Below are 72,089 nucleotides of genomic sequence, written 5' to 3'. Positions count from 1 at the left end.
TGATTAATGTGCTCAGAGGAGGAGGTTAGCACACAGACTCACACAGAGGAGAGACCATGTGAGGACTCTGGGTGAAGGCAGTCATCTAAAAGCCAAGGAGAGAGGGCTCAGGAGAAATCAACCCTATTGACACCTTGATCTTGAACTTCTAGTCTCCAGAATTGTGAGAAAATAAATTCCTGTTGTTTAAGCCACCCAGTCTGTGGTATTTATTTTATTATGGCAGCCCAAACTGGCTAAGACACAAGGCAGTTAGTTCCTTTTATAAATGCATTTAGCCAGTTATTTGCACTGATCCTTTTTTAAAGCCTTTTTAGCTGTTTATTTTTTATTGGTTCTTTTTAGTTATACATGGGCAGTACAATCTGTCCAAACAGATTCTAATTATATAATTATACAAGCATGACATATATCTTATTCTAATTAGGATCCGATTCTTGGGGTTGTACATGATGTGGAGTTTCACTGGTCATGTATTCATATATGAACATAGGAAAGTTCTGTCCAGTTCATTCTACTGTCTTTCTTATTCCCATCTCCCGTCCCTTCCCTTCATTCCCCTTTGTCTAATCCATTGAATTTCTGTTCTTTCCTCCGCTCTGCGCCTTATTGTATGTTAGCATCCACATATCAGAGAGAATGTTTGGCCTTTGGTTTTTTGGGATTGGCTCATTTCACTTAGTACAATAGGCTCCAGTTCCAACCATTTACTGGCAAATGCCGTAATTTCCTTCTTCTTGGTGTCTGAGTAATATTACACTGAGTATATAAACACCACATTTTTTAATCCATTCATCTGTTGAAGGGCATCTAGGTTGGTTCCATAGCTTGTATATTGTGAATTGAGTTGCTATAAACATTGATGTGGCTGTGTCACTATAGTATGCTGATTTTAACTCCTTTGGATATATACAGAGTAGAGGGATAGCTGGATCAAATGGTGGTTCCTTTCCAAGTTTTCTGGGGAATCTCCATACTACTTTGCAGAGCAGATGCACCAATTTTCAGTCCCACCAACAATGTATGAGTGTACCCTTTTCCCCACATCCTTGCCAACATTTCTTGTTACTTGTATTCTTGAAAATTGCCATTCTGATTGGAGTGAGATGAATCTCAGTATAGTTTTAATTTGTATTTCCCTAATTGGTAGGGATGTTGAACATTTTTCATAAATTTGTTGACCATTGATATTTCTTCTTTTGAGAAGTTTCTGTTTAGTTCCTTTGCTCATTTATTTATTGGTTTTGAGTTCTTTGTATATTCTGGAAATTAATGCTCTGAGGTGCAGGGTGCAAAAATTTTCTTCTGTAGGTTCTCTTCATGCTCTTGATTGTTTCCTTTACTGTGAAGAAACGTTTTAGTTTAATATCATTCCATTTATTGATTTTTTATTTTACTTCTAGCCTTGTTAACAAAGTTGGTTCCTCAATATGTTGAAATGTTGATCCTATATTTTCTTCTGGTGTGTGCAGGGTTTTTGGTCTTATACCTAGGTCCTTGATCCAATTTGAATAGAGTTTTTTGCAGGGTGAGAGATAGGGGTTCAATTTCATTCTACTGTACATAGATTTCCAGTTTTCCCAGTATCATTTGTTGATGATGCTATCTTTTCTCCAATGTGTGTTTTGGGCACCTTTATCTAGTATGAGATCATCATATTTATGTGGGTTTGTTCCTATATCTTTCATTCTGTTCCATTGGTCTTTTTGCCTGTTTTTTGTTTGTTTGTTTGGTGCCAGTACCATACTGTTTTTTGTCACAAGACCGAGACACAAGGCAGTTCTTTTTCTAGGTGAAGTTAGCCAGTTATTTGCATTGATCCTTTTTATTGGTCAAACCTGGTTCCAGCCAGCACTTCTCTTGGGGAAATGTTGTGTAAGTGAAATAATAAGAGAAAAGAAGTTGAAAGATATATTAACAGAGGAATAACCACTAAAGTGGGTGTCGGAGGGAGAATAGAGAATAGAATGAATTTGTTTAAAAACTGACAGAGATCATAGGGGAATATATCACCATTGTGAGTGAACTTTTTCTTGGGTTTACTTTTCAATTTTCTTTTGTTCACAGAGATTTTGATGCTGGCATAAAGAGATTTTCCCCCTCCTTTTAAGCCTTTTCATCACACCTATCTTCCTGCCCATCTTCCTGATTGCTATATTTAATTACTTAATGACTTACATTTTATGTTCATTTTGAAAGTGGAAGGAAAGGGTGATTGTGGTTCAAGGAACATTAAATTACCCAAAATTCTCCTTAAGTTTTTATATAATAAGTCCTATCAATTGAAATATAAAATGATTTTTTGATCTACAATGACATGTCAGATCCAGAACAAAGAAGCCTGTATCACTTTTGTACACACAAACAGCTCCACTTTGCAAATAAAGGTGTTCCATTGTGAAAGCAGATCACCATGTAACAGTTCCATGGCACTTTCTCAGTCTTCCAAATAACTGAACCTCTGCCTGGTGATTATTTACCTCAAGGAGAAGAGTTAAGTTTCTACGGTGAATCAAAATACATTTATTTTATATGTTGATATGCATTTTCACTTATTTCTTGCTTTATTATTTGCTCTTTTCACAAAAATAATGAAGAACTGAGAAAGAACAGATGAAAAGCTGTGTACTCAAGTAGATACTTGCTTTAGTTTCAAAATATTTTACAAATAGGGTGTTTTAAAAATCTACCCATATCCAGGGCTGTGGATGTGGCTCAAGTGGTATTGCGCTCACCTGGCATGCACGGGGTGCTGGGTTCTATCCTCAGCACCAGATAAAAAATAAAATAAAGATATTGTGTCCACCAAAAACTAAAAAATAAATATTAAAAACTCTCTCTCTCTCTCTCTCTCTCTCTATCTCTCTCTATCTCTCTCTATCTCTCTATCTCTCAAAAAAATTACTTCTATTAAAAAATAAATAAATCTACCCATATCATGCTAGGCACGGTGGCACACACCTGTAATCCCAGCAGTTTGGAAGACTGAGGCAGGAGGATTGCAAGTTCAAAGCCAGCTTCAGCAACTGTGAGGCACTAAGCAACTCAGTGAGACCCTGTTTCTAAATAAAATATAAAATAAGGCTGGGGATGGGGCTCAGTGGTCAAGTGCCCCTGAGTTCAATCGTTGGTACCCCTTCCAAAAAAAATCTACCCATATCCAAACATATCCAAGGCCCTATAAAAATGTATGAACCTATTATTCCCTACTTACCAATTCTAGCAAGAAACATCAGAGACTTCAGAAGCAAAGTGAATTTGTAAGGTATTCTAGATGACATTTTTATTTTAAATTAGAATACCTACTTTGTTATCAAACACTTCCTCCCTAACAGGCAAAATGTAGATCTCATGGCAATTCTCCAGTGACTGGTTATATGAGCCCTGATAGCAAATTTATAATTATGAAGTATTTTTTTTTCTTTTCAGTTAGAAATTAAGGCTTTTGGTATAAGTCTCTTAAGGCCAATATATTATACTTCTGACTTTTTCTTGGAGATTATTGAAATTAAAATTGTCACTGAAAAATCAGTATGTAAAATATTGTCTAGTGACTTCAAATACCCTGAGTTCATTAGAACAGCAAAACACTTGCTGATAATTCATCAGAAGCTGAACAAGTTAGTACCTTAGCAGATAAAGAAAAGTAAATTTAATCTGCAGTTTAATTAAAGAGCAAATGATTGTGATAATCATATGAATCATATATTTTCATTGGAAAAGTGTTCATAGGAATCTAGGGTATAATAATTGGTAATATAACATTTTTTGCAGTTTTAATTTGGAATTTTCATAAGCAGGTGAAGATGTCATTTGCATGAGGTCTGGGTGCCAGGAAATTCTGGGTCTCAAACTTAGATCTACTGACAATCCCTGGAATGGCTCTATGTACCTGTTGGCTTTAGTTTCTTCCTCTGCAGAAGTCATCAGAAATCTTTGCTTTCTCATATAAATCCTGAAAAATGTTGGTTTAAAAAAACAATCAACCAAATAAAATTAATTAGTTATTTTGGGATTTCTAGGTCTATATAATTACATGCATTTTTTTCAAACAGGCACAAAAATGATTAAAAATAAGCAAATTATATGCAGACATAATGGTCTTTTCTCCAAAAAAGCATTCTATTTTTTCAGAGCTTGGAGGACTGGAATTATGGAGCAGGAAAAGGATAGTTCTAATTGCTAAAACAGAAATAATATACTCGCTTTTGGGGAATTAGAGGAAAGATATGTTCTTTTTTTTTTTTCCTACCACACAGAGGATATTTTTTTGACAGACTCAAAAAAAACACCAAGTAACCTTTATTTAATTATGGGCTAAGTGTGCTCTGATGGGACAGTGATACAACTTAATGACACTATGTCAATATTCTTAGTTATCAAGAAAAATCAGAGTTTTACTGATTTTAACAGAAGTTTTGCCAAGGTTTAATATCCAGGGGTCGTTATTTGCAAATTCTCTGCTATCTTTTTTGGATGTGCCATCCAGTTATTTAATATGTCTGTAATCTCTACCAGCAGACAAGATAGGAACTGATTGATAGATGTTGACAGGTTGATAGCTATGAAACTATACGTATAACTCTTGTGACAAATTGCTCTATTCAGTTCATCAATGTGTGCAGAAATATTATGAAAATAAATGAATTTTTTCTTCCAAAACATTGTCAAAGGCTAAAGCAGAAATATTGTTCTCGCTGACTTGCTACTTTCATCTGACTTCGTCTAGAACACTATGGACTCCTTAAGCTCCATGGAGTTCTCAAACTCCTCTAAGAGCCCTTTGTATGACTGTATCAATAGCTTTTGCCACACAACAAATGAATCCAAATTTAAGTTGCTGAAAACAATCAATTTTTAGCTTATAATTCTATGAACTGGTCTTGTAGTTTGGATCTAGAATGTCCCCCAAAGACTCATTTGTTGAAGGCTTGGTCCCAAGTGCAGCAATATTCAGAGGTAGGACCTTTGGGAAGTGATTGGATCATGAGAGCTTTAGATAGGTAGGTAGGTAGATAGATAGATAGATAGATAGATAGATAGATAGATAGATGAGAGACACACATATACACAGGGATATATATATATATATATATATATATACAGTGATTGAGGATATGTCACCTGAGGATATACATATACACCCTCCTTTCCACCTGGAATTCTCCTGTTCATCCTTCAGATCTCAGTTTGAATGTCTCTTCCTTGGGAATTCCATGCTCCAACTATGTTAGTCCCTTAAAACAAATGCTCACAGCATCCTGTACTTTTTGGGTTGAATCAAACTCGAATGCCCATCTATTGCCTTTGTAGACTACTAGATTCTCAGGGGCTGCTTCTTTGGCAGGAAGGAATTCCCTTGAGTAGTAATTTATTATTCCATCACATCACTGATAGTTGTTTTCTGGAGCAAGACAACTCCCTTTTGGTCTTCTGAAATTCAGTATAAAGACCCCACTGTGCATCTCAGAATCCCAGGACTCATTCCCAACCTGAAGGAATGTAATCCCTCCTCCCTCATAAGACCACACCTTTCCAATGCATTGCTGTTCCTACCCAGTTCTATATTAGGGTGCAACCCTTCAGTCAAATCTTGTCATCTATGGAAGATACCTGAAGATTAGCAGGACTCTAATGCTTTAAACAAATGGAACTGGAGAAATAGGATAGAAAAAAAAAGAAAAGGAAAAGAACCTTGACTCTTACTTTTATGCTATTTACCCCCCAAAATGTATTGAGGATGGATCATAAACCTGAAAGTAATACCTAGAACTATAAAGCTTCAACAGAAGAGGTAGGAAGATATCTTCATGAATTTGAAGCACGCAAATCTTACTAGGGACACAGAAGTCCCTAATCATATGGTTATTTGTATTATTTATTTTTTTAGGTGCTGGGAATAGAATCCAGAGCCTCATGCATGCTAATCACAAGCTCTTTCACTAAGCTACACCCCCAACATTAGGTTGTGTATTTAAATAGGTCATTTTTTATTCTGTTACATAACCCAAGCTGATATCCCTGATTATGTTTTCCAACCTGATATTTGAAATTCAAACTTTGATATAGCCTCTTTCATTTTTGAAAAATCCTAAATTTTTAAAAGTTTGTGCTTAGTAATATCACCAGTAATGTATCCTAGAGGATCCTTGATCAGAAGAAAAAATGTTGTTTAAAAAGCATTATGCAAATGATTGATGAAATTGAATTGCTTTGAGTATGGAGTGTATACATTTACCTTGATTTTGTAAGAGAAGGTCCTTACTCTTAGGAAATGGAAATGCGTGATAAAATATTTAGGAACAAAATGATTATAATGCCATTTACTTTCAAATGGTTCAGAAATATGCAGGTATATATTTAGAAAGGAAAGGATAAAGTAAAGGTAGCAAAACACAAAACATTAAGAATTGAGGAATCTAGGTGAACAATACTTGAGCACTCTATACTTTCCTTGAGACTATTTTTTAAGTTAGATATTTTTTTTTTAATTTTAGAACTGTATAAAAGAAGTTCTTGGGGAAATTGAAATCTATTTTCTAAAAATTTTCATCTCTGTGGATCTAATTCTGTCTCTGATATGGTCTTTCTAGACCAATTGATTTTTCCCCTACTATGACAGAATTTCAGACACTAGAATAAAGGTACTATGCCTCTCCCAAACCTTTTTCTCACTGAATGATCTGCATGAAAACTTTGATTCTCTCCTGACTCTTGCCCCTTCCTACTCTCAAGTCCTTCTCCTCTAATGGAGGTAGATATATGATATACATCAACGCAGAGAGATATTGCATATCTGTACTAAGTTCAATATCTAATTTGAGGAACCAACGTCAGCTCCCACATGTACAGAGCTGTGCATGGGAATGGACAAGGAGTTTTTTTTTCTTACATAGAAAACCTCAACAATGTCCCAGGTTTCTCAGTTGTGACAGTCTGTCTGTCATACACTGCATTGGCAAAGAAAAACTGGATAGCAAAATATTGTCTCTTTTGGCAAGACTATGAGACTAATGGAGTCTAAGGAAGTCAGAATATGTAGAAAAGAGAAGGAATTAGACATTAGAGCCTTCTATAGAAAGGTTGCTATGGTGTGATGTGTTCTTCCCCATAACTCTTTTCAGAGCCAGAAAAAAATGAATGACGCTAGGTTCCACCTATTCTTTCTTAAGTGAATGAATGAGGCTTTCCCAAACAAAACTGTCCCACAAAATGAATGGATCCATCATACAATCTGGAAACACAATCAGACCTTATGAACCAAGATTTCCACAAGCTCCAGTCAAAGCCCAGAGACACAACATAAATCTGAAGGCAGGGGATGTATATTCATGTTTAAGATATTGACAAATGGCATGAGACCTGCCTAAAATAGTCCGGTACCTTTAGCTTTACCAAAACCTGGTTCTGACAACCAAAGTCACAGAAATTTGTTTTTATTAAGATGACTTCAGAACTGTTTGTGCATGTGTGGATATGGCCTGGTACATGAGAATCGAAATTTAACTGGCCTCTTTAGGTCTCATCTACCGCCTTGATTCCAAGTACAGACCATGTGCAGACTGTGTTATAGTAGACCATCAGCACCATCTAAAGGCTACATACCAAATGTCTTGTCAGTGTGCATATTGCTCAAAATGCTTTTTGTTTTGATGATATAATTCTTTGGGGAACTGACACTCTGAAAAATATTGCCTACCTGGAATGAAGTGGTGGGCCACTACGACATGCTGTGTGTTTTTGACAGTTATACTCCTGGGGAGGTGCATGTTGTCTATAGCACTTGACTATTTGAAAGAGGTCAAATGGTAGGCCATATTTATCAAAAATTGTGTTGGCCTGATTTCTTGTGTAGGTGCCCCCTTCTTTTTCAAGTCAGGAAATTCAGTCTCCTGGTGGGCCTAGTTTGAACTTGGTCATGAATGCTAGGTGGAAAGGGTAGGGTAGGCATTCCATAGCCATTAACCTGGGCCTGAGAGATGGGGGTTCCAGTCTTGCTTTACTGTGTTCTAGAAATGACAAAGCACACAGGTGTGTGACTTTAATCTCTCATAGCCTTTGATCCATAGAATAAGGCCATTCAACTAGATTATCTCTAGGGGGCTCTTCCTGTTCTGACATTAGTAAGGCCCTAGATTCTGGGAAAGTGGTACAGATAGCTTGGTCTCTTCTATTTTATGTCAGTTCAGAGAATGAAATAAAAGTCTCAGGCAGGTCTCCATTATGGAGTTCCTGAGCACCACCAAGTTTCACCCAAATCCTTTGGATCAAGGCTAAGGAATGTCTGACTTAAAATTTCCTTGGAAAGTTTACAGGGGCCCCAGAGGTTAACTGGAATCCCCAGAGTCCCTAGAAGCTGGAGTGTTCCCAACAGCCTACTAGAAGTAGGGGTTGGGCCTATAAAAGACTTGGATGATTGGAGGTTTTTAGAACAAATTGACCTCAATTTCTACCCAGGTCTTTTGATATAGTCATTCAGTGGGAAAGTGCCCTGTCTGAGATCAAACCTAGGTAAATGTGGGAAAGGAGGATGAATGGAGTAAAAAACAAACAAGAAGAACACAAATGAATCTTAAGCTTAGGAGACAGAGACATCTGTGATCAGTTTGCTCCTGCCTCTTCCTAGATGTGACCCTTGGGACAAATTACATCACCTCTTTGAGCATTGGTTTCTACATCTGTAAAATGTGGCTACCAATACAGTTATTTAGATGATTAATTTAGATATTGTGCCCATGGTGTGTAGCACCATGCTTGTTGCAGAGTAAAGATGCCAGAAGTGATGTCGATTAGGTTCTTATCTTAAAATCAGATTCTCTGGCAATTATCACAAATATAAGTAACAGATGTTAGCAAGGATGTGGGGAAAAAGGCACACTCATACATTGTTGGTAGGACTGCAAATTGGTGCAACCACTCTGGATAGCAGTATGCAGATTCCTCAGAAAACTTGAAATGGAACCACCGTTTGACCCAGTTATCCCACTCTTCAGCATATACCCAAAGGACTTAAAATCGGCATACTATATTGATATGATGTGACCACATCGATGTTAATTGCAGTTCAAGTCACAATAGCCAAGCTATGAAACCAACCTAGGTGCCCTCTAACAGATGAATGGATAAAGAAAATGTGGTACATATGTTACCGCTGTTGACCGTTGACAAGTCCTTGCTTCCCCAATGTTGAAGTATAACACCAGAGAAGCATGCTGAGGCAAGGTCAGAGTAGAAAGTAGAAGTTTATTAAAAGACAGCAGAAAAGACTTCTCCCAGAGGAAGAAGGGGTCCCAAGAGGTGGAATCTGTGGAAGTGCCATTGTCTCTCCATTTTATAGTTTCTTTCAGTGATGGAATGTAGGTGGGAAGGCCCAAGGGGTGGGACACAGGTGGGCCAAAGAAGTAATCTGGGCAGGAAGGACTTCTGAGTCAGCACCTTCATGTTTGCTGGGGGCTGTTCATTAACACTTCTTTGGGATGGGCTTTGGCCTTGGGCTTTTTCCTGGACTTTATTAACATTCCATGAGTTGTCCTGTGTTTCCCTGAATCATTCTCAGCATAGCCTCCATTTTAGATCTTACTCCATGTTAGACCCGATTTACCTAACTACACTGACTACCTAACTTTAAATCTGTCTTCACATATACATAATGGACTATTACTTGGCTATAAATACAAATTAAATTATGGCATTTACCAGTAAATGCATGAAACTGGAGCCTATCATGCTAAGTGAAATAAGCCAATCCCCCCAAAAACCAAAGGCTGAGTGTTCTCTTTGATATGTGGATGCTAATACACGGTAAGGGAGAGGGAGGGAAGAATAGAAGTTCATTAGATTAGACAAAGAGGAATGAAGGGAAGGGAGGGGGATGGGAATAGGAACGACAGTAAAATGAATTAGAACTTTCCTGTGTTCATATATGAACACATGATCAGTGAAACTCCACATCATGTACAACCACAAGAATGGGAAGTGATACTCCATGTATGTGTGATATTTCAAAATACACTCTACTGTCATGTATAGCTAAAAAGAACAAATAAAATAATTTAAAATAAAATAGTAACCACAAAAATAATAATTTTTTTAAAGATAAAGCATAGAAATACAATAGAACCTACCCCCCCAAAAAAAAAAATCAGATTCACCTGTTTGAGTCCACACAGAGTACAAAGAAAAGCTCTTGTGATAGATTCCAAGTTTCAGATACAGCAAACACTTGCCAGATTCCTTTGACACATAATACAGGATCTGGCCTTTGTCTTTCCAGATGTCCTCTCTGCTGATTATTTCCTGAGAATCTGCCATCAGCTCTGCCTTTCCCCTGTGGGGTCCTGCGCATGCTTTTAGCACAGGTGGCTTTTGCTATCAAGGTATTTGAAGTTTTCCTTTGATGGCCCTGCAACTAAGCAGCTTAATTATGAATGAGCACTCTGCCTAATAGGTTGTATCTCTTTTTTTTTCCTCAAATTATTTCCAGGACCTTATTTCTAGGGCCTCAATACAGAAAAACAAAGGGAAGGCTAACACACCCACTGCTGAGTCACACCCAACCCCCACATCCATCTGCTAATGGGGCCTTTGTTTTTTGCTCTGTTTTGTTTTTGCAGTACAAGGGATGGAACCTAGTGCCTTAATCATATTATGCAAGTGTTCTACCACTGAACTACACCCTCATTCCTTTTTTAAAAAATATTTTTATCAGTTTTTGATGAACCTTTATTTTATTTACTTATTTATATGTGGTACTGAGAATCAAACCCAGTGCCTTACAGGTGCTAGGCAAGCGCTCTACCACTGACTCACAATCCTAGTCCCCTCAGTCCGGTTTTTAAGACTTTATTTTGAGACAGGGTCTTGCTAAATTGCCTAAATTGCCCTTGAATTTGCAATCCTCTTGTCTTGGCCTCTTGAGTAGTTGGGATCACAGGAGCTCACTGTCATGCCTGACTACTTGTGGTCTTTGTGGGAAAAGAAAGGAAGACTGAGCTAAGAGGAATAGAGAAGGAGAAATGTAACACATTTTCTATAAAATATACCACTCTCAATTTTTAAAAAAATGAATGATGCATTATCAGCAATTCTATACTATGCAATATAATATGGATAACTATGTCCTGAGATTGGTCAAAGCAAAATTTTAATGAGATTATTAGGTCACTCCCATTTATCATCATGTATCTAAAATATCATCCATGCACAACCCTTGACATATTTTTTGATTGAACCCAGGCCCTCATGTATGCTAAGTGCATTCTCTACCACAGAGCTACATCTCCAGCCCCAAGCACAACCATTGAAAAGAAGAAAAGGAAAAACAGAAAAATACAATAAATGAAAACATAAGGTTTCTTAGTGATTAAAATAAAATAGGAACATATTTAATATATAAGAAGAGAACTTCACCGTCCCTTCTAAGAAACTAAGAAATAAAAAGTCTAAGTGATTATCTTGGCCTCACTAGGTTGGTTAGTGACAGAGCTTGGGGGTATATTTTGGTTTCCTGAATCTGAGGGAATTTATGGGCCGAATCACATTGGCAATTAAGTGTCTGATACATTCAAATAACTATTGCTTACCAAAATTCTAACCTGGTTCATCCATACTTTACAGGCCAATCCTCTTTGCTCTTGTTCTTAGACTTGTTCATCAAATCTGACCTTGTTTCCCACTAATTTTGATACATTCCTAAAATCTCAAAAATATATATATATTTCTTTTTTTCTTTTATTTCTTACATACGTGACAATAATGGAATGTATTACAATCATAATTATCCATTAATAACACCATTTTTTGTAGTTCTGTATATTAATGTGCCCTGTGAATGTAAAATACACACCAGATTTCAAAGACTTAATATGAAAAATAGACTCTAAACTGTCTAATTAATTAATAACTTTTCATATTGATCACATGTTAAAAATGATAATATTTAAGATAAAGCAAAATATGTTAACATTAATTTTACCTACTAGTTTGGGGTTTTTGAAATATGGCTATTAGGAAGTTTAATATGATATATGAACCTAATATAGCATTTCTATTAGGCAGCACTGACTTAAGTAATACAAAATTATAATTTTTCAATTTTAATTTGATATTTTACCCTTTGTTCAAACCACAGACTTACTACAAAGGTTTCTGGCTCTGAATGAATGGCTGCTATTTGGAAAAATGGGAATTAATGAAAGAGACAAATGAATAAGAGACATTAAACTGTGCTAATCAATAATTGTGCTGTTTTTAGAAAGTGTATAGATTGTGCTAATCAATACTTGTACTATTTTGGAAAAATGGAAATTAATGTAAGGAATCAGGATGTATTAACTTGTACTATTTACTATAATCCTCCTTTTCTTAGGATAGAACATATAATCCTTGACCCTTTAGTGTTCTTAAGTTTAAAATTGACCAAAAAATTAATCTTCATGGGGGTCTTCTATTAGATCACTACCAGGACATACTTAGAAGAGGATTACTACCTCCTAACTTTAGGAGGAATTGTTAAGGGGGGAAGGAGTGTTTTTGAGAATAATTGGATGATGGAAAGAAGCAAAGGTCATACATTCACTTAGGAGTAATATAGGGCTTATTTTGTGCAAGGCCCTGGATTCTATCCCCAGTACAGGGGCAGGGGATTTCCTGATATTAAGAACTTGCTAAAAAAAAGGGGGGGAGAGAATTGAACAACAGCGGAGGAGGTAGAGAGGGATGATGGGAGGGGAGGGGAGGAGAGAGGGGATAGTAGGGGATGGGAATGGTAGCGGAATGCAGCGGTCACTAATATGCCATTATGTAGAAATGTGAGTGTGTAGCAGATGTGATTCTGCAATCTGTATTTGGGGTAAAAATGGGAGTTCAAAACCCAATTGAGTCAAATGTATGAAAGATGATATGTCATGAGTTCTGTAGTGTTTTGAACAATCAAAAAAAAAGAACTTGCACATTTCATTGATTTAGTTGTTGCAATCTAAACGTGATTTAGGAAGGTAGGTGGGCACATAAAATGACCTCATAGATATATTCTGTCTTTAGTTTGAATGCAGCTTGAAGACAGAATACACAAACTAAAATTTAAGCTATAAAATAACAACTTCTAATTTTTCTCTATTAATATAATGCTCCAACTTTTAAAAATGAAAACTTTTTATTGTAAAGTAATAGAACAAGAAATCTCAAGAATGCATAGTTTTTGCTAGGAAAAATTGGAGAAAGAATAATATTCAGCTTAATCAAAGCTGTATTTGTGAAGTTACAACTTACCTGAGCTATGAGTGCATAAATGGAAATAATAGCTAATACTCAGGAGTGTTTATCAGGTGCCAGGCATCGTTCTGGGTCTCTAAACATCATGTATTAACTCATTTTTCAAAATAGCACCATAAAGTATATGCATATTATTCTCATCCCTGCCTTACAGAAGTGACATCTGAGCACACAGAGGCTGAATACCTTCTCATAGTCACATGGCTAATAAACAGCAGTGCTAATAAACTGTGAACAAAGGCAGTCTGACTCTATAGTTTGTGCTCTTGACATATAATAATGAAATTATGAATTGGCAGGTAAGAGTGGACAAAGAGTCAGATTCACACAGCATTTTGGCTTCAGCAACAGCAACAACAGTAAAGAATCATTGTGTTGTCCATAGGAAACTGTCATGCAAGAATAATCAAGAAGATGGAGCTGAGGATATAGCTCAGTTGGTAGAGTGCTTGCCTTGCATGCATAAGATCCTGGGTTCAATCCCCAGCACCCCCCCCCCAAAAAAAAAAAAAAAACTCAAAAGAATAATCAAGAAGATAGCAGGGTCAATGAGGTAAGCACTGGTTGGGAAGTCAGGACACAGAGGAGTAAGAAACTTGTATAAAATTAGAGTTGAATTACATGCCTTTTGTGTTCCCTTTCAAACCAGCAAAAGCAACTACCTAAAGAGCCATGAATTGCAAACAGAGTTGTGGAACCTAATAAGGGAAGAAGGAGACAGTCCCAATGCAAAAGGGGAAACAATTGGATATATTAGGATTATGGAAAAAAACACACTGCTAGAGGAGACCAAAACTCAAAGAGAACACATTGTGAAGAATTTAGTTATTTAAAACTACAAGCAGGGTTTAGAATGTTAGCCCTTACAAGGAGAGAACTTACCTCTTTAAATTTATTTCCACAACACATGTGTGAACAATATTTTATCTATACTTTATGATAATAATGACAATATTAGTTTTGTTGATCATTTGGAAGATAATGAAGAGCTCTAAGATACAAAAAAAGCCAGAGTAATTTAGAATCATAAAATTTACTCATACTATATGTTGAAAAGATTAAATGAGATAAAGCAGAGAAAGTACTAAGCATATGTCTGTTTCATTATATAATCTGGGTTAACAATGATAATGATGGTGATGATGATGATGATGATTACAGGCAACACAAATTAAACTGCTTCTAGTGACCCATGTCTAACTCTCAACAAGTTTTAGCTAAAACGTTTACATTATACATATTGTAACTCTAGAACATTGAAGTCATTCAAAAGATTGCAGCAAAATTTGATAGTGTTAAACTCACAAAATCATATGTAATTTAGGACCCTTTTTCTTCAGAAATTCATGGTAGAATATCATATTTCACTGCATAATCATTACTACCACTTTAATGTATGTTCATGGGTATTCTGTACATCCTGATATTGTACCAAAGACAGTTTAGTAACAATTATTTTTAAGTAACACTGACACAATTTTTAAAAAAATTTTCACATAACAGTTGCCTCCTATTTTTTGCAAAAAAAAAAATGCCATAAAAATCTGTGACAATCTTTCCCTGAAATATGGTAGTATATTTTATAAAGTTCTGTTGGGTCAGGATCCCATATGTTGTGTCAAAATTCTCCTTGCATTCGGAGATCATAGTTTGTTAATGAGAACTGACAGATAACAACACAAGATCATTTCATGGGCCTTTCCTTTTTGTCCACATGCTTTAGAAAATGGAAAAAGAATCATAAGTGGAAACTAAAAACAGTTGTTCATATAGAAATAAAGAGTAGAACAGTGACAAGAGATTGGAGAGGGGATGGGAGCAGGAGCATACAGAGAGGTCAGTCAGTGGGTATAAAATTACAAGTAGATAGGAAGAATAAGTCCTGATGTTCTATTTCATAGTGGGGTGTCTATAGTTAACAAGAAGGTGTTATATAGTTTAAAAGAACTAGGAAAAAAGTTATTTTTTAATATTCTCACAGCATAGAAATGATAAATGCATAAAGTGTTGGATATGCTAACTATGTTGATTTGATCATTACACAATGTATATATGTATTGAAACATCAAATTGTTGCCCCATAAATATGTACAATCATAAAGTGTCAGTCAAATGTTTTCTCTCATATGTGGGAAGCTAAACCAAAATAACAGGGGAAAAGTATGTTGGCAGGGAGTGTCTCATGAAAATAGAAAGATCAGTGGAATAGATAAAGGGAACTAAAGGGGAAGGAGGAGAGATGGGGAAAAGGAGAAACAGTGGAATGATATTAAACAAATTATGCTATGTATGAGTATTAATATATCACAGTGAATTTCACCTTTATGCATATCTATAAAGCACTCATTTAAAAAAAACTATAAATAAAGAGAAGGAAGACCAGTAGAGTAGAGGAAGGAGAACAGGAAAGGAGGGGAGGGAATGAGGAAGTACTAGGGACTGATATGGAGCAAATTATATTCTACACATGTATGATTATTTCAAGATGAGCCCCAATATTATGTATAACTATAATGCAGTAATAAAAACATTAAAAATAATAAAATAAAGCCATGTGAAATAAAACAAAAAAAAAAGAAAGAAAGAAAAATGAAAGTTTGGGGACTAGCAAAGAAAGCACAGACTTTGAAGCCAGAAGATGAACTCTAGTTTCTTATCTGTGAAGTTCTGTAATAATTAACTTTGGCCATAAGGATATTTTGAGAACCAAATGAGATATTATAAGTGCTAGTACTGTATAAGTGCTAATGTTATTATTAAAAGTCATATTTCTTTACATTAAAATGACTGCATTAAATCCAGGCACCCAGATTATTTTTTGTAGATTATCTCGTATATTACCATTGCACTTATTATAAGTCATCTCTCATTCTTTCTAGCCTATGTGCATATTAAAAACAAGGCTATGATTTCTCATCCCAGTATCTTTAGCATTTAGTATCTTACTGACACATAGTAGGTATTGGCACATATTTTTAGACCTTGCATTTAAAGGAAAGCAAAACAATGATTTGAACCCTTCAATATTATGGGTCACACAAGGAGACTGGACAGCTTAGATCTGAAAACAATATACTTTTTTTTCCTTTTACAAGCCAATAAAATTGTTGTCACAGGCTCAATTCTCAAGACTTGACACTGAGATAGAGTTTGTGCAGCTGGCTCTTTATTAAGGATCAGCAGTCTCCAAGGCAAAAGGGCCTCAGCCAACCTTGTGGACAATTCTGGAGTAAGCAATATTCATAAGAATCATCCCCCACTGGATTAAGAGAGCGAGCCCTTTAAAACCTGGGCCTTCATCAAGTACCAAACATGAAGCCCCCCCTTGGGAAGTATGTCCTTGGGCAAAGTGACTCCTGACAGCTAAGGTAGTCCCTGAAGGGGTTGACAACTGAGGCAACAAATCTTTCCCTTTCAGGGACAACTGGTTGGTGCAGCTCTATGTTCACCATAGTCAACCAATTTAAAATAGTCTCTCTACCATGTGATAAGATGTTTTGGCATTTGAGGACACAGAATAACCCCTTAGTGAATGAGACATTTCAAATCACATTTACCATTGAATTAAAGAAACAAGGCTATGCTCTTATAGACTTGGGGTAAAAGGGACCAAAACATGTTATTAATACAATGAGGACATGGAGGAATGCAAAAAGTTCTCACATTGAATTGTTAGCATGTGATGTCATTTTCTTATAAAATGTTGTTCTTCAGGAAGTGTGGCTGGGTACCTCTTCCACACAGAAACAGGCATTACTGAGCAAAGAGCTCTTCCTGGGATTTAACGGGACTCGAGCTTCTTTGTTCTGAAGGGAATAGGTGTGTCTATCCATTAGGATGTGCTTGTGATCTGGAATCACAAAGAAGGCAACTTCAGTAGAATATGACTTCCCTTTTTTTATCTAACTCTTTCTTCCAACGCCCCACCACTAACCCTTTCAACCTCCATACACATTTGGTGATCCATTTTAGGCAGCTCTTTTGCTCAAGGAAGCATGTTTCAATGGAGCCTGAAGTAATGTTGTAGTTTGGATCTGGAATGTCCTCCAAAGGCTCATGTGTTGAAGACTTTGTTCTCAATGCAGCAATGGTCAGAGGTAGGGCTTTTGGTAAATGATTGAATCATGAGGGCTCTATTCTCATCAGTAGATTGATCCATTAATGGATTCATAGCTGAACAAGTTATTGGGAGGTGATGGAAATTGTAGGACAGAGGACCAAGTTGAAGGTAGCAGGCCCTTGGGGACTATGTCTTGTCCCTGGTCCCTTTCTTCTCCACTTTGTTTCCTGACTACCATGACATTATGAGCTGCTTTTTTCCACCATGCCCATCACCATGATGCTTTGCCTTGCCTCAGGCCCAAAGCAATGAATCTTCCTGACCATGGACTGAAATCTCTGAAACCATGAGCTAAAATAAAATTTTCCTCCTTTCAGTTATTTTTCTCAGGTATTTTATCACAGCAATGTAAAACTAACACAAGAAGTAATTAAAAGTAAATCCATACTTCTTCCAAGTCACAATGAACAAACTCACTTACTCCAACAATCCCCTAGCCCAAATCCTCTGCTCTACTTAATACAAAATAATGTATTGGGTGAATTAGTAAACATTTGAGTTTAGAATAAATTCAACAACTATTTCCTCAGGATCAAAAAAGGTTGATTTGTTCTTCATTCTGAATTTCTGGACAAAGTTTGAGAACTTACTACATACGTAAGATTTAAGAGATTGTTCTGGGAAACTGGGAGCTCAAGAAAATCAATTAAGTTTATAAACCTATTTATCTTCTACTGCAGAAGTAACTCATTATTATTAAATGCTTATAAATGATTACAATAAGGTCAGGTGACAGGAGGCTTTTCCTCCATCATTATGAATTATATGAATTTCTAAAATGTAAGCTACAAAGATTATAGCATTGTAATTTTCCTCTTTTCATGCATAGTAATGGAGAAGGCAAGTGAACATTTTTTAGGCATTCTGGGAATAGTGCTTATAACTGATCAATGTTTTCATTTAGTTCTTTCTGAATCCTTAGGGGTAAACACTAAAATAAAGCTGAATATGTTTAATTTTTAAAAGATATAATACAGATTCCATAGTAACTTAATATCCAATAATGTCTGGATTCTCTCAGTTCCCAGGGCTATTTTGGGGTCTTTGGGGGGGGAAATGTAACTCCTTTTCCTCTCAGCTTTTGTATGCTGCCACTGAATTTTACCCTATCTCTGTATACTCTTTTCTAGCCCATTAACCCTATTCAGCATCCAAGATCCAAAAAGGAGTGAGACTCTTGGCTGGTGAGGGGGAAACATCCATGGCTATGGGGAATAGGGAGCCTAGGCTTTAGTTCCAGTTTCAAGACTAAATGTGTGACTCTCTGCAAGTTCCTGGATTTCTTCAGGCCTCCAGTTGTTCATATATTTAGGGAGAGAAGATACTGGGTGCCTTCTACTGGCCCTTAAAATACTACTGTCCCATGTCCTCTAATACTCCAAGCATATTCTGCTCATTTCCATGGTAGAAGTTTTGACAATAGACTATGTAATGGTATTTGAAAAGATCATTTTCTATGGCTTCTGGAGAATTTGGAAGATATGAGTCATATAACTCACCCTTCCAGTACCAAATTAGTAGGAAGGCAATCAAGACTGGAGTTTGGGGGGTATATCTTACAGAGTCCAAAGGCAAAAATGAGATTTCAAAGCCAAGAAGAGACAGTTTAAAGCTAGAATTATTGTTTTCACTTTTTGATTAGCAACATGAAAGAATAGCTATAAATGCAGCTAGCAGTTAATACTTTCATTATCAGTTAAGGATTATAACAATTTAACTTCAGTATTGAATTTAGTTATTTATATGACAAAATTTCTCTCCACGTAATGGTCCAAATTGTTATTTCACATTTGCTTTCAGAATAGGGAGAACCTCCAATTTACTGGACTGGCTGGCTCCATAACCATGAAAGTTAAAATCAAGGTCAAGGTTAGATAGCATTAGTTTCATTCTGTTTCAAAGTCACAAATACAAATTTAACCCTGCTGGCTTTCTAAAAAAAATGTGTGAAAGTGGTGCCAAAGAGCATACAAAATCATCATCTCTACAGGAAAAGTAATTCACAGGTTAGCAGTGCTAACAGTGGGAAGCACTGTCATCTCTGGTTAACCAGGACAGCATGGCATCAAGGTTGCCTTGGAAACCAAGTTGCCAAGTCTGGGTCAGTATTGAGATACCCAGAGTGGACATAGCACTATGCTAGAATTATGAGTATTCTTGTAATGCTCAGTAACAATATTGCATTCAGAGCACTGGACTGTCAATGGCACAGAAACTATTGTTTGTGTCCTCCTGCTCACTCTTTAGAGTCACTTAGAGATACTATTGCCTTCTGAGATTAAAAAGGAGGTGGCTTCTCTCTTTCTCTCCATAGCATCTAAGGATGTCAGAATGCACCAGATTTTGTCTTCCTTCAACAGGCTAAATTTTGACACTAGCCAAATTTCTTAAGCCCTCACAACCTTAATACTCTGATGTTTTAAAACTGTGTCCACCATTCATTCTGGAATCACATCTCCCTCTTTTTTGGACCTTCCTTCCATATTAAAGGATATGGCCAAGCACCAGGTACATGAATCTTACAATCCACATCACCATACAACATTGAAGAGAAAGAAACAAGAAAAACAATACTTACACAGCCAAATTTTTGAAAGTATTCTCTTTTTATTTCAAAACATGGGAATAACTCAAAATTTGAGCCTCAATGACCAAAATATATTCAAACCAAATGTTCAGAAGATGAGCCAGGCCACCATTATGGCAACCAGCCTCGCATGGACAAGTGGACGTTAAAGAATGATGCCCGCAACATGGTTAAAGCTATAGCACACCCACAAATAGATTCAGACTTGGTTGTCTAATTTGCATGCATGAGTACAGTGCCTTCTCCATGCCACTAGTACATATATGCCTTTTCCAAAGTCAGTGCAGGATCCATATCTGTGCAAGTCTTTAAAAGTTTGCTCCCTTACAAAATTTTATCATAATTTATCCACAAGAGCCTTAAAGTGACAAATTTTTATGCCACCTTTACCTCCCCAAAGTTGCTTCTGAATAACAATTAGAGCTGTCAAGAGTCCCAGCATCACATGACAGAATCCGTTTGTTAGTTATTTTAATGTCAGTTAGCTGTCTGTGAGTAAACCTTGCTAAACATATCCACATGCTTGGCGTCTGGAATTTGAAATTGGTAACTTTTAGTGGCCATGGCAACCTTGGATCATAATGACAAGATTAAAAATATATATATAATGAAAGATGTCCTAGGAAGAGTTGAGCTTTCCTGCCTTCCAAAGCAAATTCTTCCCTAATATGTACCAAACAGTGACAGCCTGACACACTCTTGCACGGGGCCCCACTTTTTCCCACTAATGCAGAATTGCTGGAAACCCAAACAGCATTTAGAGCCAAGAGGGGAAGTGCCTGAATCTGAAAAGGAACCAAAAGAAAATGTACCAGGGAAAGAAGATGGGAACTGAAAACAAGTTCCCAGAGTAGCTGTCTGTCAAGAAGCGCATTGAGTCTTTATTACTAGAATATGCAGAATCCCCTGGGAATGACTGCATCTTTATTTGCCTTAACTCTTTTCTTGCCAGTCCTCTCCTGGATGTTTGAACTGCCTCTGTGGTTGTCCCAGCCACTCGCAGCAGGTCTCAGGAGCTACATTCCTCGCAGTGACAGGAGAGGATGTACCGGTAGGTGGCGGTGAGTCGCATGCCCCCGGAACAGCGCAGCCGCAGAGCCTTCAGCTTCGAGGTCTGGGGCCGGCAGCAGTGACAGGAAGAACGGAAAGGCTGCTTGAGGACAGTGCTGAAGGACACCAAGGGCTCAGAGCGTGATGCCTGGCTGCAGTGCCCCTCACACCTGGCCAGAAGCACCATCTGGGGAAATTAGAAGAGATGGTTACCCTCAGTCAGGTACCACAGCATCCTTTGAAAAGCCCTAACACTGCTTGCCAATGGCTGCTAGATAGACCCATGGGTCTCATTCCTGGTTGCATAATAAAATCATCTGGTAAACTCTAAAAACAAAATCAACACATCAGAGCTGGAGGCATAGCTTAATGGTAGAAGACTTGCATGCAGAGGTGCTGGGTTAGATCCCTGATACTGGGGGGGGAGGGGCGGATGTCAACACCCATGTTTATGTGGCAGAGTCTTGCTTGGTGAATTTCAAGCAAGTTGCCCTGTAATTCCAGAACCAATAGCAAGATCATAAAAGTGGAACTGTTCAAACAAAAGATCAAAGAATACATATATATGCATGAAACCTTTTGACATTTACCTTATGATGTTTTGGATATTTCAGGGATTGAAGATACCAGCTATTACCTCTGACATCATCCTATAGGGCATAATTAAACACTCAAAGATTAAAAGAAGGGAATGGTTAGCCTATCTTTCCCAAAGAAAGAAAAGATGACTTCTGATAATTATAGATCATTAATATCATTATTTGAGAAGATGCTGGGGGGTAAATTGAACAATCACTTAGCAACTACAAAGGAAATATGAGATAGTAGAAGAAAAAGAAGAAAAAGTAGGGCTTGGGAAAGAATAAGTTGGATTAGAGCAACTGATTTATTTTTTCTTAAAGATCATATAGGCAGATAGAAAATGGCAGCTGTAATCTGTTTGGATTTTATTAAAGCTTTTAATTCTATTCTGCTTTCTTTTTCACTGATAGGCAAAATAAACATGATCTAAAACAGGTTTTGGGAGATTATGTCATAGGTCTATAGTATATGGGCCAGTCCCTAGTGTCTATCCCCATTTCTCTAATTAGAGAAGGGGAGGGAGAAAGAGATATCTAAGATCTTTTCTGGTTCCTTCTCCCCATGTCTGTTTTACATTTCACCTTGGAGCAGTGTTAAATTTGTTGATCTCTAATGTAGATCATCTATTAGGGAGATTAAGCAGTTATTCAAAGTCACCTCCCTAAGGTTGGGGATCTAGCTCAGTGTCAGTATTCTTACCTAGCACGAGCAAGGCCCTAGGTTTGATCCTTAGCATCAGGGGGGAAAAAAAGTCCCTTCCCCAAATGGAGTCTTTAGAGATCCAGTTTGGGGTGGATACAGTGATCCTGTGCCAACAGACTTAGGAAATGTGTGGTACAGACACACATGAGCCAAACATAGACCTAACAGATCAGGTCATTAGATGCCCATACTAAAATGACCAAGTTAGTAGTGTAGGACCATTTACAGATGAGCTAACCTGATTATGATTTCACTAAAAGCTTTCAGTGTGCCAAGCTCCAAGTCCAGCCCACTATGAAGGACAAGAATTACAGCACCAAAGGACCTGGGGCCACCTGCAATGGACCTGGCCCTTCTTCCTCAGAACTTGGACTTTCTGCACAAGAATAATGTCCAACCATATACAATAAACACCTTCAGGGTAGCTGCCCCTAACCTTCAAAACAAGTTCAAAATCTTGAACAGGAGTCAAGGCCCTCCATGACCCGGGTGTCAAGTATCTGTTTCAGTCCTACTGACAGCTGTCCCTGCTGCATCAAGCTTAATTACTTAGGAGTCCATGGAACTGCCCCAAATTCTCCTGCCTCTGGCCTTTGCTCTTGTCTTGCCTCTCCCAGGAATGTCCTTGCTGCCTGGCTCAGCCTAAGGAAATCCCACCTATCTATCCTCTTTAGCCAAATTCAAATGCCCCCTCCTTTTTCTTATAGGCTTCATGTGACACAACATCATCATGAAACAATTATTGAACCCTTGATGTTCTCAACACACACACACACACACACACACACACACACACACACTGTCTCTAGGGTATCTTAGTATATAGATCTCAGCTCAAAATAGATGGAAATGGATGGAAATCTATCTATTGTGTGTGTGGTGAGGGACAAGGCAGGAGTTTGGAAGATAAGATCTATAAATGGGTATCAATTAGCAGGGGAAGGATAACCATTTCCTTTCTATGTTTACTCCTGATAGCTCACATTTTAGCCTCAGTCATGCCTCATCTGTGTTTCAGCACTTAATGAACATCTGGCTCAATGTGCATGTGAATTATCTGAGTTGTTGTCAAAATGGAGATTTCTCTTAAGTAGTTCAAAGAGATTCTGAGATTCTGTATTTTTCATGAGATTCCAGTTAATGGAGATAATGCTAAGCCAACAACCACAATTTGAACAGCAAGACTCTGGACTTATTTAAGTTTGAGGGCTCTTCTCTAGATGGATCACTAGGAGCAACCATTTAGCTAATAGTATTGAGTGCTTACAACATGAGTAGTACATTGCATGCTTATCTCAATACTACACAAAGGGTAATACAGTGGGGACTGGGGTTGTAGCTCAGTGGTAGAGTATTTGCCTAGCATATATGAGGCACTGGGTTTGATTCTCAGCAATGCATAAAAATTAATAAATAAAAATAAAGGTCTGTCAATAACTAATTAAAAAAAAGATACTACAATGATCTGTGATACTATTGAAGATCATAAAATTGAGGCTTTAGAGAATTTCAGTTACTTGCCCAAACTCACATATCTAGAAAAAGGCAGATCTGGAATCAAAGCTAGGTCTATCTGAATCCAAGCTCTCTATCTAAACCACTGTAATACCTGCCTCCTGATACGAGGTTTTCCCAAGACACGAACTGACTTACACTCTTCTTTTTTTTTAAGAGAGAGAGAGAGAGAGAGAATATTTTAATATTTATTTTTTAGTTTTCAGCAGACACAACATCTTTGTATGTGGTGCTGAGGATCGAACCCAGGCCTCACACATTCCAGGTGAGCGCACTACCGCTTGAGCCACATCCCCAGCCCTTACACTCTTCTTTAACCTACACTGCCCTGCCTCTGGGAGCCCTGATCATGTCTAACCTCTTTCTTTCTTCCTTACCTTTACTTTCCCCTCCCTCCTTTCCTTCCTTTCATTTTCTTTTGTTCTTCCTTTCCTTTCCTCCCCCCCATCTCCTTCCCTCTCTCTTTCTATCTCCCTCCTTCCCTCCCTCCCCCTTCTTTCCTTCCTCTCTTTCTTTTTCTCTTATTTTCCTTCCTGGGGATGGAACCCAGGGCCTCAGGCATGCTAGCAAGTGATCTACCGCTGAGCCACACCCACCTCCTAACTTTTTGCCTATGGGCTTCATTGGACACAGCATCATCATCCCCAAGTTTAAGCAGAGCTAAATCTTCCAAGCTCTAAGTGACTAGGAGTCCCCATTAGCATCAGAATAAAGATCCATTTGTCCCACATTAAATCAACATTTGGGCTATTTTACTCCAACTGAGTAGGAAACATATTTTGTCTTTTTTCCTCACCAGTGAACACTGTGTACCCCTTTTATAGGGTACCCCCTTTCCCCTGGGGAATAAGATTCACCCATGACTCTTCTCCCATTCTTTCCTTCACCAGCAGCCTCAATAAATGGCTGTTTAGCTAATCTCCAGGGACCCAGCTCAACCTCCAAAGGGTCTGTGCCAGGCTGAGGTCACCAACAAAATAGCAACCAGGGAACAAATCAGCATGGGGTAAAGGGAGCTTTGAAAGTTTGAGTAGAAACACAGCTCACTCCAACTGGAATCTGATACTATCACTAGGGTCACGAATCCAACTGGCATTAAGAGGCCTTTGTGCACAGGTTCTTCTGTGTATGAGTTTCTGTTCCTCTCTCCCTTGTTTTGGTAAGCATTATGAGTGTGAACTATCTCTCCCCTCACTCCTTATTTTTCTTTCTTCCTTCTCTCTCCCTCTTTTCCCTCCCTCCCTCCTCCCTCCCTTCCTTCCTTCCTTCTTTCCACTTTCTTCCTGTCCTTCCTTTCTTTCCACTTTTTGTGTCCATCACCTCCCACAGTGCCTGTATATAGTAGGCATTCAGTATAAATGTTCCCATTTTTAAAACCAAGTCATATTTCAAGTGATCAATTGTGTTGTGTTCCTGAATCCCTTTATTTCTCCTACCATACTATAAACTTCCTGGATAGCAATAGGAGATAGCTTGAGGGGTTCCAAACAGCTCCCTCTTGATCCTGAGGATCAGCCCTTGGCATGCCAGGTCCATTTTCCTCTGGAAATTTTCATAGACTTTGTCCCCTAAACCCTCTACCTTCTCCTTCCTTGCTGCCTTTTGGGCACCTCCCATTCCTATAGCCCTTAAGAGTTCAGATAACGGTGCCTTGGATCCATGCTCTCGCTTGGGGCCACCATCTCCCACTTCTCACTCAGCTCAGTCTGCACAGACCTGTCCTACCAGCTCACTTTCCCAACCTGGCTTCCTGAAACCCTTCCTTGGCTCAGGACCAGAACTCATCTCCCACCACCACCATCACCACCACCCATAGTCCCTCTTTCCTGCACTCACCTGATAAGGGAGGTCAGACAGCAGGATCTATTTCTCTTTTACTTTTATCTTGCCTCTTAGCACCCAGGTTAGTGGCTTACATTCACTTTGCTCTATTATCCCACACTCTTTCCAGTGAAAACCACAATGAGGTTCATTTTCCTAATCCTTTAAGGCTATAGGAGATCCCAACAGTTATTGAGATCTCAGTGGTGACTGAAATAGAAAAGTGAGTGGAAACACCTGTCTAGTTTATAACTTCTTCATCAAGATCATAATATCATTTATTAAATGTCTATTCTATGTTGGACATTGTGCTGGTCATTTTACAAATACTCTTGCTGACATGTGGACATACCCTTGCCCTCAAATAGATTAATCCATTTTGCATGGGAAGAAATTGGGGCATCAAAGAATGGCTTAGCCTTCCCAAAGTCACCTATCTGGCAAGCCATGAAGCTGGAATTGGGAACAAGGACTCTGACAACAAAGCACCGATTCCCTTAAACATTTTCTAGCATCCCATTTCCCCTAACCACTGACCTCCTGTGTGTTTGCTCAACAGCCTTTACTCACTAAGAATTTAGTTTTTGTGTGTAAATTAGAGAATTTAACCTGGTCTCCTGAGAAGGCTACAAATGAACTTGCCACTCCCAGGACCTTTTGTACCCAAGCCCAGGAGGTGTCCCTACTTACAAAGTCAGGTACATCCTAAACTGTGGCTATACTCTTCTCCTTGGTTGTTTAATCTTTTTAACCTGACTCTGTCTCTGCCCTTTTCTGAATTGCTAGGATATGGGCAACAGGATCCTGGGACTGGCCAAGTGCAAGTTCAGGGCTAGGGTGAACACTGGAAGTTTCCAGAAAAACTTTCACTGTTATTTATTTTTTGTAGAAAAATTGCTACATATCAATTATTATTGTTGGTAGAGTAATCATTGCCATCAGGCCAAAAATTGGGACTGGATTTCTAAATAGTGGCTCCTACATTCTATATGCATTATATATATATATATATATATATATATATATATATATATATATATATATATCTCATACAGTAGGCAAGTATCTACTAAATAATGGCCTTGGCCATGATGTCAGGGAAAATATTTGTAGAGAAGAAAAACCTACCTTAGCCCCTTCTCTCTAGACATGGGCTAAATGTTTTATCCCAAGTCTCTAAAGGCAAACAATTTCATTAAATGAGACCTATTAAGAGAGAAGATCAGCCTGAGTCCAAAAGTTAAGAATTATAGAATATTTCCAAATGAAAACAATTTTCTTGCTGGATACGTAGAGAAAATCTAATCCGGAAAAGGTCTGAGTAGCTGATATTCTGCCAAGCATATTTTATGGCCAACGAAGAAAGGTTTATAATTATAAGCACTATTTACATAAAACTATTGCTATATTTGGGAGAGTTTGAGATGTTTGAAAACAGATTGTTCCCATGAAATTACAAACATTTCTCCTATTATCACAATTTTGCACTGTCATTTACTGTGGCATTCTGGAAAAAAAAACAAAGGTGAACAACAGTAGACTATAAAGTCTGTTTCCATGAATCATGCTCCAGGTCTGTAAATTGGAGTTAACAATGTCTTGTGTGACCTTCTTCAGGTCACTATGGTAGTTGCTAAAGCATTTTGCCTGATCTTTCCAGACTTTTCAGACTATTTTTGAGTTTCTTTTTCCTTCTTTTTTTTTTTTAAATTCTGGGGATGGAACCCAGGGCCTCATGAATGTCAGGCAAGCGCTCTACCCCTGAGCCACATCCCCAGTCCTTCTATGAGATTTTACAGATCCCCCTTTTCTGTCTTCTTTCTTACTTTTACAATATCACTTTCTTTGAAATAATTTTAATTCCTTTCTCTTTTTAAAAGAATCACACAACTATGAATAACTCAACAATGGAGAATTCATCTGTGGAATAAGCAATACTAAATATTAGTGCTATGTGCTTCTGAATGGGGAAGAGAAGAAAAACGAACAATTACTCTTGTCATCCTTACTTGGGCCTGCAATTTCTAAGCAATCATAGTTGTAAAAATACTTCTTGTATTTTTTTCCCTTATTTTGTTTTCCTTTTGTTGTTGTTTGTTTTGTGCTGTGCTGGGGATCTAATCCAGGGCTTCACACTAGAACTAAGCTCCACCCCGAGTCCCTAGTTTCCTTTTCCTAAGAAGGGATTTTAGCCTTGCAGAAATTTACATTTGTCTATTGACTACATTTTTTTTTTTTTAGTTTTAGTACAAATAAGAGCCAGGACATTTTTCTTAAATGGAAAATTTCTATTTTCTCCCACAGTCATAGGTCTTATTAATATAATGGTTAAAGTGATTTAAGTCAAATTTTGATCCCCCAAAACTAAAACAAGTCATCTTCATTGGGCTATAATCATGGAAGTTATGGAAAATTTAAAAGCAGACAGAAGTTATGATGTTTTTAAATAGAGGGTGGAGAGATTGACTTATATGGTCTCAATTCTCCTGGTTGATATTACCAAAAAAAATTCTTAATTATACTTTCAATTTAAAAAATACTTGCCATATGAGAATGCTTAAGTGGTTTTAGTCTCAGGACTAACTGACAATCTCTGGGGTTGGGCTAAACAAATTCTTATTTACCAAGTGTGGACAAATTTCATTCATGTGACTGGGGGCAGTGACAGTCATGAGAACTCTCATTTGGAGTCCATTCCACCCTCCAGTGTGCCTGCCTTCTGGGTGGCCCATGTGGCTGGCCATTCTTGGTGGTCTTTTAAGCATGATCTTCCTTCTCACACCTTGTCTCAACACTGAGGCAGTTGTCTCTTCGAAAAACATGCCACCTACTCCAAACAAGAATGATTTGGATAACCAATATAAAATGATCAACTATGAAATCACCATATTATCTTTTGAAATCATTTTAACATCAACATGGCACATGGAGAAAAAGGCTCAGACCACAGACAGTTACTGAGTATTTTACCAGGAAACTCCCTGAAGAGCCCTCCGAGAAATATGTTCTACTGTTCAGCCATATGTTGCATTTCCTTTCTCTTTATCAGAGGTAGAAGGAGTTACAATAATTTGCAGGACCCATTTTCCTTTCTTGAACAAGGACACTATTGCTCATGAATTTCACAGGGAGGGACAAAGACAACCATCCATGGTGTACATGTGCTTGATTGGGCTGACAATAGTACAATGCATTGTGGAAAATCTTCAAAAAGGATTCTCCCACAAGCCCTAGGTTTGGACTATGACTCTAGTTCTCCATCCCCTGACAAAGAAATATGGCTTCCCTTTTGGAGGTTTCTTTCTTTCTTTTTTGGAGAGCATGGTGCTATACTCCCAGAGACATTGATCTTACCTTTGAGCTACACTTGTACAATGGGTGACTGATAGAATCGACATAGTGGTGCCTCATACAGCGTCGAGGGTCTGAATCCATCATGAATGAGCTGTCTGTCTTGCTGTCTGTATCTCCCATTATCGCCAGCAGGGAGAGCATAGAAAAAGATGCAGCTAGAACATGATTTCTCATTGTTGTGAGGGAAAACTTCTCCAGAAGAACAGCAGAGGGAGGCAGAGGACAAAAAATTGGCAATGCCTTCGCGTCCTAGGATCCAGTTCCTTTCAAGGCAAGGGCAGGATCTGGCTGAAGCTTTATGGTTGTCATTGTCCTTTGTATGCCGGAGTTTTTGTCTTACTCTTTGCACTTGGAATCCATCATCATAGTATCTGCTGCACAGCTGGAATGAAAATAGGTATTATTTTCCCCAGAAATATTTACCCAGAAATATTAATGGAACCTAGGAGGTAGTAGGTAGAATTTTTTCCATGCCATTTTGGGTGGAGAATATTGGTTTCTAGAGTGTTATTAGCATAAACTGTCATTCATTCCACTTCCTTCCCCCAGTGCTTATGCTACATATTTATAACCATTTGGAGGTGGGCATGATGGTTTAATGGAAGTACATGTTGACTTGAATTGCTAGAGTCCATGTTTCTAGGGGCAAGAATAATTCGAATTCATAGTAAAGATTAAATATGTGATTCTGGCCACAGGATAACTAAATTGGACATTCTCATCTTTATTTTTCATTGGCAGGAATGGGAGGGTCTAGGCAGTTTCCCAGGAAGCTTTGGTATCAACATCAGCTTACGAGGCTGGAGGGGAGGTAGGTCAGCACTAATGAACGTAGGCCATGTCCCTTGGGAGCATGTTTTCCATTTCCAAGTCCATACCCACCCACCCACCTAATTTTCCATTTCTGTGCTCCAGGCTCATCCTGTTTTTGCTCTAAGCCCCATGCCACCCAGCGTCACTGGCAAACTACATCTGAAATACACATTATGCTCAATGGCCTCCAGTGTGGCTAAGGCAGCACATGTGTATTTCCCAACAGAGTCACACATTTCTGCAGAGCCTTTGTAGCTTGAGCCCATGGTGTAATTTGAAAAGGAAAGTGGTCATCGGAGCAGAGACTTAGCATTAAAGTGGGATTATGCTATACCAATTTTCCTGAAATTTGCTTTGTTCTTTTAACCATAGCTTTTGGTCAAAGTACTGGGGTCCACAAAGCTCTCCAAATCACCTCACAACACCCCCCCTACATGGCCCACACTGATGCTTTTTATTACACCAGAAGATAGAAAGTACCAAAAATATTTGCAAACATTGAGGAAAATTGGATGTGGGGGTAGCTAATACTACAACCCAAACCAAAGCAATGGAATAATTAAAGCTTCAGAAAAACTTTCAAACGTATTTCAGATCAAACTTCAATTGTCCTGTTCATAGTTCAACTTTTTTATTTTAATTTCCTACCTACTCATAGTCAGTCTGAATAAACAGAGGAAAGTATTGATATGATCAAGATAGGAAATTCAAGTGGGTATAAGCCAATTCGTTTTGCCCTAATAAAGTGACCTCAGAGCCACCTTACTGCAATTATCTGTCTTGCAATTATGGAGCACAGAATCTTAAGTGGGAAAAGGTGTGTGAGATACGGCTGCTTCAGAGCAGCACAACCCCACAATGGCAAAGTTTGAGTACATGCGTTTCAGAGAAGTTCTATAGAAAAGGCAGCGCCGACCACTAAGAAGGGAACCCACCTAGATTCAAATCATGGCAACGGCTGAGCATGTTATACAGCTGACTTCAACTCTCCCAGCCCATTTCCTCATCTGTAGTGTAGGGGAATTGACAGAGATGGCATCTATTGTCCCCTTCTGCTCTAAATTGCCACCTCTTCATAGCTATTGGTTCAACTACCACCATTTACATATGCAGAAGGTATGAGGAGACCCCATTTTCATATAAGCTTGCTTCCCTTTTCTTTATGTGCATACTAATGGTAATACTTCATTAAAAATGGAGCAAACCTGTGTCCAAAGTCGCAAATCAGCCAAGGACGCAGAAGAGCATTTTTTTTTGAAGGGCAATTGAATTTGATCAGTACACACTGTATGAATGTATGAAATTTCACACTGAATCCCATTAATATATACAATTAATATGTGTAAATAACAAATTTTAAGGAGCATTTTTTGTGTTTTCTTAACAGCTGGCTGGGCTAGGTTTTCCTATAACATGATCCTGAAACTCACCAAGACTTCAGCTCAAAAAGCCAGAACTTTCTTGGGGTTCATGTTCAGAGGATGCAATATTATTACTATTTCCTGAGTTTCAATATGACTAAATTATCCCAAGTGGTTATCTGTCTCTTTGAAGCCTTAATTAGTCTCAGAAAGAGAATTGATTCGATTTCTCCTTTCACCACTCCAGTCTACGGATATTTCCCCTGGGAATCAATGGCAAAAGGATGAAGGGAAAAGCAGATATTCCAGCCTTGACTCTCCCTCCCCATTTGCCAGCAACTTCTCTTCAGAGCCATGGCTAGAAGGTACAAAATAAGCATATGAAATGAGCTATGAACCCATAGCTATGAAGTGGTGGCAATTTAGAGCAAATTAAAGAAAAACACATACAGCATGATGGCAAAGCCAAGCAACAACACCATTAACAAATCTCTATATATGTGTATGATTGGCTGTGTTTGTTGGCATTTCCATTCTCTCCACAGGAAAGGAAACATAAAGGGCCCTTAAACACTGTCACGCATTTAGGAGAAATGAAAATTTAAGTATTTGGAAATACTCTGTTCAACCAATCAGATTTACAAAGATTCCAAATTCTGGTCTTGCACCCTATTGGCAAGGCTGTGTGAAAACAGGCCCATTTTGGAGACAGTACAGTATAAACTGGCACAAACTCTGTAGAGGCCAATTTAGCAATATCTTTTTGAAATGCAAAGTATATAATTTAGACCCAGCAAGTCCATTTCTGTGAATTATACTACATGTGAAATCTACAAATACATGGTTGCAATAGCATAAAATTGGAAACAGCATAAAATATTTATTAATAGACATGTTAATTATGTAATATTCATACAATGTAATACTAGGCAACTCCACAAAGAAGGATGCAGAAACTCTATGTACTGCTTTGTGTTAAAATCAAGTGGGATAAGAATATATAACTGTATTTACATAGAGAAACTCTAAAAGGATACCCAAGAAACTAATAAAATTAATTACCTGTGAGAATTAAGGGACAGGCATGGGAGAAAAACTTGTCACTGTATAGCTTTTTGTATTTTTAGGTTTTAGAACTTATAAATGTATTCCCTATTCAAAATTTCTTTTAAAAATGAATGTTGTCTGTTAAAAACTCAGTCTAAAACTGGTAACTCAGTTGATAAATGTTTAATGTTTATGCTAGTTTGAGTGTTTTGACAATATTATATTTTACTTCTTATAAATATGGGAAGATAGACTAGTCTCATTTATTCAATTTAATTTAGTTCTTGTACACTACTGCCACCTAGTAGCAACTTCTTGAATTGCAAGCACAGTTAATTTTTTTTTTCCTGAAGTGAACAAAACACTTTAGCAAGCAAATATTATGAAGTTTATACCTATAAAGGGATAGTTAATGCCACAGGTAATGTCACCTTATTAACTGGTTTTCTTTTTACAGATGGTAAGACAAATCAGGATGAGTAATAAAGAATAAAAGAGTAGCAGGAAATGTTGCCTGATTCCTAGTATTGACAGATTTTTCATTTTAGTACACCCACAAAGCATGATACTTTTGTTCAGCTTTTATATTAAATGCAGAAATAACAATGCATGCAATGTGAATATACCACAGAGTCCACAGAGCCGCTCTCAAAATACAAAGTAAGATAAGATTTTCACAGCATAACACTGTTTTTTTTTCCCCCTTAAACGTTCAAATTGAATGAACCAACACGGTTGTGTTGAAGAAGAAATTAAGAAAAAGTTCAAGAAAAGGGCACTGTTAAGTCAACTTGCCTTGACATTGGGTTGGTGAGGGAGTGCCTGGGCGAGCATGTGCAGAGGGCAGAGGGAAAGGAGAGCTCGCAAAGGGGAAAATCATACCACTGGAATCTTCACTTTCTGACAGCCTAGGGGTTTCTCTGCCTTGTAGAAGAGTCTATCATTTTCTCAAAACTAAATTACTTTTCCTTTAAAGCCATGTGCCCCCAAATCAAGTGCTGCCAATCAAGACTTAGAACCTTGGCCTGGCCAATAGTGGATTGAATGGGAAAACAACTCTTTTTCTGCACTTAGGAGCCTTGTGGCTGCTCTGTGCTCTGGGTATGGTCTCTGAGACATGGACTTGGCCTATGTACAGAGCCCGCATTCTAATAGCTCCAATGTGGAGCCTCTGCCGGCTGGAGAGGCACGTAGGCTGGCTTGCCCGACTTTGGAGCTACCCTCCAAACAATACCAGTGGAAAAGAACAACTGGTGCCCAGATTCCCCCACCTGTCATCCTCAGCGAAATAATATCACAGCCTCCTGGGTGAGAGATGGTGTTGTGCCCACAGATCAGCTCACTCTTGGGCTGACCTTCTGCCTGGCAGAGAGTAAATACTGGTTTCACACAAGTGATTCCAGCAACAGGCTAAGACAAGTGGCATGTGCCAAGAATGGCCTTATTCTTGTCCTGCTTGCCAGGCAAAGGAGGGTGGTGCTTCAGTATCCAAATTTTTCCCTGGGCTGTTTTCACTATTAACATAAGCAGGTGTTCCCTTCGGTGACTTCTTTCAACAAATATTTATTTAACACATATTCATCGAGCACTTATTAAGTGTCTCCTTTTGCTCTAAGAGACAGAAGATAAAGGTCAGGGGGTCTGGTGGTGTAGCACATGCCAAAGCCCTGGGTTCAATCCCCAGCACTTAAAAAAAAAAGCCAGAAGCTGTTGTGCACACCTATAATTCCAGCTACTCAGGAGACTGAGGCAGGAGGATCACAAGTTCAAGACCAACCTCAGTAACTTAGTGAGACTTGCCTCAAATTTAAAAAAAAATACAAAAGGGCTGGTGCTGGGCGGGATGGTACACGCCTATAATCCCAGCAGCTTGGGAGGCTGAGGCAGGAGGATCACAAGTTCAAAGCCAGCCTCAGCAATTTAGTGAGGCCCTAAGCAACTCAGTGAGACCCTCCTCTAAATAAAATACAAAACAGGGCTGGGGATGTGTCTCAGTGGTAAAGCACCCCTGGATTCAATCCCTGGTATCAAAAAAAAAAAAAAAAGGTGGGCTGGGGATGTAGCTCAGTGGTAGCACCCCTAGGATCAACAAAAAATAACAATAAATAAATAAATAAAAATTTAGAGGACTGGGGTTATAGCTCAGTGGTAGAGGACTTGCCTAGCATGTGTGAGGCACTGGGTTCAATCCTCAGCACCACATAAAAATAAATTTTAAAAAATTAGAAAGAGATCAGGGGTCAGGGGAAAGAATAGGTCCTATCCTAAATCTCTCTTCTAGCTCACTGCAGCTACAAGCAGAATATTGGCCTGTGTTTTCCTGGGTAATTTTTTGGGATACATTGATATGTAATTCATATCTTTTACATCTAATTCATATTGACATGCATTGCATCATTTCTAAAAGGATCAAGAAAAGCAGATAAAATATAACAACTTTGGAATGGAGCCCATGAATCAGACAGAATTATTTGTTATTTACTGTAATTTTTTAAAATCATGGTACGAGCATGAATAAGATAAAGATTGCAGAACCCAGAGCCTCTCTCAAAGAAATTGCCAAAAAAAAAAAAAAAATCAAAGATGTGTAGCTGTGAAAGAAATCTTGCCACTAGCTAACACTTCACACAACAATTGGAAAAGCAAGAAACTCTAGGTCTAATTCAGAGAGTGTGAAGTGCTAAGTAGGCCCTTCCCAGGAACCCAAAGAATTCCAATGGGATCTAGTCAACTAGATGCCTTGGAGAACAAGTCAGATGCTTCTTCCCAAGGCACTTAATTTATAAACTGTAAACAGCATTTTGGATTTTATAAAGCATCCCGTGTGCTCAATGAATGGTTTTTTTAATATTATTTCTATTTGACAGCACATGAGTGGCAGCCAAGAAGTCAATCCTAGGCTGACCCAGAGGCAGTGTTCTGACTGGAAAAGCTGCCAGGCCCCCAGCCTACCAACTCCAGGGATCTCCAAGGATGGGCAGCCACAAGGTCATTGGGGAGAGAGCAGCTCCTGCCCTTTTCATTGCACTGCATGGATTCTACAGTGGGAGGAAATGGCTGCCCCCATGATGCTACCTCAGGAGAGAGAAGAAAACACCCTTGTGATTAAACAATAGACCTCCAGTCTGTGATTGGGCTCTGCCTTCTCCCAACCTGCTTGACTAGCCAGCTGTGGCCAAGCTCAGCAGTGGGGTGGGGGATGGGGTGGGAGGGTGATGGAGGAAGAACAGAGATGGGAAAAGCAAAAGAAAAGGAGGAATATAGCCAGAGGCAATAAATCACAATCCTGGGGAAGATAAGGGTACTCAAACAAAGTTCTGGGAAAAGAAATAATTTGGGGGGACTGAGCCAACAATCAAGTGGCCCCACCTGTGTGTGTGTCCTTGACTTGAATAGTTTCACTGTCTGGGGAGGGATGCAGTGGGAGGACTTGACCTTGAGCCTGACCAAACCTAAAACCCTGGCTTTCAGACACTGTCAGGAAATCCAAAGGAAGCTCTCTGTTGTTATCCAAACTCCCATTTACCTGCATCTTCCTGTTTCTCTCCCATACACAGTGCTAGTTGTTAAAGTGCTAAGTCTCAGTATTTTACACTTATTCCTCAGAAATATTGAATAATAATTGCACTGCATTCAAAAACCTACAGAGCATTTAACTATTGCCCAATTGAATGAAAGGAAGGCTCAACTGAAGGTCCTAGAGCTCTGAGTCCTGCCCTCCCATCTTTGGCTGTGTGATCTTGAACAAGTCATTTGTCTTCCTTACCTACAAAATGAATGGATTGGTTTAGAGGCTTTACAGCTCTATGCATATCCAACCATCTCTAAATCTACCCAAGCTTCTCAGAGTTACAGTACTGCTCTGAGGCTGCATAGTCCCCAGAAGCAATCTTACAGCAATACTTCCTTTCTTACTCAAGAAGTTAATAACTACTGAAGAATCTAAACAACTTCCAGTATGTTGCCTGAGCCAACACTGAAGGCTGAGCTATAAAAATTTGCCCCTTGACAAGGTCCTATGGGTAGCCTGAAATAAAAATAGGCTTTAATAACCAATTGATTCAGGATTTGTGATGTACTAAATGTAGTTTATAAATTAACCATATCCTGTTAATAATAGGGTACACTTAGTTATGATATTTAATCTGTTTTTATTTTCCTTAAAGCTACCTTAAAATTTGAGACATTTCTCTCCATTCTCCCCCAAAGTGTAAATGAGGAAGACAGGGGGTTAAAAGTAATCAATCATGCTAGGATTAAACTTCCTTCATTGATAATGATCATGATATAGGATGAGTTTAGCCTGAATGTGCTTTTCTTATGAGTGATCATTGTTCCTAAACTGAACTTTAGCCTCAGATCCTTAGGCTCTAGCAGGGCCATATGTGATGCTCTAGTTCAGGATGGGAGAATAAAATTGGTCAGGAGGGTTTATCTTTTCTGCAGATACCTTAAGAAGGTCCCAGTAGTTAACAGCGAGGTACTCTTCTTGGTAAAGTAGCATAGAACATTCCTTCTCTGTGCTAAGGGAAGAAATTTCCTGAATCCCTGGGCTGGGACTGGGATCTAAAAGAACTGACTATTGGATATGGCTCTTGATTCTTCTACGAGGCATCTGTGAGCTTCTATTTTTTTCTATGGAAAGGCTCATTCTATGTTCTTAACAGGCAACATAACTAATTGAGACTTTTAGAGTATATACCCTGCATGAATTGGAAATGACCAGGTCTTATTACCCCAGTGTCAGGAAGCACTTTTCTGTTGAAGTCTTTTCCTCCTGGGATTTAGATTATTTATGTAATCTAGCCACCTGACTATAAGCTGTGACTGATATGGTGATGAGCTGTCAGAAAATACTGAGGGTTGGCCTTTCTATGGTGCCACAAATCACCAGTAGCTCTAAACACAGAGTCCCCTTCCATCCTTTCAACCATATGAAATAAAAATAGGGAGAATGGAAGCCACCACAGTAACAACAGAGAAGGAAAAAAGATTATTTTTGAAGTCCCAAATCTGCCATTGCTTTTACAATTTTTTTAAAATGATACAATTTCAAAAAGGGAAAGTTCCCTTCATTTTACCCACTCCCTCCCAGGAAGCCAGGGCTGGGGGTGGTCTCACATGAGGAATGAAATACTATCTACTGATCACCTTGCATAAGACTTTTTGTAAATAAAGCAGGAGAGCTCTGAGATATTCAACCCAGAGGACTCAGTCCTGCCAAAATGCATGAAGATACACCTTTCTTGTGGAAAAGAAAAGATGGCCAGGTATTCTGGGGACCATTTTGATGAAATAGCTCTACACTTGCTCTGCCACTGGACTACTGGCTTTGATCTGGCCTTAGAGAAAAGAGGTGACCAATGTTAGCTCAGGGTTCAGGCTCCCTTTTACTCTGGAGCCAAATGAGTGTGTTTGCTTTTCTTCAAAGTGTTTAGCAAAGTGTTTCCAAAGCTGCTTTTGAATCTACTCACCTGCAACGGTTTTGGAATGGTGGTAGTGATCTCACCTAATAGCTGTAGTGCCCTTAGTTAGGACGGCATAAACAATAGGAGCAGTTCAATCTTTCCAAGCCCTATTCAAGTTGCCTTTTCTGCATGATGGTGGGATTTGAATACTGAATTTAACCATATCTTAGTCCAGATCCACAGTCCAGAACACTATGCAAAAGAGATAAGGCTAACATAAAAGTCACACAAAAATATTGCTGATCACCCTGACTTTGTTGGGCTGTTGGTTTTCTGTTTGTATTTTGTTTTGCTTAAACCATGCATACTACAGTTACATCATTTTTTTTTTTGTACTAGGGATTTAACTCAGAGGCACTCAACCACTGAGCCACATCCCCAGCCCTCTTTTATTAATTTCTAAATTTTTGAGACAGGGTCTCACCAAGTTGCTTAGGGCCTTGCTAAATTGCTGAGGCTGACCTCACACTTGTGATCCTCCTGCCTCAAACTCCCAAGCCATTGGGATTACAGGTGAGCACTAGCTGGCCAGCTACATCTTTTGATTGCCAGCTGCTCTGTAATAATCCTATTCTGCTTTTAGATCCAGAACCTCAAAATTTAAAAAAAAACTGAACTAATTATTTTATTATTTATTATATTTTTATTATTTATTTTAATTTAAATTATATTACTCTGAAGAAGAGTAATTCTCCACAACTTAATGGGGAGGGGTGGGGATCATAGAAATGTATCAAGCCCTAAAATATCTCTTTGTATTTTAAAGAAAAATTGGACTTCGATTAAGAACTTTAGTTCTTTGATTCTTCACATCCATGTTGGGAATGTGTGTACCTACATATTACTTAGAGTTGAATATGAGGGGTGTTTTTTCACTTGAGAAGTTGGCCTCCTTTTCAGGTACAGAAGACAACTTCAAATCCCTTCCTGGGAGGGAGTGGGTGAAATGAAGGGAAAGTTTCCTTTCTGAAACTGGTGCTATTTGAAAAAAAAAAATTGAAAGGGCAGTTGCAGATTTTGAACATCAAAAATAATCCTTCCTCCTTGTCTTTTGTTAAATCTCCCATGACCTGCTGTCTTCTTACTTTTATTGCCTATGGATGAAAGGATGGAGGGAGACTCCATGTTAGGGCTATTGTCAGTTTGTGGCACAGTATAAAGGTCACTGCTGAGCATTTTCTGGCAACTCATCAACTTTCTTGAATGTCTTAACCTGTTACCCTTTCATTTTTAAAGGATATTGCAATTGGTTGGGTCACAGCTTAAGAGAAAAAGTTGGGACCGAGCCAGACCTTGGAAGAGAGCAAATTGAAGAATTCTTAGCTTTTGTGAAAAAAAAAAAAAAAAAAAAAGACAGGGGGTGGGGGGGAGCTCTCTACTGCAGATCTTATACTCGGCTACTAGTCAATGTTCATGTCGAGATTTTGACATGAGTGTGAAATGGAGCCCGACTGGATGAATTCCTGATTATATGCACTGGGGATGTATTGCCAACTGAACTTACCCATTCTTTGAATTTTCTGAGTCAGCACTCTTTCTAACAAGAAAATGTTTGTTCCAGACTGTAAACCCCATCCAGGGTGTTAGGTTCTGACTGCTAAGAATGGGTCTAGGGAGCGTGACTGTAAGCAATATGTGCTCAACAATCAGGCTTGGAGACCCTCTAATGAAAGGGACAGCAAGCATGAATGGTACCAAGCAAGCTATTACCAGAGAGATGATAGAAAAGGAAGCTCTGCAGATGTGAGGGAGTCTGGCTTCAGCAATAGTGCCATCGGCACAATCTTCCTCAGAACCTCAGATGTGTGGGTGTGCGAATCTGCAGTGTACATCGTGCACAGCCAAGCAAGCATTCATTTCAGTCCCATCCTCCCTGCCCCGAAGCACACACGTGGGGGTTTCCGGAAGGATTCCCCACCCTTTGTTTGTTCCCAAAATGAACATAGAACTTCATGGTTGCTGATCTGATGGGTGAGGAGTGGGTACTACCAACTGGCATGTTGCCACTGGCAGGGGCAGACAGGAAAACAGGAATGCTCTTAATGTCCTCCCAAAGAAAACCTTCGATGGACAAAAGAGTGGTTGTATTTTTACCCTCTCCCTTCATGCTGCCAGGCGTCTTTAAATAGATCCTCTAGCCTAGGGACTTGTATGGAATAATTCATATTAAAACCCAAGAAGTGGCAGCAGAGGGGAGTCAGTTCTTTCTTCAATCTCTCTCTCTCTCTCTCTCTCTCTCTCTCTCTCTCTCTCTCTCTCTCTCTGTCTCTCTCTCTCTCTCTCTCTCTCTCTCACACACACACACACATCTTGTCAAGCTAACAGGAAAAGACTCATTTTAATTCAGCTGTGTTAAATTTTTCCTTTTGGGTCTTTTAATGAACGTTAGCTAATTTGGAAAACACAACCAAAGCCCCCAGGAGAAGAAAAAGAATAGGAATCTGCCTTGTAGATTGCTCCTTAATACCTCTTGGTCCCAAGGACATTAGCAGCATCTTTTAAGGATGCTGAACAGGGAGGGTCTTAAATGGAAATCTCTAATTGAGAAGTCCAGTACCTTCCATTTGCAACTCATCAACCAAACTGTTGTTCTGTTATTAAGAGAAAGAAAGGTCCTTCCCCATCCCCAAAGCCTCATGCATTTTCAGTTGGCTCAACCCAGAATCTATTTCTCCCCTTTCCCTGCCACCAAAAGGGTTTCATAAAGACATTCAGGCCTGGGCTGGGCAAATTAAAAATCCTGTCTTTCCTTTCTGTTTGGGGAGGGGAGGACGTGGGAAGGATGAGGAAAGGGGGCAGGGCAGGGCCAGAGATCCGGGGAGCTTTGTTCCAAATCACTTGTCTCTCCCCCTGAAACAGAGAATAACCACATTTCTCTTAATGTGGGCCGAAGTGCATCCAGGCATTCCCATAGCACTCCCACCCCCGGGCCTTTGCCGGAGATGTTCGGGTCACCATGATGGTATGCTCATCCCTGCCAACCCGGGTCACTCCAGTCCTGCTCTCGGAGAGCCACGTGGCTGCTCCTCTCTGCAAGTGGGTTCAGGCTCGGGGCTACAAAAAGCCCCCATATCCTATCAACCCCGCAGAACTGGTGCCAAGAATGACATCCTGGGAATACTATGGAGATGAGGAGACCGCATGGGCTGTTCTCCCCGGATGGAACAGGACCCAGGCTGTCTGGAAAACAGACCCAGCAAAGAGCAGTTCACAATGGAAGCAGCTCAGGCGAAGGGAAAAGGGGGCGGGCTAGGAGCGGTGGTGAGCAAAAGAAAAGAAAAGCCACATGCCACCCAGGAAGATTCCAGGGCGAGCAGTGGGAGGAGGTGGTGGAGGAAGGACTTGCAGGAAACAAGTACCCAGACATGGCACTGCCAGTCTAGCTGAATTCTTTTCTGAATTAGATTATGCGAAAGAAAGAGGGGAAATATATAGCCAGCCAGCTGTTCAAAGGCTTACAACCTTGCTTTTATTGTCCGGGTAAGCTGGTGAGGTGGGGCATCAGAGGAATTCCAAACATACCATCCTAGAGAAATTTTAATATGTTCCACAGTGTCATACACGAAGAGGAAATGACAGCTGATCACAGCCAGGACGGGTCACAGCAATTCGGGCCCTGAAGCTCACTCACCCTCCAACAGCCCCACTTCCCCCCTTGGTGTTAGCACTTCTCAGTCTTTCCACCTGCCTCCCCATCCCCTGCTCCTGATGGACTGCAAGGCCAAAGTCACATTAACTGACTGTCATGGAAAGAGGTGAGGATGGACTCAAAGGTGATGAAGCCAAGAAGCTGAGGGCTGGCTAGGGTGAGTTAGGCATCCCAAGGGAGTCAGAGGCATTTTAATCCAACCACAGGGGATTATCTACTGATAAGGACCAAATCAAGATCTCCGGTGATGCTATCTTCAGGTTCCCTCCCCGACCCAAGTACCTAACCGCATGATAAAACACCAAACTGGGTCATTGGAAAGCAGCACTCTGTGTGATTCAGAGACCTGTTCTTGGCGAACAACTTCTGGCAACTTTGTCCCAGGGATCTCTTGAATTTAGGCCAAGCCCAGAGGTCATGGGTTTCATGGATCCTGAGAGTAGGACAAGTAAGTGGTGGGAGATAGTGACTGCATCTTTCTCCATGCATGTTTCTAATTCAATGATTCATCAAATGGCCCTGATGTCAGCTGCTGAGTAGGTGACTCACACCCATTCCTCCCACTACCACCATAGAGACAGCATGTGGTCCTTTCCAAAGGGTGCTCAAGAGAGCAGAACAAGGATAAATTGCTCTTTTTCCAGGCTTCTTCTACTCAGGCTTATAAGATCCAGGCCACTTTAGCTGTGCAGGTGAGATATACCTGATCTAGAGATGAAGCCTTAAAGGGAACCCTTCAATCATAAATGGAAAAAAAGGTCATTGATAAGTGAAAATCTTATCAAGTAAATCTAGGTACCAGCAGCTATTTTTAAAGCTTTCTTATAACCAGAAATTTCAAGCTCTGTTTGCCCATTGGTAAAGCCCATTTCAGTACCAAAATCTACTGGAAAGAGCATGTGCACGGAGAATCAGGGTACAAGACAATGTCCCATTCACCTCATTCATCAAGACTAGCACAGTGCTAGGCATATTGCAAATGCTTAATAAATATTTATTTTAAATGGTTGAATGAATAATTAACTAGTAAGAATCATAGTTGCTGGGGGCTGGGGTTGTGGCTCAGTGGTAGAACGCTTGCCTAGCATGTGTGAAGCACTAGATTCAATTCTCAGCACCACATATAAATAAATAAAAATTTAAAAAAGGTCCATTGACAACTAAATTTAAAAAAAAAAAGAATGATAGTAGCTGATTTGTGAGTTTTTTAAAATAGAGTGAAACTCGCTGGCCACCATTGGTGGCTATAATTCTGAAAAACTCACCACATTTTTCAAGGACCCAGGAAGATAAATGAGTTGGAAATTGTTAAAGGTATTGAAAAATGATTTATTTTTCCCTTGACAGTGTCATTGGAAGTTGAATTAAGATTGAAAACTCCACAGGCACGTTTCCATCTGTGGGTGTCAGCTGCTTGGTCACCAGTCATAAGACCTCAGCTAGTTCTCCCCTACCTGAAACAAATGTATTTTAAAATAAATGATATAATACATTGCATTGTGTGTTCAAAACTCTCATGTAATGATCTGAATAATAGTTTAAGAAAATTGTTTTGAGTCAGCTAAATGCTTTGCTAACAAGCGGTACTTTTAAGAAAATCACGGTCAAATTTTATAGCAATACAATCCATAGTATGTTTCTTACAGGCTTTCTTGAGTAGTGAATATCCCAAAGTTGTAAATTAACTCATCCAAAAGTCAGATTTTTCATTCAACAATGCTTGTTAGGCTAGTTATTAAAGAAAATCAGAAAAGTTCCAAATAAATTGTGTCCCCGCATTGCAAAGAAAATCAGTCGATAGGATTCTGAAGTTCACTTTCAGAAGCAAGACTGGTGAGAAAAAAAATGAGCAAGATATTTGTATCTAGTCTAAAAGCTCAATTGAGAAGCATTCTGCAATCCCCACTGTGTTCAGTTGACCCCCATAGCCAAAACTGCATTTTAGATATCTCTATGCTTTCAAATGCATCTGGTATTTAATGTTATGTGTTGAAGCAATTTGCCCGTGCTAGCTCCTTGTAATTAAAATGCACTAATATCACAAATGAAAAGAGGCATGCTTTGTAGTAGCCAAGGCTTTTAGCAATGACAGTTACAAAGAAAGTAGGAGGGACTCTCATCTTGCCAAATAACTTCCTTTGCCGCACCTGAATCTCAGTAGAGATGGGAGGCTGTCTCTTTTGTGGAGGGTTATCTGGATTTGTCCATTACAATGAGCCTCAGTTACTGTGCGTTCTGAGTCATTAACATTCTGTACACAATCAAACTTCCCTCCCCCAAGAAAGAGTTATGCCCAGGCCTCCCACAGCTCAATTGTTCATTTAAAGAGAGAATTTGTATTCGGGAGTTTGGAAGGATCCTCCGAATATTCCTCAGGTGTCTTTAGGAGTCTTTCCTTCAGGTCCTGGTCCCTGTGCTGGTGGGAGCATCCTTTCCCCATCACTCCTTGGACAGTGTAGCGTTCATCATGCTGCAGGGACAAGCTGACTACTAAAAATAGCCCCTTGCAATAAGGCCAAGGCAAACAGCATGCATTTCCTTGGACATTTTGCCCAATCAAAATCATACAGCAAACCCATCCTCATCTCTCCCCCGGGCTCCCGAATGCATCTATGGATGCGGAGTCCCGCGCGCGTTGAGAGAATAATGCAAAGGAGCAGGATTCTTGCAAAGCATGACACCAAAAGCTAGAAATAAATGTTGCCTATTGTTTGAAGTCATTCTGAGCACTCCGGCACAGCCCTGGCAGGAGATCAGCAGCACACAGAAGTAGTAATAAAAGTAAACAGTGCGCGTTTTACCTCGCAGGGGAAGCCTGCGTTAATAGTGCCCCCATTGTAAGAGGGATGAGGGCGGTAGGGAAGATACTGGGCTCCAGGAATCCATGTCAGCAAATTGCTGCTTCTCTGTCCCCTTTTCAGGGTCAAATATAAGAACCATTACAAAGTAACATCTAACTACGCAGAGAGTTTGGAAAGAAAATCTAAGTCAAACCAAAAAAAAAAAAAAATATATTCTCGAGCTTCTTTGGGAGGCTCCCTGCTCTGTCACAGACTTCAAAGACCCGTTCATTTGAAAAACACAAGGCTAGCAAGCTACAAATTAATGCAAATGAAAGTAATGCAAATTTCAGTGGTATTTAAAGGTTGTCTCTTTGTCTGAGAGGAGGATGAAATGCTCGCTTTGGAAAGAAGTAATTTCCTAGGCAAGCCGTCAGCGCTTGTTTTCCTGCTTACCTTGGGGGAAACGCAGGGCTCCTTTCTTCTCAGACTTTTCTGAGAGCTAGAAAGAGGTCCTGTTACTTCCAAATGCTTTTGTTCTTCTGTCCCTCTGTCACATGGCTTGCCTTTTATATTTGCAACACACAAAAGTTAGGACTGTTGTTTAAGCGACACAGGGAGAGAGAGAGAGGGAGAGAGAGAGTGAGAGAGAGAGAGTGAGAGAGAATGTCAAATGGAAAAGTGCCATTGCAGGCATATATCAATCAGGCTTGCGGCCGCAGCAGCGCACAAGCAAATGGGAATGGCACGGAAATGTGAGGCGCTCGTTATCGGGACTCACAGCCACTGCCCACCGCTAGGCTCCTTTCCACGGAGCATCTTACCATGGGAACAGCGTAGAAGAACAAGGAAGTTTTCTTTTCTTTCTTTTTCTTCTCTCTCTCTCTCTCTCTCTCTCTCTCTCTCTCTCTCTCTCTCTCTCTCTCTCTCCCCCCTTTGTATTCTGAAAATAATACAAGGCTGAATGAATACTCTGACTTTAATTCTTTTGCAAGCATGTGGCTGTCATAAAGATGTGCAGTCCACAATAGAGACACAGTTTTGGAAATACAAAGACTGGTGGCATTCTGTTTAATGATTCAGCAGCTGACTGGGATGAAGTTGAAATGCTAAGTAAGTGAGGAGAAAGATGGACATCGGAAACCTTTCTCAGGCGAAGCTGTTGAAGCAAGTGCAAAATGCTTCTGCCCTATTTTATCACGATGTGTGTGGGTGGCAAGAGTTCTTTTTTTCCGAGTTGTTCATGCATTAAATGATTTTTAGCAGCATATATATGATTAAATTCACAATGGCACTTTAATAAGCACCTTCATCTGCATCCTTTAGAATAAAACTTTTGATCAGATTTAGAAACAATGAGAAATGTTGTGGTCTGTGACTCCTTGAGACATGGGAGGGTGTCACTAACAGGTAAGGCCAAACTACCCCCTCACAATTAATAGAAAAATGACAAAGGTAACTATGTGTGTGAGTCAAGGACCTGCTGCTGAATAAAACTATGTTATGAGCTATGGGTCCACAAAGGGACATATTTCATAAATCTTGTCTTTAGCTTAAAATTAAGACGGAAAACTGTCAGTGATTTTTGTGGAAAATACAAAGAACCACTTATGAGCTTTTAAATATCAGATAAACTCAGTCTCAGAATAATTTGTTTTATTAGTACTGATGAAGAATTAAACCAATAATATATTCCAAAACACAGATTTCACAAAAGAGTAAATATGTCACAAAACTTAAGAAGAAATTTCTTTTGGGAATAGCAAGTAACCATTGCTGCCCAAAACATCATGTTCTGTTGTATCAGACCTTATACTACTTATTAATAAATTAATGATAACATTATTATTTTCCCATAGAACCTTTGCTCCAAACAGCCCCTGATGTTTACAAGAGCCACCTTGAAATTTACAGTTTTAGTTGGGTGCAGTGGTTCATGCCTGTAATCCCAGGGATTTAGGAGGCTGAGGCAGGAGGATTGCAAGTTCAAGGCCAGCCTTAGCAACTAAGCAAGACCTTACTTTTAAATTAAAAATTTAAAAAGACTGGAGATGTAGCTCAGTGGTCGAACTTCCCTGGGCTCAATCATTATTCAATGCCAGAAACTTTTTTTTTTTTCAGTTTTGCCTCTACCTTTCAATAAAAAGTCCCTTTCCTTTTGCTCTACCTGGAAAACCCTGTCTACCTTGGACCAGTCACAAACAGAATCCACCTAGGGGGATAGAGGAAAAGTGATAAGTTTGAAGCCTTGAAAGAAAACCTGGCCCTTGGCTGATGATGATATTGGCTCAATGTCTTAAAAACAGAAGATCAAAAAACAAATGGAAATTGGGCCTTAAAAATGGAAATAATCTGAAAGGGGAAATGACTTGTCGCTGAGTAAGAACCATGGAAACAGTCATGAATACATTTTCTGGCTCAATTTGGTGGGTCAGATGGGGAGGGAGAATGAAGTCTTTGGCCATCAACATTTTCAAATATCAGAGCTTACTGTCCATTCATCTTTCATCTCTCCTAAGAAACAATTCATGGCTTTCTCAGCCTATGCTCACTACTCCACCCTACCATCTTTCACCTTGAGGTTCTCAAGGTCACCCTATCTGCTGTGAAGCAACATGAAAAGGTGTGGTTCTTCCTGGGCAGAATTTTCCAGTCTTCTATGATCTTCCCTTCTAAGAGTGCACCACAGAAAGTATAAAGATTGCTCACACATTGACTTGGCCACAGAAGACAGGCTGTCTCCCAGATGGAGCCCCACAGCTTCCTCCAGCCGTTATTCTGTCAGGGGTGGTGAAGACTACCATCTGCCGCCCCTTTCAAGAGGGATGCTATGCCTCTGCCCATTGGGCTCCAGGGGACCTATTTCTAAGCCTGTCAATAGGTATCTGGCAACAGCAAATCTTTTCAGCACATCACCATGCTTTTTCGAAATGTCACTCTGCCATATGGTAACTTTGCTGGCCATTACTAATACTGCCAGGAAAGAAGGGGTTCCCTTTACATTTTCATCTATGCAAAAAGGAAAGAAAATGCCCCTGTAGTTATTTTATATTCGCTCAGGGTAGGAAGAGTTTGCTGAAACAGATGTCTGCCAGCTCCATGGGAAATCCTTCAAGGGACCACTTTGAGCTTTTTGTTTCTGGTTCTGTTTTCAGGTTGCATCTCTTTTTCTGGGTACGCTAGTGAACATTTGTAAGAGTCATCCAGCATCTAAACACTCCTAGTGGAGTGGATAAGCCCAAGGCAGGTGGTTGACAGGACCTGCCTATTTGCTGGGAAACCCGAAGGAACAGATGATTCCTCTCCCTTCCTCAGGGCAGCTGGAGGAAGCAGGTGTGACCTATCCTGGTGCACCAGAGGAGCCATTTGGGAAGAGTGACCAAGGCCTGCATATATTCAAAGGCTATTCCCTGTGGTCACACTGCAATCTAAAGCCCAGAGGCTGAGGCAGGCCAGTGTCAGGGCAACAGAGTATAGCAATGTGACAATGGGTGTCCTGGGGACACAGGGCCCCCTTGAGGGCAACCATCTGGTCTTTTTGGCTGCATCATGTTGGCTACCATTTTTTGAGCCTGGATCTTCAGCTTGCTGGTGATTCTGTGACTGCAGTCCTTCCCCACCCCCACGCACAGAGATCTTGCCAATAAATTCCTTTTCTGCTTTAATTATCTAGAGTTTTTGAGGTTGGCAACCCAGAGTCCTGACCTGAATGTTATATTTTCCAAATTTAGACAAACTAACATCATTAACATGAAAATAAAAATGCAGCCTCCACTTCCTCCTAGCTACTTTTTCAAACAAATAAATGGTTTCAGATTCATTGTCAATCTGCCATAGCCTCTATTATAACATTGTGAAAATAGAAGATCCTTACATGGGCATATAACAAGATGCATGGTGTCATGTATGTGTGCACAATTCTAACCTTCCAGCATAGTCTGTTAGGCACAGTTTATAATTATCTATGAGAATATCAATCTTTATTGTCCCCATGATAATACTTATTCATTCAAAAATACCTGTTAATAATAATAGCAGGGCTGGGGATATAGCTCATTTGGTGGAATGCTTGCTTTGAATGCACAAGGCCATGGATTCAATCCCCAGCACCACAAAATAATAACAATAATAATAATAATAATAATAATAATAATAATAACAGCAACTACCTAATGGATGTTTACTCTGTGCCATGCTCTTCACCAAATAGTCTATGTGCATTGTCTCTTTCCAAGAGATATAACAACAATGCTCTAAGGTAGAGACTATTATTGTCTATTTTAAAAATAGAGAAACTGAGGCTCTAAGAGGTTAGGTGACTTGCTAGTGGTTGACAACCCAAGCAAATGACAGATATGAATTCTGGCTTTCCTGTCTCCAAGGGATGGACATGGCTTAACTAGTATGCCACAAATTTATAGAAGTTGCTTGAACAGTGCCTGCTACTTGTGGAGGAGACAAAAATAGGATGCAATCTCAAAAGAACAATAAAAATAAAAGCTAAAAGAAATGGGCAGAGGGGTAGGAGGGGTAGGGAGTGGGCAGGGGATTAGCAAGGATGGTGGAATATTATGGACATCATTATTGAAAGTACATGTATGAAGACACAAATTGGGTGCCAACATACTTTATATATAAACAGAGATAAGAAAATTTGTGATATATATGTGTAATAAGAATTGTAATGCATTCCACTATCATGTATTTATTTATTTTTTAAATCAATAAAAAAGTAGGATGCAGATCCAGTTCTTAAGGTGTTTATGATATGGTAGGGAAGAAAGAAACCTTTGCTTATGAAGCCATAAGCCAAGGTAGAACATGATCAGGGCCATAAGAAAAGCAAGAGTTATGATAAGTAGAACTGGTACATTCAGGACAACTCCATCAAGTATGTGTGTGTGTGTGTGTGTGTGTGTGTGTGTGTGTTGTTGGGGATGAAACCCAAACCCAAGGCCTTGTGCATCCTAGGCAAGGGCTAAACCACTAAGCTACACTCATGGTCCCAGGAGAACTGCAAAATGAGACTGGGCTTTGAAGGCACAAAGTGGGGACTAGAGGATGCAGGTGAGTTTGGGGAATGATACACAGTCAGGCATTTTGACTGGGCCTAAACTTATGCAGGGAAGATGTGGTGAGCAGAATGGAGCTAAGCTAGGAAGCTGGGGTCAGATGGGGATTAAAAGGAGAGGGAATAGAAAGATAGTCTGAAATAAAGGAGAAGTTATATAATAAGCAGAAGAAGATGATTGAGGCAGAGGAGCAAAGTAAGTAGCTGACTGGGAGTGAAATAGCTGCTTTCATTCATGCATAGTCATTCAACAAATGTTCTTTTATGAAGAGAATTACTTTTCAAAACTCATGATTATTTAAAAATCTATGTCACAAAGCCATACTGGATAATTTGAAATAAACTTTGAAATCCAGAAAAAAATTTCCTAATTGCTGCTCTTATCCCTGACACCTAAGCATTGGATAAAACAAGTTTTGATGGTTATGATGGAGCAGCATGTTAACAAGGACAAATTAAAGCAAATTAAAAAAAAGTCTTGAGCCAGGTGCAGTGGTATATGCTTGTAATCCCAGAGGCTCGGGAGGCTGAGGCAGAAGGATCGTGAGTTCAGAGCCAGTCTTAGCAAAAGCAAGGCCCTAAGCAACTCAGTGAGACCCTGTCTCTAAATAAAATACAAAATAGGGCTGAGGATGGAGCTCAGTTGTTGAATGCCCCTGAGTTCATCCCTGGTACCCACACCCCCCAAAAAAAGCTTTGAGTATCACTGACTTAAAACATAAGGACATTTATGGTGCTCAATCAGGAAGTGAGCAGTTCTAGGGATGTTACATGTGCTCCATGGTATCATCAAAAACCCAAGCCTTTTGATCTTCTGTCATACTCAACATTAGTGGCTTCTGTTCTCTGGCAGGTCAATTCATGAGAACAAGATTATTGGTGTCAGTCCAGAAATAACACTGAAGTTCAAGAGTGAAGAGGGAAAAATAGAAGAGTTTGTATTTTTTGTAGACTTCAATCAGGAAGAAGAACTTTCCAGAAACCTCAAAGTCTTCCCTTTACATCCCATTGACCAGAACCTGACCACACATCCAGCCCAACAGCAATCTATGCAAAGGGAGACACAGTTGTTATTACTGGCCTCGCCCAATCACAATTCATGTCTTGGGACTAGGATCATAGCAGTCTAAACAAAATCAAATTCTCTTAGTGATGAAAGAGGATAAATGGCAGTTCAGTGGATAATCAGTAGCATCTGCCACAGTGAAAGCCAGTAAATACCCAAGTTGACACCGGGGTGTGATAAATGCTAATGAGGAAAATGAAACAGTGATGAGATAGAGAATAACTAAGGTAGTCAAGGAAGAAGGATGAGTTAATAGGGTGATCAGAGTTGGTCTCTTTTTGGAAATGACATCTGTATTTAAATGCTAAGAGCAAGGTTGGTTAGCAGAAATGCCAAGGTAAAACATAGTGAGAGGGGGAAGTGATAGGAAATGTAGTATCAGAGGTAGTATTAGGGGACTTATATAGTGGTCCCTTGGTATCTGTATGGGATTGGTTCTAGGACCCCTGAGGACACCAAAATGCTCAGATGCACATGTTCCTTAAATAAAATAGAAGAATTTGCATAGAGCCCACATGTGTACTTTTAATCATCTCTAGATCTCTTATAATATGTAATACAATGTAAATGTGATGCAAATAGTTGTTACACTGTTTAAGGAATAAAGGTAAGACCAAAAAAAAAAGCCTATATGTGTTCAGTACAGATGCCAATTATTATTTGTTTTCCAATATGTTTGATCCAGGGTTGGTTGAATCTGTGAATGTGGAACCCATTGATATGGAGGGCTTACATAAATTTGTAAAACAGTATGGGAAATGCGGAGATTTGTTATAAGTTCAATTTTGTCTCCCCACAAAAACATATGCTAAAAGTCCTGACCCCCAATACCTCAGAATGTGACCTTATTTGAAAATAGTTTTTGCAGAGATAATCAAGTTAAAATGAAGTCGTTAGGGTGGTCCCTAATCCAATATTACTGCTGTCCTTATAAAAAGGAGAATTTTAGCTGGACCTGGAAGCACACTCCTGTAATCCCAGTCACTTTAGGAGACTGAGGCAAAAGGATTACAAGTTTGAGGCTAGCCTGGGCAACTTAGTGAGATCAAACCTCAAAATATTTTCTTGGGCTGGGGTTGTGGTTCAGTGGTAGAGCACTTGCCTAGCACATGTGAGGCCCTGGGTTTGATCCTCAGCACCACATAAAAATAAATGAATAAAATGAAGGTATTGTGTCCAACTACAACTAAAAATAAATATTTTTTAAAAACTTTCTTGAAAAATGGCTGGGGATGCAGGTCAGGGATAGAGCACTTGCCTAACATACATAAGGCCCTGAGTTTGTTCTCCAGTGCTAAGTACACACACACACACACACACACACACACACACACACACACACACACACAAGATATTTTAGACCCAGAGATAGATATGCACAGAAGATGATGTGAAGACACACAGGGATGGGCCAGCCATGTGACTGAAGTAATGTATCTACAAGTCAAGGAATGCTAAAGATTGCCAGCAAACACCAGAAGCTAGAAGTAAGGAAGGATTCTCCCCCAGAGCTGCCAAAGTCAACACAGCTCTGCTGGCACATTGATTTCAGACTTCTAGACTCCAGAACATTGAGACAATAAATTTATGCTGTTTTAAACTGTCCAGTTTTTTTCTACTTTGCTATAGCAGTCCCAGGAAATGAATATATTTTTGCTTGCAGTTGGGTGGGAATTCATAGGTGATTTGATGACAATGATTTACATTTTTAGAAGCTCATTCTGGCTCATTTGTAGAGATGAAGCACAGGCAGATAAGCAGGTGGGAAGGAACAAGGAGTGGTTAGAAAGACGCCATTGTGGTCTTCTGGCAAGAGAAAATGATAGCTTGTACCAAGGTTGAAGTGGAGATGGAATGGAATGGAGAGATTTTAGATATGTTTCAGGGGTAGAATGAATTAAGTTGTTTCTGGATTGGATGTGGGAGGTGGACAGAAACAAACAAACAAACAAACAAACAAACAAAAACCGGTTGAAGCAAGGATAATCCTTGTCCTGTGGTAGAGTAGGGTAAATATAGGTTTGGTGAAAGGTAGAGATAGAATTATTAATTTCATTTGGAACAGGTTCAGTGAGCCATTCTTATAAGACATCCAAGATGAAATGTAGAGAATATGGCTTGCTATATAAGTCTGGTTTTCAGGGGCAATTACAGAGCTGGAGTTCTACATTTGAAGCTTGTCAACTTTTGTAGGGTGTTTAAGCTATGTGGCTAATCGAATCACCTAGAGGGGAAAACCAGCTAAAGAAAAGATGGGAACTAAGATGGAGTCCTGGAGCTCATCTACAAGGAGTGAGTTTGAAAAGGTCAAAGAAATAAGGGGAAAACCAGGAGAGTATGTTGTCACCAGAAAACTAAATAAAAACTTTTGTTTTAGATTTTAATCCTAGAAAACTGTTTTTCTGAAACTAGAGAAAGGGTTCTTTGGATTTAGACCTGTGTTTCTTAACTTTAGAATCAAATGGAGAAGTTTTTAAAATATCAATGCTCAGGCTAATCAAAACAGAATCTCTAGGAGTGGGGACTGGGCACTTGGTATTTTTAAGACTCTCTTTGTAACAACATAAAAGATATAATTGATAAGTTGGCTATCATTGAAATTAAAAAATTTCATTCCATGAAAGACAATGTCAAGAAGAAAATCCACAGACTGGGAAAAATATTTTAAAAAGACTCATCTGATAATGTACTGTTATCAAAAATATATGAAGCTGGGCTGGGGATGTGGCTCAAGCGGTAGTGCACTCGCCTGGCATGCGTGCGGCCTGGGTTGGATCCTCAGCACCACATACAAACAAAGATGTTGTGTCCGCCGAAAACTAAAAATAAATATTAATATATATATATATGAAGAACCCTCAGACTCAGCTGTAAGAAAATGAATGATCTGATGGAAAAATGGGCAAAATACCTGAACAGACTCTTCACAGAAGGATATATACAGATGGTAAATAAGTATATGAAAAGATGTTCTACATCATGTCATTAGGGATTTGCAAGTTAAAATGAGATCCCACTACATGTCCATTAGAATGGCTTAAACCCAAATCATTGACAATAACACAACACCAAAAACTAAAGAAGGTGTGGAACATCAGGAACTCTCATTGATTGATGGTGATAAGGCAAAATGGTACAGCTTATTTGGAATACAATCTGGCAATTTCTTATAAAACTAAACATATTCTTACCTTGCAATCTAGCAGTTGTACTCCTTGGTATTTATCTAAATGAGTTGAAAATTAGGTCACACAAAAATCTGTATACAGGCTGGGTATAGTGGTGCACACCTGTAATCCCAGGAATTCAGGAGGCTGAGGCAGAAAGATTGAAAGTTCATAGCTTGGGTAATTTAGTGAGACAATGTCTAAGAAATATATATATATATATATATATATATATATATATATATATATATGCAGCTGGGCTGGGGATGCAGCTTAGTAGTAGCACAACCCTGGGTTCAATTCCCAGTACTGCAAAAAAATGTATATAGACGTTTATAGCAGCTTGATTAATAATTGCCAAAACTTGTAAGCAACCAAGATGTTCTTCAATGATTAAATGGATAAACTGTGGTACATCTAGATAGGGAATAGTACTCAGCACTAAAAAGAAATGAGATAATGTTGTGATGTGTGTCTTGCTATGTTATGATCCTTGGGAATCTAAGTAAATTGGTATTTTAATCATGATTAATGTGGACTACGGTTTGACAGCACTAACTCCATTTTGAGCTTTCTCTTGTAACACAAGCTATAACTGAGCAAAATGTCTGGCTGATAGTCACCTTGACAACTAGCCACACTGACAATTGTGTGCTGATGTTCAAATGATATGGCTGGTGCCTAATAATTTTCGCTCCAAAATTAACATCTGGAAACCGAACACCTTTTGGAATTATAAGTACCACTGCCTTCAGAATGCCATTTGAAACACATCTTGCCATGATTCTACAATGCAAGGGTTCAATCTGAGTTGACACCAGCCTCCAGAGATTCTGCCTGAGTGAACAAGTCCTTTACTTCATGGCTGATGACTTGATGGCAATCAGGGTCCATTTGAGTTTCACCTTGAGGGGACTGGTCTTCCAGGCCATTTAGACAATTTCTTTCCATGGATGAATGGTGGCTGGTTCATTATTAGCATCATGTTCAAGTGATTTCTTTTAAATGTATTTTTGCCTATATTGTTATGTATTCCTTTTGGGTATTTTTGCTTATTCTTCTTTTTGCTTATTTTTAGAATTAACTGATCAATTCAGGAACTATCTTTGTTTAATTTGACTTTTCATTTGGTTAAAATAAAGAGCCTGCCCCTCTTGGAGTAATTATATTTATTGAGGTTAAAATTGTGGAACCCGACCATTCTTGGCAGTCCAGCTTGACAACTATCAAGCCATGAATAGACATGGGAAAATCTTAAGTGTGTATTGCTAAGTGAAAGAAGCCAATATGGAAAGGCTACATACTGTATGCTTCTAACTACATGACATTCTGGAAAGGGCAAAAACTATGGAGACAGTATAAAGATCAGTGGTTGCCAGGAGATGCAGGGAGGGAGGGATGAGTAGGTGGGGCACAGAGGAATTTTTAGGGTAGCCAAACTACTCTGTTTGATACATAATGGTGGATACATGTCACTATACATTTGTCCAAACTCATAGAATTTACAGCACCAAGAATGAAGAATGAACCCTAACATAAACTGTGGACTCTGGCTGATAATGATCTGGCAATGTAGGTTCATTATTTGTAACAAATGTCTCACTGTGATGCTGAATGTCCATAGTGGGGGAGGTTATGGGGACTGGGGACAAGGAATGTGGAAGAACTCTTCCTTTACTTTCCATTCACTTTTCCTGTGAACCTAAAATGGCTCTTAAAAACTAAAGACTATTTTAAAAATATCACCTAACTAAGGAGACAGCCTCTGAAAAAAAATGAAACAAAACAAAAACAACTTCCCAGGTGATTCTAAAGAGCAGCCTTTAGTCATTTTAAATGTACACAGTCAATTCAATAAATAATTTCATAGTGTAAATTCCAGCTAATGAACCACTAGGTATGTGTTAATTTCAATGAATTATCTCTCTTGGCATCTTTCCCACCATTTATGAGCTCCTTCATCTTTTCTTACAACATACTGTACATCTCATCAAAAGCATAAATCAGGGACAATCTTTGGTTTATGAAAAGATGAGGAAATTTAAAAAAGAAGACTTTCAGCTCTAAATTTAAGCACTTTTTGAACTTCATAAAAAAGATCACGTTAAAACAACATTGTTGGTATAATAGAAAAATGAAGATTTTTATCTAGCCCTTTTCTTTCTAAATAAATTATCTGTGAACTATTTCATAAACTAATGAAAACCTATTTTATGCACAAAATTAAAGTGCAAGAATTCAAGCCAATCCAAGGAACATTTGAGAATAAAGGACTTTCTTTAAGGAGGAAAAAATCCTTTAGCAAAGTATGTCATTTTACTTTACTATGGTTCTAAAATTAGCCCTGAGAAATAAGGTTATTAATAATTATCACTTAGTACTCTGCTGAACTCCTGTGGACACTCCATGCACCCTAAAGTTCATTTTATTTCCTCAATAGTATCTGACATAAATGAACATCTCTTCTGGAAAATTCTTTCTTCTTTTAGTCTTCATTATGTTATAGGATCCATTCCTACTCTAGCATTCATTTCTTTCCAGGCCTCAATTCTCCTCTCCCCTAACATGTACCTGAGCAATTTATCTAGTTCATGGTTCAAATGTTAGCTCAATGTCCATTTCTATTGTTAGCCTACATTCTGCATGCCAAAACAATACTTTCCATTTACTCCCAGGACATCTTCATTTAAATATCCCATTAGAAGCTCTCTCTGGGGTAGCAAGTGAAACTGTTCCTCTCATGGGACTCCTGGTTTTGTGTCCTTAACTCAATGTGATCACAATTACCCCAGCCTAGAGACTCTTAATGAGGTTGGCAATTTGGGGAAATTTATAAACTTCTTGCAGCCTCAGTTACTTCATCTGTTTTATGGGCAAAGAAAACTAATTTAAGAAGTTTAATGTGAAGGTTATTTGAGACAGTGAACTGCAACTGCTTTAGATTTCAAACATAATTACTCTGTGTTGTTCAACAAGGCCCTGCAGGAGAACATCTAAGGAAACAGTGAATTCAATCCTGGCTATAAACAGACTCAAGATCTTTGACTCCCATATTATGATGCCTATAAACTATTGGCAGGCTCAGAAGCAATAATTTTCTCCACGGAACGAGGCAGAACTATTTCAGTCATATTTGAACTTCAATTTCTTATATCCTTGCTATAAAATAATAGACTTTACTGTCAAATCTTATTTTCTCAAAATCTTAAATTTCATAGTATTAAGAAATATTCACTTCCTTTAGTATAAAATGTGACATTCATTTAGAAACGTATTTTACATTAATTTTACATGTCTTAGGATTACTACTTTTACTAGTAGCTCAACAAATTTGTGTAAGGTCAGTTTCAATTTTATTCATGGTCAATCTTGCATAGAAAAATTATTTTTAGAGTTTGCACTGACATCTTATAATTAATATACACTTTTGAAACAAAGAATAGTCATTGACTAGATGTTCAAAGAAATATTAAATTTCTTAATCTTCCCATAGCAAAAAATTTAAAAAAAAAGATTTGACACTTCTTTGGTTTTCCCAGATTTTTTTGCACTTATTGAGCAGTTCCTCTGCCCCAAATTTGTAACTTTTTCAATTAAAATTTAATCTTTAAAAAAACATATTCAGTGGTTTGAATCAAGAAAAGCATAACAAGCTTAGAGATATTCCATAGCTGTTCTGTATGCTGTATAAAATCAGCTTCATTTTATACATGTATTTATTCAATCTGTATTCAGTATGTACTATTAAGTACAGAAAACCCTGCCTTTACTGACTAAATTGATGAATAATTTTATTTTCAGAAATCTCCCTGGTTTTTCCAGATATATGAGTAATGATTTTCCAAACCTTTCTTCACTAATTATTTTTTAACAAATAATTTTGAGCAGTGTCAAGCCCTGTTTTAGACCTTAAGGATAAAAGTCATGGCTCTCATGAAGCTGATATTCCACTAGGGGAAACAGACCACAAGCTCATAAATAAATATATACTATACTTTCAGGTGGCAGTACATGCAGCAAAGAAAATGAAAAAGGAGGAGTGGACATAGAGTGAAGGACAATGTTATTTTAAGTAATAACATTGGGTGATCAAAAAATGCATCCAGGAGGAAGTAGTATTTGAATTGAGACATGGGCAAAGTAATGGAAGTCACGCAAACACTGGGAGAAGACCATTCCAGGCAGAGGAGACAGCCTTGGAAGGGGAGATAGCCGAAGAAAGGAGGCTACTGTGGCTGAAGCAGAGTAAACAAGTTCACGAATAGAGGAAAATTAGCCAAGGGCTAGATCATGTAGAGCCTATGGCCATGTCAAGTCATTAGGATGCATTGTAACATGATGGGAAGCCACTGGGAAAATGGAACTAGAGGATGACATGATCTGATTCATGTTCATAAAAGATCCCCTCAAGTTTTTGTGGAAAAAGAAAGCCTGGTTAGGAGGCCAATGCAGTGAAACATGGTGGAATTCTGATTATATTTTGAAAAATAAAGCAGAACTCTTGTAGAACTTGCTGATGGATTGAATTTATGATTTAGGAGAAAAGGAGCAATTGGAGATGGCAGTTAGGTTTTTGGTATGAACAACTGGTGTTCCCATTTAACTGAAATGGGTAAGATTAGAGGATAAGTACAATGGATGTGGGAGGCAGAGCCAAGAGCTCTGATTTGGACGTAATAGAACATCTATTGTGTAACAAGGACAGATGTTCTGATGGAAAATAGCACAGGCCTGCTGGAACAGGGTTCATTGAAGATATGTGAATTTCCCATTGCCCCTTCCACTCTGTGGAAGCTGCACTCCAGATGTAGAAGAGGGATAGGACTTTTGGGATGTGGGGCTTTTGTGCTAGATGATTAGGAAAGAACTAGGCTCTTTCCTGACATGACCAAGGGCCCAGATGTAACAGCAATATGGTACAGGGGTAGCATGCAGCATTCCTGACCTGCCAGTCTATCTTCTGGTGTAATCAGGGACAAGGATATAATAACAATACGATACAGGAGAACCTTGTGACCCCTCCTATCCTGTCAACTCCTCTTCTAATGCTATAGAAATGAGGGGCAAATCTGAACCTGTATTGCACTTATGTGACACAGGAATTTAACAGAAGGATTTGCCACATCAGAGTTCCTGATTGGAGAAGCACCAGTCCCTATCTGGGCATGCTTGGAGGACTTAGATCCAAGCCTCCTAGTTGACCAGGATTGATTGCCTTAAATACTGGCCTTTGCCAGTTTCTGTGGAGACTAGCAGGAGACCAATTCCCTCTCTGCAGGGGATCATTCATGGACAAATTAGCACTTACCTCTTAGTGAAAATTTGAATTAGGTTGGTAGTGGTGGAGTGGTCAAATGTTGTTAGATTCTAAAAATACTCTGAATATAGATTTTCTAAGGATCCTGCTGGTGGGTTGGCTTTTTGAGGGACAGAAAAAAATGAATCATAAAGGATGTATAAGCTTTTATAGACTAAGCACAGCGTTGCACTCTGTAATCCCAGCAACTTGGGAAGCTGAGGCAGGATTGCAGGTTTGAGACCAGCCTCAGCAATTTAGAGAGACCCAGTATCAAAATAAGAAATAAAAAGGGTTGGGGATGTAGCTCAGTGGTAGAGCAACTGGGGGTTTAATTCCTAGTAAACTATACTGCTCCCCAAGAAAGAAAGAGGGAAGATAAAAGCAGTGTATTCTGGAGATGGAGTTATCAGCACGTGGGTACCTTTGAAGGCCATGAAACTGGATCATCTGCAGAGCAAATATAAAAGAAAAAAGGGCTACAAACAGACCCCCTATCCAAGTTGTGCCAATCAGTATTTAGAATTCTGGAACAGACCCAATGTCTACTTCTATTCCAGGCAGACTTTTGGTTGTTGATGCTGAGAAATAAGAAACATTCAAGCACAGTGTTATCTCAGATTAATACCTGTGACTTACTGTGTGAGGCAGGTTTGAGATAGACATGAGAGGTCAAGTTCCAAGGCAATTAGGGGAATGTTTCTGTGAACACAGATACAAATGATGGCAAAGACACAAATATTAAAAGCACAGCTTCTTCCACACTCCTCTAAGGAGAATTTTCTGCCAGGTCAACAAGAAATTGACAAAAGTACATACTTTACTTACTTTTTTAGAGATCTCAATTAAAATTGCATATTTTAAAGTTATTTTGAGTAGGGCTTTTTTAATGAAACATTTTATCCTTTTTTTGTCTGTGTGGTACTGAGGATTGAACACAGGGGCACTTCACCACTGACCTACATCCCTAGCCTTTTATTTATTTTTGCTTTTTATTTTGGGACAGGGTCTTGCTAAGTTGCTGAGGCTAGCCTTAAATTTGCCACCCACCTGTCTCTCAGCCTCCCAAGTAGCTGAGAATACAGGCATTTGCCAATGTTCCTGGCAACATTTTATCTTATTTAAAAAAAAAAATATTTAAATTTTTTTTTTTAGTTTTAAGTGGACACAATATCTTTTTTTTAAGTTGTAGTTGGACACAATACCTTTATTTCACTTATTTGTTTTTATGTGGTGCTGAGGATCAAACCCAGGGTCTCGTGCCTACAAGGCAAGCATTCTACCGCTAAGCCACAGCCCCAGCCCTTATCTTATTTTTAATGTCTATATTTTACTTCTCCCCACAAACTGCAGAACTGTCGTCACATTATTGGACTCCCCCTTCACATGATATATCTATTTTTGGCTTCAAGTCTAAGTTTTTCAGACTGATGTTTCAATGAGGGAGCAATGATACTTCAGTTATAGTTACTCCTCCATAGATTACTGGTACATTCTTTATTGCTGTAGGGAGACGTCATCAAGGAAATTTAGAAATACCATTGGCTTTTCTTCAGTCTTTGAGTCTACATCCAGGAATTGGTTATGGCCTACACTAAATGAACTACATTCTAACTCATGGTTTATAATACTTACTCATGAACCAAAGAGCCTTGCTTGATAGGAAAAGCACAACAAATAAAAATGTCCAACAGTATAAACTAGAAACTTAGGTATGGGGCATGTACCTCAGCATTAGAGATCATGCTTAGCATGCACAAGGTTCTGGGTTTTATCCTCAGCACCCAAGATAAAATAGGGACTCATTTAGGTCCCTTTTTATGTTAACTTATTTCCTCCTCTTCCTTTCCCCCACAAACAAAAGGCTTTGATTTTTAAAGATAAAAATAATAAAATTTAATGTACTGGTTTCTAAAATTTGTCAGGGCCAATGTATGTGTGAGAACATCTGTTCAATTTCTGGAAAAATAAACAATGGATAATGAAAGGAGTGGCAAAAATGCTGCTCACTCAGTATCCATGTGCTCCTCTATTTGTTCAAATCCTTTGTTGTTGATGGGACAATATGACCAGTTCTGGAATTCTCTAAAGGTTGATAACTGGCTTTTGGTTGGTGCCCTACCTGGGACTGTCAGTTGGAGTACCCACATGTGGCCTCTCTGCATAGAATGGATATCATCATGACATGGTGGCTGGGTTTTAAGAGTGAATGAGGGGGGAAGAGAGGGAGGAAGGGAAGAGGAGAGAAGAGAAGAGAAGAGAAGAGAAGAGAAGAGAAGAGAATATGCTAGGAGGTTTTTTGTGACTTAGCCTCAGAAGTCACACAGCATCCATTTAATCAAATTCTGTTGGGCTGGGGATGTGGCTCAAGTAGTAGTGCTTGCCTGGCATGTGTGTGGCCTGGTTCGATCCTCAGCACCACATACAAACAAAGATGTTGTGTCTGCAGAAAACTAAAAAATAAATATTAAAAAATTCTCTCTCTCAAAAAAAAATCATATTCTGTTTATGAAGGCAGTAACAAAAGTCCACCCAGGTTTAAGGGAGGAACACATACCCCACCACTCAATGGAGAAATGTCAACATCATATTGTAAGAAAGGCATGAAGGATGGGATATATATTCTGCCATCTTTGAAAATTACAATCTGCTGTAGTTGAAAATGGATCTGATATAATTTTTGGACAAGCTGAATATATGCCCTTCTATTACCAAGAAGAGAATAAATATATTTTCTTCGATATAGATATTATGGTTTGAATAGGTTTCTGAAACTCTAGCTAATAATTGCACAAAAGAGGTATGAATAGGCATTTCTAAAATTAAAGACATTTTTTAAAGAAGGACTCATTTAAATTACAAACTAGTATATAGATAAAATTTCCATATACATTATTTTATTTAGTTATATCTAGTACTATTGGAAAGAAATAACTTACTTTGAGTCCTTTATTGATATATTTTTAATGGCCAAAGTCTTGAAAAACCCCAAGCTAAAGATTCTTTTTTATTATTATTTTATGGGATAAAGCTTCAGATCTTTATTTTTCTTGTGTCTATACAATGTACTAAATGGAAAACAATTTTCCAAAAGAATCTTAGCCTCACCTATAGTTTTTCCATTTCTTATCTTAAAGCAGAGGTAATATGGCTCCCTATTCAGGCATCCATCCTTGTTAGGATGTCCATGCTTTTCACAAAAGGATGTCAACCCCACTCTAAGCCATTGATCTTCTGCAAAAGCATTCCAACATACAAGGACTGACTATTGGAAGTCATCAGAGAGTGTAATATAAAACTTGCTGTTGCTCTATTTTTAATTTAATATTTGTCTGAAATAAACACTTGAGGGAAGTGTTACTTGAAAGCTATAGAATTCATCTTGTAGCCAGTATTGTCATTTCTCTGCCCAGATCCTCTTAGATCTTTTTTTATCAGCATGGACCCTTCCACAACTTTTGCAACTCTTTTTAGGAGAATTAACCTCAGACTATGGGAGCCACTTTACCCACAAACACCAGAGCAGGAAATACCTAGGAGTTTATCTCACTTCTACCCCACCTCTGGACCCCATAACTCTTACCCAATGACTGATTGGTGCTGGAGAATAAGGCCCAATTCCTTTGCCCAAGTCAGGACAAAATCTCCCTTATAGCTTCCACTGGGAGGAATATTTAAATAAATCATGTGAACATGAATTCTCAAATTAGAATCTGCTTCTGGAGAATATGACTTCATATACATCCATCTCCTTAGATATTCTACTGTCTTTATGAATTAAGGTAGAACACTTTTTGAGAGTGGGATACTCACACTGTATGATAAATCAGACTCTACAAATTAATGAGATCTCTAGGAGATCTGCATACATATTAATATTTCATAATCATTTTTCTGAGAAAGATCAATATGAACTGGTTCAAGAAAAAAGAAAAATATTGGAATAGACCAGAAACTATGGAGGAAATTGAAAAGTTTTTTGAAGAAAAATTGAGTTATTTTCATCTGTATATTATTCCAATATTTAAAAAATAATTCCAAAGTAAAGAAAATGATGGGAAGCTTCCAATTTGTTTTATAAAGTTAATAAGACCACAATATCAAAAACTGATAAATATTGAATACTCAGAGAGAAACTCATTAAATAGTCTAGTGACTGTAAAGAAACAAAAATCTTAAACATAGCACTGGAAAACTGAAACCAGTATGAAAATAAAAGGCTACTATACCAAATTAAGAAAAAGATTTTATTCCAGGAATGCAAGGGCTATTTAATATTTTAAAATAAACTAACATAATTTATCACATCATGGGAAAATGCCAGTATTTCAATAGATATCCCTAAATGAATTAATAGATGGTAAAATTAAATATTCATTAATTATAGATATATGTGCTAAACTGTGACAAAAGAACATTTTGTAACACAATAAATGGTATATTTTGCAAATCAACAACCTACATCATTCTGACAAGGCTTTTCACCTGAAATCAGGCATAAGATGAGGATGCTTAAAATCACAATTATTCTTTTCAATTTCTTGTGAGTTCTGAACAATATAATAAAATATGAAAAAATAGAAGTCATGAATATTGAAAGAAGACAATACTAATGCTCTTTTCAGTTTTTTTTAACCTACCTTGAAATCTCAAGAAAATCATCCTTGAAAACCTTACAAACTATTAGACAGTGGCAGATAACAACACAAATATACAAGTATCCATAGCTGTCATGTATTTTGAAATAAATATATTTCTTTCATAAAAGTAACAAAGAAAATAACATATTTACAAAATATCTTAAGAAATGTACAATATTGTGCAAAGTACACCAAAAAACCCACTAAAAACAAAATTTAAAAATAGAGAAAGACACCATCTGGATAGAAAAACCCATTATTTTAAAAGTTTTAATACTTCTGAGTTGACTTTATAAGTGTAATATATTTCTAATCTAATCCAACTTGAAAAATGCTGAAACTTTATCTAAAAGAATACAGGTGCGAAGGTGCCTGGCTATACCAGCAACTCAGGAAGCCAAGACAAGGGGATTGCAAGTTCAGGGCCAGTCTGGGCACCTTAAGGAGACTTTTTCTGTTATAAGAAATAAAAAGGACTGAGGATCTAGCTTAGGGGTAGAGCACTAAGTTCAATACCCAGTGTAAAAAGAAGGAAGGAAGGAAGGAAGGAAGGAAGGAAGGAAGGAAGGAAGGAAGGAAGGAAGGAAGGAAGGAAGGAAGGAAGGAAGAAAGAAAGAATTGAACAAACCAAGAAAGAAAACAAGAAAAATTTAAAAGGAAAAATGAGAAAGGTCTTAAAACCAAATATTGAAATATATCATAAAGTCACAATAATTTGAGCAATGTCATATGAGTGTAGGATTAGGTAAACAAAGCAAAGTCACAAAAATAGGAAGTCCAGAACAGACTTCCTAGTGACAAGAATATTTGTGAATTTAGTATATGATAGCAGTGGCATTTAAAATCACATTTATTACATAAAGTGCATAAATATTTGTTGAAAAAATTATGTTAACCTCAGTATATTCCAAAATAAATTTCAATTGGCTAACATGTAAATCTTTAAGATAAAAATCAACATTTCAGAAGAGAATATACAAACATATATATACATTTATTTTATTTTGTTTAATTAAATTTCAAAATCTCATTTATTAGTAAAATGCACACAGGCATATAGTCCTACCAGAGTGATTGATGAATTCTAAGATAACATAAAAAATCAGAATGGGTCAAATATTTTAGATGAACACAGATTTAACTATTCATTTGCTTAAGTTCATACACTCCAAAAATATCATATAGTTGTTTTACACTTATCTGGTCTGCATACTGTATGTAGCTCATCTAGAACATTTCTGATGTTCTCCACACAAACTTCATCTCTGTGGTGTTTTTTGATGCAAGATTCCATACATTTTCAAATTCTTCTTCAGAAAACTTGACTGAATGATACATAATATCTCTGCAATCTCTTGTTTTTAATTGCTCTTGAACAAGTCTCTTTCAAACACTCCTTTCTGGGCAAAGATGGTAGGATGTAGTAATGAATAAGCATTGCCCTCTGTTTTAGTCAGCTTTTTCGCTGCTGTGACTAAAAGACCAGACAAGAACAATTTTAAGGAGGACAAATTTATTTGGGGGCTCATAGTTTCAGAGGTCTCAGTCCATAGACAGCACCTCCATTCCTTGGGGCTGGAGATGAGGCAGAACATCATGGTGGAAGGTTGTGGTGGGTGGAAGCAGTGTATATGAAGATCAGAAAGCAGAGAGACTCCACTCACCAGACACAAAATATATACCCCCAATACCATGCCCCCAGGGAGGAACCTCCTCCAGCTACACCCTACCTGCTTCAGTTACCACTCAGTTAATCCCATCAGGGGATTAATTCACTGATTGGGTTAAGGCTCTCACAACCCAATCATTTCTCCTCTGAATGTTCTTGCATTGTCTCACACATGAGCTTTTGAGGGACACCTCATACCTAAACTACAATACCCTCTTTATCATGATTAGTTCTATCACTGATGTGATGAATTCAGAGATGGGAATATAAATCACATTGAATGGTTAGAACACCAAAAACTGGGTAACAGATAGAAGGAACATTTCCTACAACTGCACTGATATCAGAAGAAGTTGTCTTATAGAAGCCAGGCGTGGTGACACTTGCCTGTAATCCCATGACTCAGGAGGCTGAGGCAAGAAGAGCACAAGTTCAAAACGAGCTTCAGCAATTTAACAAGGCCTAAGCAACTTATGAGACCCTGTCTCAAAACAAAAATTAAAAAGGGGCTGGGGATGTGGCTAAGTGGTTAAGTATCCCTGGGTTTAATCCCTGCTTCCAAAACAAAACAAAACAAAAAAACCACCTTGTCATATAGTGGTTAGAAACTTTATCACATAGTCACAGAAACATCTGGAGAGCCTTCTCTGAACTCCTTCAGGTTTTATCATGAGAGTTGGTTCAGATTCTTCCAAATTTGCCTCTGTTGGTTTTGCACAATCTGGTTTTCTACCTTTAATAATGACTTCATAATACTTAAGAAATATTGTCTCTTTCCAGTTGAGAAAAGATGCAAATTCTAGGTAGTTACTTAAGCCATAATTATCCACATCACAGTAGTCAAACAACTTGTCCAGGAGCTTCTCATCTAAATACAAGTTGGCCTATTCCTGAAGATCTGATTTATCTATTATCCCATCTCTCTTCGTTTTGTTGCTCTGGGCCCAGGGAGAGGCAGAATATCATGGCAGAAGAGTGTGGTGGATGAAAGTGGCTCAGGACATTACACCAGGAATGAGAGAGAGAGAGAGAGAGAGAGAGAGAGAGAGAGAGAGAGAGAGAGAGAGAGAGAGAGATGGAAGAGAATTTTTTTTTTTTGGCAGCAGGAATTAAACCCAGGGAGGCTTAACCACTTAGCTACATCCTCAGCCCTTTTTTACTTTTTGTTTTGAGACAGGGTCTCACTAAGTTGCTTAGGCCTTGCTAAATTGCTGAGGCTGGTTTTGAACTTGTGCTCTTCTAAGCCTCAGAAGTCATGTGGCCTCTCTCTCTCTCTCTCTCTCTCTCTCTCTCTCTCTCTCTCTCTCTCTCTCTCGATACTGGGGACTAAACCCAACTGTGCTTTACCACTGAGCTACATCCTTTTTATTTTTTATTTTGAGACAGGGCTTAAGTTGCTTAGGGCCTCACTAAGTTGCTGAGGTTGGCTTTGAAATTGCAATCTTTCTGCCTCAGCCTCCCAAATTACTGGGATTACAGGTGTGCACCACCACACCCAGCTTACATACATATTTATTTATGCAATCTTTTAATCATGACACCCAAAACAGTGTCATAAGGAATAATACTGATCTATTTGACTACACAGTATAAAAAATTTTAAGGGCATAATCATAAAAGAAAAAAGCAACTGGGTCTGATGGCTCATGCCTGTAATCCCAGTGACTCAGGAGGTTGAGGCAGGAGAATCATAAATTTGAAGCCAACCTTGGTAAACTAGTGAGAACCTGTCACAAAATAGTAGAGCACTTGCCTAGCTTGTTCAAGGCCCTGGGTTCAGTCCCCAGTACCATCACTATATATTTGTATACATATTGTGTTCTTCTATTGAAAGAACACAGGCAAAATTGAGAAAATACATTCATATACACACATATATAATTATATATATGTATATACATAATTATATACATAGTTTTCACAAATAAAAAATTAAAACTGGCAAAGGTCATAGAAGGACAATTTACAAAGTTGCACATTTATTTTAAAGAAAGTTTAACATCAGTAATGAAATGAACACTAATATAAAGGTGAAGCATATATCACCTTTTGTGTATCAAACTGACACAAGCTAAATAAGATTATCACAAACCAAGTGTTGGTAAGTGTGCAAACACTGGTACTCTCAATCACAGCAACCAGAGTATACTTTTAGTAACAGTTTATATGAAAATGTGTTAATTCATATTTTATTTTTTTTATTACCAATTTGCCTTTTTTTCCATTTGGTCTTTCAATATTTAAATTTTTTTAAAAAATTCTAATTTGTTATGTATGACAACAGAATGCATTACAATTTATAGTACACATATAGAGTACAATTTTTTATCTCTTGTTGTACATAGAGTCACATAAATTTTGATCTTTTGATCTTCAGAGAATTTTTTCTGAAGAAATCATTAAAATATTTTCAAAGATTTACTTTTAAATATGCCCATTAGATCATCTTGTATAGTGGTCAATTTTGGAAATAAAATATCCAATGATAAAAGAATGACTCAGTGACTTTAATGAAATATACAGAAGTATTAAAATATTTTCAAAAGTATTAAAATATTTTCAAAACTATATATTTCCCCATGACATTCATTTAATGTCATGGGGAAATATATAGTTTGATTTTAAATCATTGGGGGAGTGTAGCTCAGTGGTAGAGTGTGTGCTAGGCAAGCAAGAAGCCTTTGGTTTAATTCCCTGCACAACAACAACAACAAAAAAGGAAGATAATATGCAACTTAAAATCTTTGTTAAAAATCATATTCATGCATAGTAAAAGTCAAGAAATACATCCTCTAGCATGTTCATTATAGTTTTCTCCACGTTTGGGGAGAAATGGTTTTCTCTGGGTTTTAATGTCTTTTTTTCTGCTTTCCTATAATAGATTTTCTTTCTTTTCTTTCTTTCTTTCTTTTTTCTTTTTTTTTTTGGTTTATGGTACCAGGGATTGAACTCAGGGGCACTCAACCACTGAGCCACATCTCCAGCCCTGTTTTGTATTTTATTTAGAGATAGAATCTCACTGAGAAGCTTCGCCCCTCACTGTTGCTGAGGTTGGCTTTGAACTTGTGATCTTCCTGCCTCAGCCTCTCAAGCTGCTGAGATTAAAGGCATGTGCCACCATTTTTTACAATGAATGTGTGCTCTTTTATAGTGAAAACTTATAAATACAGTACAATTAATTTTTTAAAAATTCAAAAAAAGAGAAATAAGCAGCCTTGTAGATCTCTTGATGTACATCACTGAAAATCTTATCAATACATTTGTTACCATATGTAGTACCTCCTTCAAGGGAACACCCAGGAAAAGTTCTCCATTTTTTGACATCAACAACCTTGTTTTTATCTGATAGACTCTATAAACCATATAAACTGGAAAGCTTGGAGACAACTTAAGTCCACCTCTATAAACAAGGATATGAATCTATGTGACGCATGATTATTTCTTTTCTTTTTTTTTTTGTTTTTCTTTCTTTTTTTTCCTTTTTTGATGGAGCATGGAACCCTGGGCCTCATGCATGCTAAGCATGTGCTTTACCACTGAGCTACACTAGCAGCTCTATTCCATTTAAAAATCTTGTCATCTTTTGTTTTGTATATTCCAATATTTCAGCTTATACCTTTTCAGGAAAGATACAAGAGTTGTGTAGAGTAATAACTAAGAAACTGATAAGAAGGTTAGTAGAATGAAACAGACATTATTATTACTGTGTGTATACATGTGAATGCATGACCAATGTGATGCTGCAACCTGTATACTCAGAAAAATGAGATATTGTATCTCATGTGATTCAAATATATGATATGTCAAGGTCATTGTACTGTCACATGTAACTAATTAAAACAAATAATAAAATAAAAATAAAAATAAAGAACTCTGAAGCAATAAAATAATTTCTTAGCATGCTAGGCCTGTAGGTGAATTCATCTTTTTAAAAACTTGGAAGAATAAGTCATTCATTCACTCAACTAACATTTATTAAGGGTCCATTATGTGCCATATGCCATACACTGTTCTAGTTACTAAGCAATCATATAAAGGATGATGGGAAAATTGCACAATCCCTTCTGTTATAGACTGAATTGTGTCCTCTTCCAAATTCATATATTGAAGTCCTAACTCCCAGAACTTTAGAGTGCTAATGTATTTGAAGATGAGTTCTTTACAGAGGTAATTAATTAAAATGAGTTCATTAGTGTGGTCACTAGTCCAATATGACTGGTGTCCTCTTGAAAAGAGGAAATTTGGACACAGAAATGCATTTAGGGAAGATACAGGAAGAAAATGGCTATGTGTAGGCCAAGGAGAGAGGCCTCAGAAAGAATCAGTGCTGATACCTTGATCTCCAGCTTGCAGTCTTCAGAGCTGGGAGACTGTAAATCTCTGTTGTTCAAGTCACCTAGTCTGTGTACTCAGGCCTGAGCAGACTAATGTGCTTGCTGTGAAGGGGATAAGGAGCAAATAAGGAAACAAACAAATATATAATTATTGTGAACTGTTCAGATTGGGAACTCAGTAAAGGCTGCTATGGGGAAGCAATTTAAACTGTAACCTGAGGAATGAGAAAAAACTAGCTTGTGAAGGGTAGGAAGCATCCTATGTTATTTAGGTTTCCATTGCTGTAACAAAACACCTGAGAAAATAAACTTAAAATGGAAAAGATCTATTTTGACTCATGGTTTCAGAGGTTTCAGTCCATAGTCAGCTGACACCATTGTTTTTAAGCCTGTGGTGAGGCAGAACCTTATGGTGGGGAGCTTATGGTGGAACAAATCTGCTTACCTCATGGCACCTAGGAATCAGGGAGAGAGAGAGAGAGAGCTTACTTTTGTAGCAAGGACCTTCCCCCAAAACTCTTTATAGTATGAATCCATCAATGGATTATTTATCACTGAGGTCAGATCACTCAGTCCCCAAAAGTCCCACCGTTGAACACTGATGCATTGGAGACCAAGTCATTAACACATCAGATTTTGGAGGACATTTCATATCTAAACCAGAACATATCCCAAGTAGAAATGCAGGAGGCATGCAGGCCCAGGGTGGGGAAGAATGGAGCTCATTCTAGAAATCAAGTCAAGTGAAGCTGAGCATATTCTATGAAGACACATTGGTGACAGATATCAGGACCCACACTGACTCTTCTGTCAGTTGTGTTCAAGCAGATGCAGGGAAGAATTATGAGTCCCCAGTATAAAAGGCAGGCTCTGTCAATCATTATCAACTCAGTTTCTTGATAAAGCTGTAATTATCAAAAATCTCTTTGATCACAGATATATGAATCCCAAAAGTCTGGTAATAAAAATAGAAAAAACTCTTCTCAGAATTAATTAATAAAATTTTGGATAGATGTACTTCACAACTAACTTTCTCTGAACAACTCTTCCAACTCTTCTCCTTCCTAGTACCCCTAAAACCTAGGTCAGGACTGATTCTGATTAAATATGTGAAGGTGTGGCAGCAAACGAGTCATATCTTAGCATAAGGAAAACAGTCAGAAAGATTGAGGCCCCATATGTGGATGAAGGTTTGCACCTTGGAATTTCTCTAAATAAAGTATTCACTGGAGCTGGGAGTGTAGCTCAGTGATAGAGGGCTTGCCTAGTATGTACAAGGCTCTGGGTTCCAATGCCAGCACAGGAAAACAAAAAATCATCCAGTAATTAATGGGGTTCACATATTCAATTACAAATGTCCCCTCTTTCTGTCATTGAGGACTCACCCATGCCACAGTCTGGCTGGGCACAAAATCACGAGCCACTCAAGCAGGAACAAACTTTATTTCCAAAATGCCATGCACGCTGCCTTCTCCCGGGACACACTACACCAACAGGAAATCCCTCCTCCGGAATTCCCTCCTACCGCACTTCCCCAACCAATGGGAACTCTCTGGGAGTCTCCCAAGATCTCCAAAGTAGCAGGCAGACAGCAGGGGTCTAATCTCCAATTGAATGCCCATTTTAACACAATCATTATCATCTCAATGGCTTGCTGGGGTCACCTTTCAACCAAAAATGCCATGCGTCATTCCTACTTGGCTATGGCTCTCAGCACACCCAACTGTTCTGCTTGGAGTCTCTCTCAATCACATCATGGAACTGTTATCCAACTCTGGGGCAGGTAGACACTTAGCTCTAGCAGTGTCCTTTGACTCAGAGAACAAGTCCCCCAAATGCTTATTTAGTTAACAACAAATGCATCCTTCACAATATAGATGTGATTTAAGATTCTCTAACATATCAAACAGATAATTCAGCAAATAAATTAAAATAGATTGACCTCTTTAAAGCTATAGATTTTATAGCTTGTGACTTTTAGCAGATATCTGTATTCACTTTATATACAGTACAAAGACAATACTTAAATGGCTTCAACACATTCATTTTAGTTAAACTGAAGTTTATTTTTAATAATCTAGTACAAGTATTTTTCTTTTCAAACAAGTTGAACAGAAAGGAATTCATGAAACAAAAACTGATATAAGAATATTATGAATATATGCTACGTAATTCAAGATGTGCAAGACATGGATTTGACAGCCCATCTAGAATACCAATAAATATATAAATAATGGTTGAGCACAGTTAATAAATAAATAAAGTTTGAGCACAGCTAATAGAACTTTCAGCTATAAACATAGATTAAAGTAAGGTTGATTTTGAACATATTACCTTGCCAGTTTGTAATAGAATGCTAATATTATTATAGCTTTTCATTTGCATGTTTATTAAGAATTGAATAAACAATTGCATTCACAAGAGCCTAAAAAATACCTTGTAATAAATCTAACCAAGGAGTTTAAAGACATCTATAATGAAAATCACAGAACACTGAAGAAAGAAATTGAAGAAGATACAAGAAGATTGAAAGACCTCCCATGTTCATGGGTAGGCAGAATTAATATTGTTAAAATGGTCATACTACCAAAAGAAATATACAGATTCAATGAAATCTCCATTAAAACACCAACAAATTTCTTCACAGAATTAAACAACAACGAAAACAGTCCTAAAATTCATTTGGAAGAATGAAAGGCCCAGAAAAGCAAAAGTAATTTTAAAC

At 38.3% G+C, this 72,089-nt stretch overlaps 1 protein-coding gene across 1 annotated transcript; it reads right to left on the bottom strand.

Annotated features, from left to right (window-relative positions):
* Positions 1-19,977: 19,977 nt before the first annotated feature.
* Ndp (norrin cystine knot growth factor NDP) lies at positions 19,978-44,972 on the bottom strand. The gene is made up of 3 exons (XM_005323984.4): positions 44,578-44,972; positions 29,004-29,385; positions 19,978-21,216 (listed from the first exon to the last, which is right to left on the bottom strand). The coding sequence occupies exons 2-3, from the start codon at positions 29,175-29,177 to the stop codon at positions 20,989-20,991; spliced, it is 402 nt and encodes a 133-aa protein (XP_005324041.1). The 5' UTR covers positions 29,178-29,385; positions 44,578-44,972; the 3' UTR covers positions 19,978-20,988.
* Positions 44,973-72,089: the final 27,117 nt, after the last annotated feature.

The sequence above is a fragment of the Ictidomys tridecemlineatus genome, chromosome X, assembly GCF_052094955.1.
Source record: "Ictidomys tridecemlineatus isolate mIctTri1 chromosome X, mIctTri1.hap1, whole genome shotgun sequence".
NCBI classification, from domain to species: Eukaryota; Metazoa; Chordata; class Mammalia; order Rodentia; family Sciuridae; genus Ictidomys; species Ictidomys tridecemlineatus.
This window is presented reverse-complemented; position numbering and strand designations above follow the sequence as displayed.

Bases quoted from the DNA above. Each gene is read 5' to 3' on its own strand.
- Ndp (XM_005323984.4), bottom strand. From the start codon at position 29,177: ATGAGAAATCATGTTCTAGCTGCATCTTTTTCTATGCTCTCCCTGCTG. The intron at 21,217-29,003 runs GTAAGATCAATG...TAATTTCCCCAG, and splicing joins TGTACAAGTGTAGCTCAAAG to ATGGTGCTTCTGGCCAGGTG.